Below are 72,089 nucleotides of genomic sequence, written 5' to 3'. Positions count from 1 at the left end.
ACCCAGATGTGTGGGCTCCCACCAGCCATTGGAACCCACTAACTGAGTAGCAGTAGTAGATGGAACACTTCTAAAAGTGGTATAGAGTAGTGTAGAGTGATGGGGGAAAAAAAAACAAGGAACCCATCAATGGCAAACAATTACAAGATACTATTTAACTTATTCCGAAAACATCTGCATGTGGGAGAGGATGAAACATGGGCAGGCAAACTAAACCAGTCTATTTGAAAGGTCAAAGGGGGCACATGGAGGAGAGCAGCTTGTTATAAGGAGGGTCTTCTGCTGAGGACTCACTCCCTGCTCTCTAGGGTTTCCTCCTGGGACACTGAGGGTGCTCCCAGAGCCACTGACAGACATCTGGGGGTGCTTCTAGTGTTGTCCCTCGCAAGCATGTCTTCTCTGAAGCTCAGAAAACTTCTCCAGGAGATCATCCCCTCTTGCTGGGGCACACTTCTACTGCCTATCCAAAGAGAGGTGTCAGCCACACCACTTTTTAGGCTGGCAGGCTAGCAGGATTTGAGGGCTGCCTCTGGGGTGTCCTGCCACCACACATCCTGGCTCCCGCGTCACTTATTTTAACACTAAGTTGGAGAATGAGGCAGTTAGAGGCAGAGTAGAGGAAATAAAAGTAGCTACATTTCCATGGCATTTGCAGTTTGTAAAGATTTCCTAACTGTGCTGGTCCTTATATGAACCTCCCAACAACCTCAGAGCAGGGGAGGGGGTATCCTCCCCACTTAGCAGCAGAAGAAACTGAGCTCAAGTGAAATGACTTGCTCCGTGGAAGGTCTGGATTCACAGCTCTGTTGTGCCACTCATTTTGTGGAACCATAGGCAAGTCATTTGGCTTTTTTACTGTCAGCTTCCTCCTCTATAAAATGTGGGGGTTGGATTAGCCAACCTTAAACAGTCTTTTCACCTCTGACATTCTCCAACTCACTTAATTCAGCATATAGGCTCTTCTCAGCTTGCAAATCATCTTCAGTGAACATTTATTCCATATAAGCATCCAATCTGGGCAAGGACTCCCATCTGAAGGAAGCAGATGAAGTCCCCTCTTCTTCTTGCTGCTGGGGACACTTAGGCGCCCACTTACAAACTGGAAACTGCTGAGACTCTCCCTTTCAGCCATTTATGCTAGCAGAGGGCAGCAGGAACTCAGAACTTCTGTCACTGTGGCGGCCTGTGCAGAGGACACGATCTCCAAGTCCGTGTTGGGGCTGCCCTTGGCAGAGACAGCTTTCCATATTACAGTGCAGAATGGCTTTTTCTGTTGGAGTCAGGTTTTAAAGGCTGCTTGAGGTCTGTAATGGTAAGGTACTATAGTTAGTTACATTGTGAGTTTAGTAAATTCCTATGGAATAGCCTGGAAGCCTCCCTCTCCTGTTCATAGGTTTCTCTGAAGTAAGCCTATTAAGTTCCAACACATGTGGTTCAGGAACACAACCTATCTGTAGGTTGTGAACTGACTTGTACTTTATCATCATTCTTAATGTTTCAGGATTATGTCTCCTACAGTCTGTGGTCCTGAGCCCTGCATGTAGACAGGATCAGTAAATTATCTCAGATGGCTACTGTTTCTTTTAAATAACCATTCTGCTCATTGCTAAGTGCTTGTATTCCCCCCAGTCTCCATAGTCAGATGATAGATCCAGAGGGGGAGCAAAGGGACTTAAGTCACGTGGTGGGTAACATCCTAGTGTTATGATATTGACGACATGCCTGTCCCCAAATCGCCAGCCTGGCTCCACTGTTAGACATAACACTGGGCTGGGAGAGGTGCGGGAGATTCTTGGCCTACTCGGCGTCTCTTATCTGATGCTGACCTCACCTACCATAGAACAGGGCTAGGAAGTGTGTGGGTCTTGAAAGTTCAGAGTGTCCTGGGCTCAGCATGGCTGTTCTTAGTTTAAAAAATTTCTATAGAGCTACCCACCTGCCAAAATTAATAAGCTCTGCTAGCCAGTACAAGAAATTCAACTATGTATTTTGTTAACTCAGTTTTTGTTTTCTTAGAATGTACAGCGTAATAGAAGAAACAGACATTTATAAATAACCCTGACACTAGGCAGACAGATAAGTGCTAGACCAGATACACTAGATATACAAACACAGTGCCTTGAGAGACTATTTCAGAGGATCTTAAAAGGGTTTTTGAGGAGCACGAGATTAGAACCAGGCCTTAAGGAATAGCAGATCTTCAGCAGAGGCTCTGAGAGAAGGTAAAGGATGCTGGAGAGGGGAAGAAGAGTGGGTGAAGGGAGCAGCGTGCGCCAGCCAGGGTCAGGGAAGAGCATGGGGAGTCTCAGGTGTAGGTGGGGGTAGTGAGGAGAATGCTGGAAAGGGAGGCTTGTAGCATTACCGTGGAGGACTCTCAAAGCCAGGCTTTGGAATTGAAGGAGGCAGTGACATATTGTGCCAGGTTTGTGTTTCAGGGAGACCACCACATCAGAAAGGAGAATGGACTCATACAGGGAGATGGAAGATGAGTACCAGTAGGAAGCTGAGCCAGGGCCTGGGCAGAACAACTGGGCAACTAAACTTAGGTGGGGCAGAGATGATGGAAGGGAAGGAGAGGATGCAAGAGACATTATGAAGTGATTATCAAAAGTTGTATAGTCCAGACACAGGCCTTTTTAGGGCCGATTTTATGAGAACATGGACACTATTCTTCTGGGATCTCTTTCATGAGCTATTCCTCTGCTCAGAAAATTACAGTAGTTCCCTATTGCCCACTGGATCAGATCCAGGCTTCCCATTCTGACCTTTAAAGTTGTCCAGTAACTGGAAACTGGATCCTTCATGACTTCCTCTCCACTGTCATCTGCAAATGCTAACATTGTAAACACTATAGTTCTGTTTGGGCCAAGACAGTCTGCTCATAGTCTCTGGCCCTGCCTGAATCCCTGACCCTCAAGGCCTCTCTCCTCTCAGTTGAGGCCACTGACACCCGCATCCATCTATCTATATATCTAGGTATATAGATAGATGTATATTTATCTATCTAGATCTAAGTATAGATCTAGATACACACACACACACACACACACACACACACACACACACACACACAGGTTTAAAAGCTTAGCTTGGCCCAACTTCCTTGGTATAATACTGACATGAGGTAGGATCAAGTTCCAGGTCTTGGCTCTATTCAGTGTGTCCCTTTCTGCTGGGGCTTTCTGGCCCTCACACTGTTCTTCCCTGAGTATGACAGAAGGGATGCTTATAGCTTGCCCAGGCCCACAGGAGGGAGAGACAGAGGAGGAGCAAAGTGGCTGAGGTTCAGCCACACCTTTCTCCCTGTCCCACAATTCATTCAGGACTGTTCAGTGTGAGTTCTGTATGTGAACTGATAGGGCATTGTATTTGAAGAATTTCACACTACAGAGAGCTATAAATGCATTGACCTAGACGTGGCCAACCTCGTCTTGGTATAAAAATGGAGTACAGGGTCAGAAAGACTTGCTGCGTCTATTTGCTTCCTGGTCAGTTGCCTACAGGAGCACAAGGCAGGGGCTTAAGTGTGAGGCGGTTGGAACCAGGGCCTTGGAATTTACACTCAGTCTGTTTCTGGGTACAGCAGTTGTTCAGTGCAACTTATTTTGAGAGACTCTATAATCCTTGAGTCAGAAAGTGGTGACTTTGTGAATCTATATTGGGCAAGAGGTAGTAAAGCCATGAGGGCTAGCCATGATGGGGGTGTGGTATGTGGTGGTATTAGAGGTGGGGGTGGGATGGAAGTCTTGGACAGCCTTCCTTAATGGGGCCTAGGGCACCACTGCCATCAGGTGCCCACTCTCCCCTTGCAAAGGCCTTATGAGGTACTCCTTTTCAGAAGTCAAACTCGACTTTCCCAAAACACCTGCTCCTGGCAGTGTCTGTTTCAAGGCTTATTTTTAGCCAGTTTTAACTGCACCCACCCCTGTTCCACCCTCAGCAAAGTTCTAAAGAAGCAATGGATTAACAATGGGACCAGGCATCAGGCCCCAGAGTTTGTCTTATCAGGGGGAAACACCTAGAACTGCCATAATCCCTCCTCTCCTACATCTCCACAAGGAAAGGGTGACTTTTCCTTGCTTGGCCAAAAGGAAATGTGACTGCTTGTATAGAAGGGTGGTGGCAGCTTGCAGAGCTCTCTGTCCATATTGATTGCCAATGGTAGAGCTGTCCCAACCCTACTGCACCTAGAATGCAAGCCCTGCTTTACCTCACTTCCCCACATTGTGTGTCCTCTGCTCTCTTCCTAGCTGTAGACACACACCATGTTCATTCATTCAGTGAGAGCTGGGCACAGGCCAACTAGGCAGACTTCCAAAGTGCCAATCCATAAGGGTTGCATTACGGGCTATAAAACATCACTGCGTATAATGAAATGAAAGAAAATATGTTTACCAGAACATCTTTCAAGGAGAGCACTAAATTTATTTCATTCATTTACCAAATAAGGTTTAGTTGTTCCTATTCCATTCATTCGATCAATAGATATTTATTTAGCACCTTAAATTGTGTGCCAGACACTAGTCTAAGCACTGAGATACAGTAATGAGCATAAAAAGTTTTCACCCTGGTAGAATTTATATCCCAAAAGGGAGACAGACATATACAAAGATCTTAGGTCAGGTTCCTCACAAGCAGACACTGAAATGATTTGGGTTTAGTGATCTAATGAAGTGGAAATGGGAGGTGTTAGGGATAGTAGAGATATGGGACCTTGTGAGATAGGAAAAGTCAAATTATCTGATCCCCAAACAGTGGGAGTTAAGACACAAAATATGTGTGTGCAGCAAAGGTCCATTAAGATTTCACAGTTACATAGAGGGACTCCGTCTATGAGAAAGATCAACTTCAACTTCATATTCAAACTTTTGCTTCAGACGGCCTCAGGGTAGCCTCCAATGAGTTGACAGAGGTATGAGGATGAGGAAGCAAAGAAACGAGGCAGTATCAAGACTGATGTCTAGGAAAGATTTCTGGGTATGTCTATAGGCACATGAAATTGACTGGAAGGAAATAGATTAGAAGCCTTCTGTTTTTGAGAGAACTCTGTTGTCCAAGAAATTATGATCCTGATTCTAAAAACAAAAACAAAAATAAAACGACTCCCCCCAGACACCTTGTAAGATAAAACAACTGTCAGTCTTCTAAATTTGCGCTAGCTTTCCAGCTATATAGTTCCAGCTATCTGGAGATGATATAGATTATAGATATAGATATAGATATAGATATAGATATAGATGATATAGATATAGATATAGATATAGATATAGATATAGATATAGATATAGATATAGATATAGATAGATCTCCAAGCTGTGAATGCTATAGAGTCCCAAGGATGGCCAGCTCAGCAATCCTCACTTCAGATAAGGCTGTGGAGGAAAAATGGACATGGACCAGTCTTTCAAAGCTGTAGTCAGGGGGCACCTGGGTGGCTCAGTGGGTTAAAGCCTCTGCCTTCAGCTCAGGTCATGATCCCAGGGTCCTGGGATCGAGTCCCACATTGGGTTCTCTGCTCAGCAGGGAGCCTGCTTCCCTCTCTCTCTCTCTCTCTGCCTGCCTCTCTGCCTACTTGTGATCTCTGTCTGTCAAATAAATAAATAAAATCTTTAAAAAAAAAAAAAAAGCTGTAGTCAGACCCCAGAGAGAACAATGGACAAGGAAATTCCTCCAGAGATCAGAATTTAGGTTTAGTCAAGGAATTCCACCCTCACACACTGGAGCAAACAGTCTTTACTGTGTCTACCCAGCAAGATTTTATCATTGCTGTGGACAAGTGACTGCCCCGCTACTTCTTCCCTCTTCTAAAATGGAATTTTATTTTGGATTTTCTGTTCCTGCCTCCACGTTGTATTTTGAGTAGTGGTTAGTGGAGAGATGATAGTTGTCTTTGAGATATAGGTCTCTGTACCACAAGGAGCTACATCTAGACTTGCTAGAGATTACTGTATATCACCCAGACATCCTTATCTTTGAGCTAGATATAGTGACGGGGTGGGAGATTGGGTATGTTTGTGTGTGTGCATGCTAAGTATGTAAGTATGGAAAGAAAGGTGTGAGCTAGTATTGATGACCAGTTTACCTTGTTGACAAGCTATAACATTATACCTAGATGACTAGCTGTCCATCCAATATTCATATAGTATAGGATTGATGTTGGGGTAGACTACATTTCCCAGCATCCCTTAGATCCATATTACTAGTTATCACCAATGGACTCTGAGTAGAAATAATGTATATCACTTACGGGCTGGGATTTTGAAGAAGATAATGAGGAATAGCCACATTTTCTCCTCTAGTTTACCATCTGAGTGTTGAGAACTCTGAGTTTCTAGGGAATAATGGAGCCACAAGATGGCTCCTGAACACCACATAAAGGAATGTTGAAACCCACCCATATGAAAAGTGTACACTGAACATTACATGATCAAGAAATAAATATAGGTTAGGTTAAACCACAATTTGGGGGTTACGCAAACTTGCATTACCATAATGCTAGAAACAGCTTCATGTAAAATTTCATGACACTGAATCAGGCATTCATTAAAGCCTTAATTGTTGTTCCTGACATCATGGTAGGCAGAGAGAAAAATGCAAATCCAGATAAATACCTAATTCAGTGAGAACCAAATTGTTGCCTGCTCCACCATTAAAGGATTTAATGTAGTCTTTCAGGCAAGCCCTAGATTGGTATCTCTTAGCCATGGTACCATACTGAGGGTTCAATATTAGTCACTGTTTCAGGGAAGGTGGATACTCAGAAGTGATGGTGGCCAGGTCGGTCTCCATGAAGGAAAATGCATGCTGTATCCTACCTGTAATTGTAACCCTGCCACTATGATGATGTTCATAACCTCACTGATTAAATATGAGGGTGACTAGGAGAGGCTGACTTAACATTCATAGGGCAAGACATCTTGTATATTGTTTGAGAGCCTCCTGCATTGTGAACACCTTTGGGAGAACATTCTCATGGAATAAATACATTTTCACATCCTGGACCCATTGTGATTGATCCATTCATATGCCTCTTTCCCAGAAATACTTTATCATAAATCCCTCACTTACTCCATCCAAGTTCCTAACTATTTTTCCAAACCATTAGTCACTGTCCATGAATTGGCTTAGATCTAGATCTCAGGCCATTTCTCCTTTCAGACAAAGTACCACTTAAAGCTCTGCACAATGGAAGGATTTCTGTCCTCTACAGTCCTTCAGAAACACCTCTTAAATAGAACTATACCACTACAGGAGTCCACTTAACTGTTGGCACCAGCATATTGTGCAGATCCATCTGTAAACCATGTTCTTTTAGGCTAGGACTGAAGGTGGGAGATGCTGCAACTGAAATGTGCTCCCTGAGTTCATAGGAGATGATGGGATCCTGAAGTAGGAGAGGCAATGTAGCAGCACTTAGCCATCAGAGGCAGGATGGGTATGGTTACCATAAATGGCGTCAAGGCCAGAGTCTAATCAGCAAGTTAGACCCATAAGCAATCCTTGTGTTAAGTGAATGAGCATCCCTAGGAGCAACATGGAGGAGCAGCTCAATACATTCCTTCTTGACCTGTATAACCCAAGGAATTCTAGGTCTGAAAAATATAAGCCTGACTTGAATCACCGCAGTAGAAAATCTAATCAGGATCAACTCAAAGACCCAGAGCCCTTTGAATGAAAGAAAGGCTGAAAATCCTTGAGAAAGTACCCGGAGATATTGCCACCAGTATATACTACAAATCTTTCTAGTCTTCCCCGAGTGGGCCTTCTATAGCCATTTCCCAGGAAATTGTATGTTGTGGTGGAAGGAAATACCCAGACATTTTCAGAGGTTATTGAATGCTGGCTCTGAGCTTAACCCTGAGGACCCAGAATACCTCTCTGACACATAAGCCAGGGTGGAGTCTTTGGGGAGGGCGTCATGTCATAGGGTATCAGGGTAGGTGACTTTACCTCAGGCTTCCTCCTTGGCCAACATGGTAAGAAGGAAACACATGGAATTTGCAGCTTTGTCCATATCACAGTAGTCCCAGTAGATCACAAATACATCCCACCCACCCACCCCCATATTCCTTAGTATATACTGGGAATAAAGATACTCAAAAACTAAAAAAAAATTCCTTCTTTTTCTCCTGACCTGTACTGTGAAGGCTATCATGGTAGGAAGAAAGTGGAATCCTTGAAGCTACCCTAGTGAAATAGCAAGCCAAAGCACTCTGTTTATGATGGTGGAATCACAGAGATTAGAACTAATAAAACCTTGAAAGAGGCAAGGAGGACAATCCTCACACTCCCGTTTACTTTATTTGTTTGGCTTATGTAAAAGACAAGATCTTGGAGCATGACAGTGGACCCTCATAAACCAAATCAGGTGGAGGCTACATTTAGTTCCAAACATAATCTTTTTAGCATAGTAAGTCAATACATACCCTGGCACTTAGTATGCAGCTGTTCAGCTGGAAAATGATTCTATTTCTACAACAAAAAGAAAACACCACAATCAAGTAACTTTCATGTGGAAAAAAGACAGTTTTCTCCATCTTGCTACAGAATTACATCAGTTCTCCAGAGTCATGTCACTTCTTTACTCTAAAAGGCATGCATTTCTCAATATGGTGGCAAAGAGAAATGTCTTTGAGCCCTCTTCAGGGACAAAGTTAAGAGGTGAATGAGTGGAGTTCTATGTGATATATACTCCAACATTCCTATCTCGCTAAATTTTTGGATTCCTCCCCCTGCATTTTACCAAAGAATTTCTGTTGCTGCTGATGAGGAGTCTACCATTGTTCTTTTATAGTTAATCTATCTCTTCCATAAATTCTGGGATTTTTTTTTTGTTATTTTTGTGTTTTATAGTTTATCTGTAATGTGGAGTTTGGAGATTTATCATATTTAATACTTGATGAGCTTTATAAAGCTGAATACTTATGACTTCCTTCAGATCTAGAAATAGCCACCATTCTGTCTTCAATTATTGTGTCTTTGTCATTTTCTTCAATCTCTCCTAAAACTCTTTCATTAGACCACATTGGACTGCCTCCATGCCTTTTAATTTCCTTTTTAGATTTTCTAGTTTTTTAATTAACTGTGTTGAAATTCTAAGAAATTTCATCAGTTCTATTTCCCAATTCAGTAATTCTCTTTTCAGCTCTGTCCAATCTTTAACTTAGATGATTTTTTAAAATTTTAATATTCTATTTTTCATTTTAAAGATATACACTTGAATTTTTTTTTTCATATTTGCATGTTCTTCCTTTGTAAGTCCTAGTTTCTTTGGTGGATGCTACTCCATCCTTTATCCCTTTGAGGGTTTTATTTTATTTTTTTAAAGACTTTCCTGGGGCGCCTGGGTGGCTCAGTGGGTTAAGCCGCTGCCTTCGGCTCAGGTCATGATCTCAGGGTCCTGGGATCAAGTCCCGCGTCGGGCTCTCTGCTCAGCAAGAAGCCTGCTTCCCTCTCTCTCTCTCTCTGCCTGCCTCTCCATCTACTTGTGATCTCTCTCTGTCAAATAAATAAATAAAATCTTAAAAAAAAAAAAAGACTTTCCTTATTTATTTGAGTGAGAAAGACAGACAGATCACAGGGACAGAGGGAGAAGCAGACTAGCCACAGAACAGAGAGCCCGATGAGGGGTTCAATCCCAGGATCCTGAGATCGTGACCTGAGCTGAAGGCAGACGCTTAACTGACTAAACCACACAGGTGCCCTCCTTTGAAGATTTTAAACATGCATTTTTAAAGTCTTTTTCAAATTGCTCTGTTACTTCTCTTTTCTCAGATGTGTTTCTTTTGATTTATTGGATATGATGACTATATCGTGGTCTTGTCTTTCCCCAAGTGCTTTATTAAGAATTACAAGCTTATCTCCCATAACATTTCTAACAGCTTTATTGTAATATAACTTATCTACCATACAATTCACCTATTTAAAGTGTATAATTCAATTGCATTTAGGATATTTAAGCTTGTGTGTCCATCACCACAATCAATTTTTCATTACCCATTCCATGACATTTTGTACCATATGCACTCCTATACTATGATGACCTCCCTGTGGAATGACTTTGCAATTCCAATGCAAAGCACCTAAGCGGATCTTTTGTTTGAGACTTGGCTCAAGACTCAGGCTCTGAGAAAATAGAGTCATACTAAAGCCTGAACTCATCATAGAGGTTTGTGCCTGTGTGTTGTGCTGGTGACTCTTCTTCCTTAGCCACTGGTAGTACCTCATTTTTAAATGCAGTTCCAGGAGAAAAGGTAGAGTTATTCTAATTTCCCTTTTTTAGATATCAGCTTACTCAGAATTCTGATTCAGACCCATTGCCAGTATTGGAGCTACCAATAAGAACAATGACCTTATCCTTGCTTGGGCATCAAAACTGTGGTTGGTTTATTTGTTTGTTTTCAAAACTGTGGTTTTGATGGTGTTTATGAATTTCCTCCTTCCATGGATCATGAGGTCCCAGTCCTTGCCTGTGACTGTAGGTTCTTTCCATATATTTTCTTCTCCTCTTTTCTTCTTCTTCTTTTTTTCTCCTCTCCTCTTTTAGGGTGACAACTTTATTTCTGGTCCATGAAGACTTCTCTTTCTAGTACTTTATGTATGGGTGGATTTTTAAATGTTCTATTTATCATATGTGGTAGGGGATGAAAGTGTGAGGTTCAGCCTGTGCTGAAGTCACCCCGTTGCCATAGAATTGGTAAATGCTTTTCCAAACAACCTTCTGGCAACCTTCTCAGATGTTCTGGGTGTTTATCCTGTCCTCAACTCCCCAGGATGCTCCCAGTGGTTTATCCTATGCTTTGTACCACCATCTCTATGGAAGAGGCTCTCTGGAAGCAGAAGGTTTTTGCAGTTTTGATGCAAGATCCTCTATGGAACTGAAGGACTAATCTTGCCTTTCCACTATACTTGTAGGCCAGAACTATTCCTGTCCTTTTACCCATTCATTAGTGTAAGAAAGTGTGCAGGGGAGATGGGTGGGTTCTCTTGGTGGGCTGCTACCTAGCTGCATCTACAAATACCTCCCTCTCTGATCTGTGAAGATGGAACAGAGAGAAACTCATTAAAGTCTACCTGTAGTGGAACAGCACTAGACTAGAGAGGAGACACGTGATTTTAACCGAGTCTTTCATTAACCAGCCCTGAGGCTGGTGGAAACCACTTTGCTTCTATGGGAATAATTATAATAGCAGTTTAATATGGCAAATTGCTTTCTTTTTTGATTCATGGAGCATGTATTTCAGAGACAGCCTAGCGCATTCTAGTCCCAACTCTGCCACTAATTCTAACTCACTTGATGACTTAGGGCAGCTCACACAAGATGGAAACTCCATGAGTACAGATTTCAACTAAAAGAAATCTTAGAAGTTGCTAACAGGGCTACCTGAAGATAGGCTGGGTTGTCTTGGGAAATGGCGCAATAATAGTTAATATTTAATTAGTAATCATTTGATGCTAGGTATTATTTGCTTAATTTACTTTTCATAGCAGGCCTATGAGTTAAATGCTATCACGCCATTTCATAGATGAGAAACTAGAACTCAAAAAGTTACGTAAGTAGAAAACTGGGCTCTGACTCCAGATCTGCGAAACCAGGCTGATTGATCCTAACCACTCTGCTATTTTGCCCGTGGAAGTGCTCAGAAGAAACTGGATGACTGCTGTCGGGCAAGGGAGAGATCACAGCAGCAATTAGGAGGTTGGGCTGGGCAACTGCTCAACATTGAGAATTCTTCATTCTCCAGGGCTGTTTCCTGGAAAGTAACACTTGAATTTAATTGCTAGGAATTCCTTTAACAGATTCCTTTCTGTTTTAAAAATCCTGTGATGCATGTGCTAGAGACAGAGGATGACAGAAAGAAATGTCACATGTACTCTCTAATGTCCCGGGGTTTAGTTGGGAAGACGAGTCATTTGCTTATGAACCCAGCTGCCCATGACCCAGTGCTCAACTGGGTGGGCAGGGAAAGTCAGCAGGGTGGACAGAAAGTGTTGGAAGGAATGAGCAAGGGGGCTTGGAATGGCAGGGTCTAAGTGGGTGCCAGGAAAAGGAAACAGAAAGTGTGCATGTTTGAAAAGCCAGACGTGTTTCTCCTTGAAAGCTTAACTGCCACTGGAGCAGCTCTATCCATGCCCTAACAGCAGCCAGCCCCAGCAGTCAGAGGGTGCCTTTCACACTCTCTAACTAGCCAAAGTGCCCTGGATGTCCCAGACTCAACACCTCCTCCCCTGGTCTTCCACCTGAGCCTGGCAGAGGAGGCTGAGACAAAGGCCACCATCGCTTTGGCTACCTCCCACTCCCAGAAAGCCCTTTGGGTTAAGGGCTGTTGTAAATATTAAGATAGGGGCCCTGTCGTGTGTGTGTGTGTGTGTGTGTGTGTGTGTGTGTGAGAGAGAGAGAGAGAGAGAGAGAGAACCAGAGAGCAACTTTTTACTTTCCTGAAATCTTGAGACTATTTTAGGGATGGAGAGGAAGAAAGACAAGTTAGTGGCAGTGATGTCCTTGATTAACTGGGGAGGGGAAAATAATTTCTTTCTACACTTTAACTTCCTTTCCTACTAAGAAGCTGAACAAAACTAGGAGATTGTTAGGGTTTGTTGGTAGGGGTGGATGGGAGAGGGGACTTGTCCTGGGAAGAGGGACACAGAGGCATGACAGCAGCAACCAGCTTGGATATTTCCTAGGCAGAACCTCTAAAGCCACTGCTTGGGAAGGGGGAGCTCTTTGGATAAAACATTGTATAATCACACGGTATCTGTTGGAGCGTGGTCACACTTTCACACTAGATGGAAGTTTCCAACAGTGCTATTTTACCGTGCACGAGCAGTACAAGGAGAGGAAGGAAATGCCCTTTTGGAAACTAGTTGGTAGATAAAGCAAGGCAGTGAAAGACAATGTGGAATCCAGGGAAATTAAAGAGAACAACTTTGGTTCAACTTGGCAAATGCTTTCTGGCATCTTCTGCCTGCCCAGCACTGTCTAAATGCTGTGAGACACAGGGTCTTGGAGTTAAGATCTATCAAAGCAGATAAGACTAACATACAAGAAACTATGGGATTCTCTATAAATGCTGAACAGAAGTGTCAGGATTTTTGACCTACAGTCCTATATTGTACTTGTTCTAGAAGTGAAGTATTGCTATTAACCTTGATGTTCCAGGCTTGGTCTGAATGCTGTATAATTTTGCCTAGAGTGAGAACAGCTAGAGTTCTAGTAAGAATCATTGGTTCAATCTGGATTCCCCAGAGAGTAGAGTCTGAGGCAGAGACTGATGTGCTGACACCTTATTAAGGTGTACAGTTCTGGGAGCAAGAGTAGGCAATAAGGGGAGAGAGACAGGGAGGGCAGTAGATCCAATAGGAAGATGTATTATCAAGCTAGGCACTGCTAAGTGGGACCGGTTGTTCAATCTAACTATACCCTGAAGAAGCGCTAAGAACTAGGTCTCGGAACCATCAGGGTGGTGGGGGTAGGGGTGGAAGAAGAGCTTCTGTCCCCTCGTGGTCAGAGCTTTGCCTTTTATTGCACAGATTACTCAACAGTTCTGGGTTGTTCGTTTATTGGGATAGGTGCTGAGCAGAGTTCTACCCCTGTCAGTAAGGGAAGCCTGGAGGGGTGTCAGGTGCATCTGTGTAAAGTGGGTCCACACCCATAGGCAGCTGGAACAAGAGGCAGGTGAGGCTAAGAGGGTCTGAAGTGATAGAGAAAAAGGGTCTAAAATTAGCCCTCTCCTGCATAACCATCACTGTCTTCCCACAGATTTCCTCTCTGGGTCCCCATGTCCTGGCACTGAGTGCGGCACAGAGCAGGCCCATGTTGTATTCATATTAACTAAATGAATGGAATGAATTTTGTTGAAATAAATGAATAAATGGTCACACAGATCTGAAACCTCTTCATTATCTCTGGCTTCCTTCTCCTACCACAATCCCCACCCTATACCTAGTCCCCATGGCTCTGTGTTATCTCATTTCATCCCTGCTTCAAAAGGGAGCCTCAAGGATGACCACAGCCTCCCAGCCTCTAGGGTCTTCCCTCTGTAGCCTATTGACAAGCTTCTGTCTCTAGTCAGCCTCGAGTACCGAGTACCGCGCTGGTCATCCCACTCCCCAAAGAAACTCGGTAGCTCCTTAATGCCCACTGAGTCCGTTACACTCTCCAGCAATCTCCACATGTGCACTTGCTGCCTCCTGGCTTCATCTTCCCCTCCCGGTTCCTTGTGGTTCCTGGAACATACAATCTTACTCATATTTCACAGGCAATTTCAGATGGCATTTAACTCTACAAAGCCTTTCCTGCGGTTTTGCTCTCCCTGGTCCTTGCCCTGCCCGGAGGCCCCACAGTGCCACTTTCCTCTCACTTACCACACTCAGCTTCTCCCCTGGAATATGGCATGGTTCTCTCCTGCCGGGTCTGAGCACCTGGGGGCTCTCCCACTGGTATGTTCCCAAGCCGCCCAAACAGTGCCTGCCCGTAGCCCTGACCTGACATAGAGCAAGAGCTTCTCTCACTGCCCTTGGGGGGAGGGGTGCAAGAGCTGGGGGGTGGGGGCTGGCGGGGCGCAGCCGGGTAGCGCCCCTGCACTCACTGCAATGCTCAGCCACATCCAGAGGTGCAGTGCAGCTGACCGACCTTTGACTGTCTCAGAGTCGACAGCCCTGACCCTGGGGTGGGTGCCTCAAGCTAACCTTATTCCATTTAAGGGTGGCATTCAGAGCCCAAATAAAGACAGATTTTCCCAGGCATGAGTACTGCGGAAATGAAGAGAGGCAGCTCCCAGCAGTCACCCCAAGGGAACACCAAATTTAGCCCGAAGGTTGAAGATAAATATATTTTAAGTTTTTTAATTATAAAAATAACATGATAAAGTTAAAATAGTTTAGATATAAGGAGTATTAAAGCGTTCCCACAGATCCACTGTACTGGCACAACCACTTTCATTTTTGTTTCTTTCAAATCTTTGTTCTTTTAATAAATTTTTTTAAAGATTTTATTCATTTATTGACAGAGAGAGAACAGGAGAGCACAAGCAGGCAGAGCGGCAGAAGGAGAGGGAGAAGGAGGTTCCCCACTGAGCCCTGTGCAAGGCTCCATGCGGGGCTCGACCCCAGGACCCTGGGATCATGACCCAAGCCAAAGGCAGTCACTTAACCAACTGAGCCACCCAGGCGCCCCTCAAATCTTTATTCTTTTAATTGCCTACTTTACACATTGGAATTGTGGTGTGAGTACAGCTTTGTATCTTGCCCTTTTCCGTAAAAATAAATGAGAAGCACTTAAAAGAAGCAGGTTGTAGACAAAGAGAAGTGTTTGAATATCACTTCTACCACCTACTAATTGTGCAGGTTACTGAATCTGTTTCTTTATCTGTAAGGGGGGGGTGTATCAAATGATATCATAAGATTATTATAAGGATGAAGTGATAATTCATAAAATCTCTTAGCACAGAGCCTAGAAAATAGCACTTAACAATTCCAAAATAGGTGGTGGTTTTTGGTTTTTGTTTTCTTTAAATTGACTTTTCTCCAGCTAATGACACCCTATGTAGATTTTGACACTGGTTTCCAAATGTACAATTTTGGCTTAAACGTTTGTAAGCTTAAGCCCCTCTACATGATATTTTTCAATCCTTAAAAAAAAAAAAAATAAATAAAGTCCCAGGAAGGCATAGAACAACTTCCCACCCTGCTTTGAATGTCTGCTGCCCAGGAGGCTTCAGCTTGGCCAGGCTCCAGAGCCCAGGGTAAGAGCCCTCTGGAATGGGTTCATGCCTGGCTCTCAGTTTCTCTCAGAGGAAACCCTTTTTCACAAGTGAATGCACCCCATTCCATAGGGCCTTGTGTCAGAGTGATGGAAATTCAGCTAGGTTAAAGGGACAGAGGGGACTTAAGCCATTTCCTGGCCATGACCTCCCAAAGCTGCGTTAGCCTTCCGTGGAATTGAAGGAGATGCCAGCTTGGGGTGATTTCAGAGCAGTATCATGTCCCCTGCCAAAAATCATCTCCCACCCACCATCATGCTTGATGAGGTGTGTGGAAGTCTCACTACGGGCCATTCCTTAGATTTATGACTTTGAAGGCATCTAGTATATGTTACCATCAACAAATGTATCTAGCAGCACCTCACATCATCTCTGATAATGAGTACCCACCTTGTACTCTGTTCAAGGCTCTGTCCCAATGCATTGCCTAGTTACCCAGCCCCTAGGCCGAAGCTGTGCTTTGCCCATGTCAACACCCTCCTCTGAGTCTAGAGGCCCAGTTCCCAAAAAACCCAGATCAGGGCCCATTACCCTGCTGCCGGCTGAGAGACGTCCCCAGTGATGCCTGCGTGCCTGGCGTCTTGCACAACTTCTGTGGTCTGGCTTCCCCGCCTCTGTGCTTCTCCCTCCTTCCTCACTGCCCCCCCTCTGTGCACTTGAGTCTAACTGTTTTGACTCCTCTGATGCCAAGCCTCCTCTGGACCACACCCTGCTGGCTCTTTCCCAGCACCCTCAGATGCAGTCTTCTCTGCCCACCAGCCTGGACTCTAGGGAACGGGCCCGATTTAGAAGTCCCCAAGCATGTTACAAGAATCAATCCCAGTGGAAATCATAGTTGCAACATCAAACAGAGCTTTTTAGAATGTTGACATATGATATTTAGTTGTTTTAATTAAGACCGCCCTTCTTTTCTTTGAGTAAAGAGTTTCTGTCCCTTGAGGCTTTTACTGAAAAGGTATGTGGTGCCAAGTGGTGTTGTTTTAGGTGCTAGTTAGTTGAATTCTGTGTCTTTCAAGAATGTTGGATCAGACTGAAGTTAGGGTCACTTGCATTTTGGGGTTTCCTGGAAGGAATTTGGGTTCTCCTACTTCAGTTCTTCTAGTCATCAGTGGCTGGCTTCTCCTCAGCTCTCAGATCTCAGACTTTGTGTTACCTCCTTTCTGCCAGTTTCTGAGGAACATCCCTCCTCCACCTTTGTTAGCATCTTCTCTGTTTCCTTTTTGGCACTTAGGACAATTTGTAATGATTTTGTTTATTTACTTGCATTAGGGTGTCTTCCCTACTAGATGGTAAGCTCCAAACGATGGAATCATATGTTTTATAAAATTGCATTCCTAAAATCTGACATAGTGCCGAGTCCAAAGTGGGTGCAGAATAGATGTTTGTTGAGTGAAATTTTTCTCTTTCCCAATGGAAAGAATAATAAAAAAACTGTAGATCATACTCATTTCTGATGACAAACAAGTAACCAATGAGAGGAAAAGCTATCAATCCTCTTCTGTTTACATATATATCATTTGTAAATTCTGTTTAATATTCAATCCGTGGACCCACTGCAGGGGCTCCTAGGAACTATGGAGGATTGGGAAGCACAGAGCTCATTTTTGGCACCCCCTCCAACCTCGCTGTTTTCTTCATCTGCACATCATGAAAACAATCCTTCAAGACACCTGTGAGGTGCGCAGAGCCCTTGTTCTGTTTTTCTCTCTGCTGGGGAAATTTGCTATTAGGAAGAAATCTGAAATTCATTCATGCTATGATTCTTCATAAGAGTATTATTAGTATTTAAGCACTGAGATGCTTTAACCACAGTCATGAAACACTAATGGTAGAAATGCTGATCTTATCTGGCACTGGAGGGAGGAAATTAAGAAAGGGGCCTGCAGGGACCTACAACCCAAAATGTGTTCACCATATTACCACCCAGCTAACCCTCCTTAGGGATGAACCTTTAAAAGGGCGAGGAAGAGAAAATGAGAGCAGATACATGCAGTTGAAATCTTACTCATTATAACGTGAGTCCCTTAGCTTTTGCTGTCTGGGTGTAATATAAACTATTAAATGTTAATAGCTATGTTTATAGAACCATGAGATGCACTGCTTCTTTTCTAGGAGAAAAAGTAGATCTCAGATGCTTTTTCCACTTGGACTACTCAGGCACCTCTGGGCTGAGCACCTTGCCCTTTAACAGATGCCAGGTACATCCCCAAGTCTCAACTCTGCTGTCCTAAGTTGTGTTCTACGATCTGCTTGCAAGACTCTTTAAAAGAGCTCTCTTGCCCTGATGAACAACACTAATTGGTAGTGAAGATAATACTTCTGTATATGTTCCCCAGGCTTTGTTTATTTCTCTAGGAAATAGCACCCTTGTGTTACTCAAGGGCTCTGTGGTCCCTTGAACCTTTGTTTGCAGCAAGAATCATTTCTCCTCTTCCAAAAAGATGTGATCCCAATCAGAGAGGCCAATGAGAAGCTTTCACTGTCACAGAAATTTCCTGGGCCTCAGTTTCTATGTCTGTAAAATAAGAACACCAAGATCCATTTCACAGAGTCATCCTTGGGGTGTTCACCTGACAAAAACCTCGGCCTCTTAAGGCCTGCCCCCCGGCAGGTGTCCTCTTCCAGGGGTTTTGTTTCACTTCCAGGAGCTTGTGGTTCTTAGAATTCCCATTCAATTCTCTTCCAATTGTTTCTTCTGCCTTAATTTGAGTTAATTTGACCTGACTTAAACTGACCCACCTTAGGTAGATGTGAGCTCCATAAGGGGAAGTTCTGGAATCATCTCTCAACATCCCAGGTTTTCAAATTTTCTGTGTTCAACACAATAATGAAAATAATAAAGATAATAATGGCAACAATATCAATGATTACCATTTAGTGAGGTACTGTTATTTTCCAGGCACTCAGATGAACTTTTCACTCCCTCATTTAACAACCTAATGATGAGGTAGATGTTCTGAGACTCTACTTACAGATAAGAAAACCAGGGTTCAAAGATTAAGTAGCTTGTTGGAGTCCAGAGGTAAATCGGCAGCTGAGATTTTTAACCCTTGCTTGTCTGACTCCAAGCTGTTTGCATTACAACTGATGGCTGGAGTCTGAGTGCTGCCCTCCCTGACCAAGTCTGTCATCCTACTTTCATAGTCATGGCATGAAAGGACACCAAGAAAGAGATATGCAGGGCCAAATTTTATTAAGACAAACTACACATATTATTTCTTATTTTATTCCTGAAAGTCCCATCATCAAGGACTAATGTCATAGGATTTCTAATCCAAGTACACCTATTTCACAAAACAAACCCATTTCAGAGATGGAAGGAGAGTCTTCTTTGTTTGTTTGTTTGTTTGTTTTGTTTTGTTTTGTTTTGCAGAGAGTCTTAATGCTGGTGCCAGACAAAAGATAAAAAGGTGTTCTCTCTAGGGACCTCTGATGACCATTCTTACCTAAATGGCCTCCCAGTCAGTCCCCTCCAACTCTCTACCCTCATCCTTCTCTCCACACACCAATAGCAGCCAAACATCAGCAGAAGGGCCTGGAGATGGATGATGGGGGGTAGAGGCTAAGACACCTTCTGAGCCTTCACCCTCCTCTGCCCAACTTCTCATCCACATAGGCCGATGCCACTGGAAACAGTGAGTCTCAGCCCCTCCACCAGCATCTGGAGGTGAGGGCAGGAAGACACAAGTTCCTCTAAAGTTTCCTTTCCTTATTTCAGACTCCCCTCCCCTTCACCCACCCTGTCAGTGTAGACACACACACACACACACACACGCATGCATTTTAAAAAGTAATCATCTCCCTATAAATCTCAGTATCCAATTCTGAGCATCCTTTACTTCATCCATAATGGCAACCACCCATTATGGATGGACTGAACAGAGAAACCAGGCCAGTCCCTGGGAAGGCAGGACTTTTCCACAGTCCGCAGTCACCACTGCTTTCTAGCTGTCTCATTAGGAGCACCAGGGAGACATAGGAATCACTGTGCTCTTAAAAGAGGCCCCTGCCAAGAGAGCTGGAGATTCCCTTACCGCTTCCATGCCCCTGCTAAGCCCTCCAGGGAGAGAGAGATCTGGGGGCTCCATAGCTGTCATCATGCCTCCTCTTGGCACTCTAAGTTGGCAGTCAGAAAGGGAAATAAATAGGAGGGGGAAACAGTTTTCCAGTATTTTCTCTCTTTTTTTATTTTTATCTTCACAGCAGAATTATTTTTTCCCAAAGGGAATTTGAGAAGCACAATGCCCTCTTTGTTTTAATAAGACCTAGGGAAATTCCATTGGCCCTTGTGGCTGGTGATCTGGTCAGGATCTGAGAGAGGACGACGGCTTCTTGGGCACTCTGGTTGATAAGATCTTTAGGGGAGCACTGGGTGAACAGCCAAGGAAGGAAGGGATGGGATGGTTTCTATCATCGGGTTGAGCTGTAAAGAGCTGCAGGATGACAGGTGGTGGCAGGGATTCCAGTGGAGCCTGTGTATATAGTCACTCCCTGGGGGAGCTTGCACCCCCATGGGCCAGTTTTCACCCTGGCAGAAGTAAAGGCTGCAGCTTCACTAAGGAGGACATTTGCCAGAGGTACATACCAAAACACTTGTAAAGTTGAGGCTGCTGGTCAAGTTCCAAGGACCTCTTTTTAAGGAAGACTGGGTACAGGGAAGGCAGCCCAGGGCAGCCCAAGGCCACCTTAACATCACTACAAATTTTGACCCATGGAGACAACAGATTCAAGAGCACATCTAATGGAAGGTCTTTGATTGATGCTCTTTACTGGCTGGGATCTTTGGGTTTTTCATTGCAAGAAGAAGGGCAATCAGGTCGAGGAATCCATAGAGACTTGGAGAACCCATCTGGTATGTGGCTGGTATGTAGAGAGCCATTCTGTCCTTCTGGCTATCCCTCCCGTGCCTTGATTTACTGCTGTTCCCTTTTCTTCCTCTGGCCTGTTGACCAAAGAATCTGAAAACCTTCTATGTACACTGGTAGAGGATGGGAAGGGACAGCAGCTGGGGTGGGTAACCATGTCACTGCCTGCACTCGAAGAGGCCTGGTCCTACCTTCTGGAATAAATGAGCAATGCCACAGAGACCTGAAGCCCAAAAGGAGCAGAGCAGGTATGAGAATGAGAGATGGGGTCGATAGGGACACATCTTCCCTCTGTGAGCTTCCTCTGTTCCCACCTAGTCCTGGATTCCCCCCTCCCCAACACTAGAGGGTCACACTGATAGGTCATCTGACCTGGCCTTGCTGCTGGCCTTACTGAGACGGCGCTTGTCACTTGGATAGCCAATGGGAAGGCGGTGACCCGGGGAGGCCCCATTGGGTACCTCAGGCTTCTGGCCGTAATGGATGTGAATAAAGCCCTCCCCAGGAATCGCCTCCTGGCCTTGCACTTGCTCAGTGGCCAGGTTCTCGGTGTTCTGCTGGGAAGCCATCTTGTTACTGAAGGGATTGAAGAATTTGCCCCCAGGGCCATTCTCTAGACACTGATTAAAGTCAGGGGGTGGTGTGCAGTTCTGGACCATGCCGGCAGAGGGGCCAGGAAGCTGACACTCGGCTGTACTCTGCTGAGATCTGACAAAGCGCTGTCTGATCTTCTTCCAGCCCAGGTGGTAGAGCTCAGCCAGGCTGAGGAAGAGGGACAGCGCTGCCACAGCCAGCATAAAGACGATGAAGACATTCTTCTCCGTGGGCCGGGATACATAACAGTTGACTGGGTGGGGACAGGGACTCCTGCGGCAGACATGCAGGGTGTCCAGGAAGATCCCGTAGAGGAGGTACTGACCCACGATGAAGGCCACCTCCATGGTTGTGCGAATCAGGATGCTGCAGACATAGGTGTTGAGCAGAGTGCCCTGGAGGACAATCCTCCCGTTCACTTCCTCCCAGCAGGACAGCTCTGCCTTCTCAGCCACTGGGTACTCATAAGAGCCAGTGCCCCGGACCTCTTTGGCCCTCTCAGCCTCCCTCAGCTTCCGCTTCTCCTGCATGCGCACTGTGTGCATGGCATGACCCATGTACACCAGCGATGGTGTGGACACGAAGATGATCTGTAGCACCCAGTAGCGGATGTGCGAGATGGGGAAGGCTTGGTCATAGCAGACGTTCCCGCAGCCGGGCTGCATGGTATCACATTGGAAGTCGGCCTGCTCATCCCCCCAGGATGACTCGGCAGCCGTGCCCAGCACCAGCATGCGGAATATGAAGAGGACGGTGAGCCAGACCTTGCCGATCACTGTAGAGTGCTTGTGTACTTCCTCCAGGAACTCTCCCAGGAAGCTCCAGTCACCCATCCTGACTCAGCAGGAGACAGCCACCAGAACTTCTGCAAATGGGGCAGAGAGAAAGAGAGAAAAGGAGAGGGATGCTTCTGCAAAGTCTGGACGGTCTAGGGCTCCTCCGATCCATTCTTTAAGAAAGTGCAATTCATGAGCCAAATTCACCTGAAAAGCTCTCTTTTTTCCAGGCCAGCAAAAGGAAAAGGAGATCGAAGATTAAAATGGTCGTGTTAGCAAGATGAGAGTGATTCCCACACTTGAATGGATCTAGAAATCAACTGAGGAGCCTGTTATGAGTGGGTTCTGTGCTGTTACCTCTGGAGAGTCTGCTTTGGGAGGTCTGGGGCCACCCTTGGAACCGGGATCTGCCCCGAGCAGCCCAGGTTACTCTGAGGCAGACAGTGCAAAGCCCACGCCTGTAGAAACACTGGTGAAGCAGGAAGCACAAAGGACTGCTCTCTGCTTTCGCCATTCTGGCCCTGTGCCTCACTGAGTCTGCATCCTTGTCTGTAAAATGGGGATGGAAAACAGCTGCCTCAGAGTTTCAAGGGTGAGGTACGTGATATGTTGGCGATCATAACTCAAATGTTCCATATGTTTGAAAGGGCATCAAGTGAAAGAATTATTTTGGTTCCAGAAGGAACTGAGTGAAGAGGAAGGAGTGGGGATGGCGGTGGCAAGTCTGGCCTCTCAGAATGCATCCCCTAACCTTCAGAACCATCCCCAGCTGTACTGGGAGATGGTGAATAAAAACCAGCTCTGGGTGCTGCTGATGAGTGCTCGGGTTCTTGCAGCTGGGAGGCAGCTGGCGATGCCAATCTCCCACACCTCGGGGCAGTGCAGCCCTTCAGGGGTATGGCTCCTCATCCTCCTGCAGAAGGTCCCCATGCACAGACCTGCTCATCCAGAATAAATCCCCCAAACCATTATGTCCCACACAGAACCTTCTCTCAGCAGGCCCTTTCTTGCTTCTCCGGCCTGATTCCTTGTGTGTCCCCATTAGTTCCTTTTGTACTGCCTGCCACATCCTGGAAGATTCCCAGATGCCCTCTTCCCAGCAACCTTCTACATAACCGCCGCCCCCACCCCCAGCTAGATCCTTATTAACCCTCAGAACTTAACCCAGTCATGGTTCCCTGCAGCCTTCCCTGCTCCTCCAAGCTGAGCCTCTTCAGCTCCTGTGGTGGCTTTAGGGACACTTGGTTCCCTCCTAGCACTTCCCTTCTTGTTTTGTGGCCCTCTGCCTGTCTGTGTTCTTCTAGTGGGTGCTCCTTGATCACAGAGACTGACTGTTCCTCTATATCATCATCACCTGGCCCAGAGCCTGGGCTGGAGTGGATAATCTTAGGGAATCTTAGTTGAGTGAATGAAGGGTGGCAGGCTCTGATGTGGCAAATCAGTTCCCTATTCCTTGCCTGCATCCTGTCAGCAGGGTGAAAAGACCAGATTTCACTTTCTCAGTCTCTTCTGCAGTTAGATCTGGTCAGTCAGGTATGGTAAGAGTCTATGTAGAGGGAGTGCTCTAGAAACTGTTTTCCATCCCCCAGTAAATGGAGAGAGTCTCACAGGAGGTCCCCTGCCCACCACCCCGACTACTTCCTGCCCATGGACAGGACTATTTGAACCAAGATGTCTGAGGCTGTCCAGAGATTCTCAGAAATGCCAACCAATGTCCTGAGGCCTCGGAATCAGCTCTTGAATCTCCTACCTCCAGAATTCTTAATTGATGAGCAATAAATATCCTTACGGCTTAAGCCTCTAACCAATCCTAATCAACAGAATGACCAAAAAAAAAAAAAAAAAAAAAAAAAGAGGAGGGAACTGAACTACAAATATTCCATTCTTGTGATCATAAAACCTTAGAATCTAATGGGATCTTAGAGATTGTCAGGTTCACACCTTGACCTTCACATCTTTGCTGTCAGTATGTTCCTGGTTCCTATTCAAACACTCTTTATGCAAATAAAGAAGGACAGTGTGGGTTGCCATATTTCATGGTGCAGGCTTCCTTGACTCCTGAGTTGATACCTTGACAGAGACCAGGCTCCTGGCCCTGTTTTCTCCCAGGCCCCCACTCCCCAACCCTGAGAGTCCACACATGAGTGGAAAGGGCCTTATCTCTGTCCCCCTCCGTGTCAAAGACTCATCCAGGTCTTGAAGCCTTTCCTCTAGTTTGTGTTCAGACATCTGCCCTTTCCCCTAGGTGGTGAAGGGTCCCCCTCCCTTAGCCTCCAAATGTGGAAAACTGTGGAGCGTCTGCTCAGAAGGAAAATGGCTGATTAGATAAGAGTGCAAATGGTCTGTCATCTCTTCTGGGCACGTGCATAGTGTTCAGCACCTTCAGGGTCATCCACACAACATGCAGGGACCAGGATGTGCTGAGTGTCTGAGAGAGGGGAGGGCAAGAAGGAGAGGGAGAGAACGGGGAAAAAAAAGAACAAAAAGAGGGGAAAGACAAGCAGGAGTTTGGAATGGAAAAAAAGAGACCATGTAGTGGTTAAGAGAATATAGTTTGGAGGTAGCTAAGTGGAGTTCAAATCCCTATCAATATCGCTGAGCTTGGAGAAGCTACTGGATCTGTAGCTCAATTTCCCTAACTGCAAAATGAAGATACTATTATTTAGCTCATCTGGTGTTATGAGGTAATGTATAAAAAGCACATAACACAGTGCTCAGTGTATAAGAACTAAAGAATAATTCCTTGCCTTTACTAGCAAGAAAGTGGTGAGGGAGGACAGGAATGGAGAAGGAGGGAGAGAGAGAGAGAAAATAGAGAGAAGTGCATTACAAAGAAGAGAGAAACAGATGGAAAAGCAAAAGGGGAAAAAGTGAAAGGGAAACAGAAATGGAAAGTAAAAAGAAACAAGAAAAAGGGAAACAAGTGTCATATTCTTCCAAAATTTGGGGCAAGTTTTCCAAACTGTCCTCAATCCCTGAAGACATTTCCCTTGATCTTCTGACTCTGCCCCTCATTCCTTGCAAGTCCCCCAGGAGGTCTAAAAATAGGGCCAAAGAATGTGACGCTTTGGTCTGGTCTGCCAAGAGGCTTGCGGCTGACCCCCTCACTTGTGGTGCAAGGAATCCCACCTGGAAGAAGGAAAGCAAGCATACAAGAAAGAAACATCATGGAAGAGGAGAAAGACAGTGACATCTATAGGCTGCCTCATGGGGAGGGAAAAACACTAGCTGATGAGGTGGGGGTGGGGCAGACCCCATGCACACTGGTGACAGAAAATAGGGTACAGGACAAGTCTCATTTGTGACTTCCTGATGACCCAGGCGAGGTCAGAGAAACTTAAAATTGCTACCAAGTATCAGCTGCTCAGTTTATAATATGAAAGTCAGTTTCCCAGCTACACTGTGTCCCTTCGGGTCCCCCACAACCTCAGCCAAAGAAATATGTAAATTAGAAACCCACTGAGTTTACTGCGTGTAGAGCATATAAAATGCTTTGTAGATTATTATCTGTTTCTTGGCAGGAAGTGTGTTAGGAGGGGCAAAGGAAGCTGCCCATGCCATGAATAAATCCTATCAAATACAATGGTAATAATATACCTCACTGCTTTAGCTAAGATCTTCACTGCCTTCCTACTGCTTATAAAGTTCACACTCTTTAACTTGCACTTGAGATCCTCCACAGCACAGCTCAGTCCTGTCTTCTTCCCTGTTCCTCTCACATACTCCATTTTTAAGCTACATTACTCCCATACACGTGTACATGGCCCACACCTTCTTACCTCTTTGTCTTAGCTCCTCATACCCCCTCTACCTACCAGGTCCTTCTTCCTTTTCATTCATTCATTTAATATGAGTGGTTACCAGGTATCATGCAAGGCCCTTAAAGCACAGCAGTTAAAAAGAAAAACTAAGAGTCCCTGACTTTACTGAACTTAACTGCCTTTATATCCCTGACTGAAGGAGAGAGATTGAACACATTGCAATAAAGCATAATGTGTGTTAACATTAAGGGAGTGCTGTGGGACACATGGCAGGAGGTTACTCTGGCTTAGGGCATTGGGGAGGGCCTTCTAAGGAGCCCTGGGTAATTAAATTCTACAGCCCTTTGCAACTGATACAAGTTCTGAAGTCTCCAAGGTAAAAGAGACGGTCCTTAGAACCCAGTCCCTAGAACATCCCCACTCTGTAGTTTCTTCACTCAAAAACCTTCAGCATCTTCTTTCAACATGTCATATCCTGGGACAAAACAAACATTTGGAGGAGTCACCAAGGAACTTGTTTGGTAATAGTGACATGGCACTTGGATAAGAGGGTAAGGGCCAAAGGAAGGCTATTGTGTATAGTGAACATAGATCATTTTATTCCCTTACTTTGTGTATTAAATGACTACAAATAAAATTCCGGTACCTACATTCCCAACCCAGTGTTAGCATTTTTGCCTCCCTACACAGCCAGTGTTTTCAAAGAAAACTAACTTAGAGCAACCTAGGTTAACATAAACTCATAGCTAGGGCTTCCTCCTCTGGCCCCACATATGTAGGTAGAAATGGAGAATTCTTTTCTCAAATTGATCTCAGCCCATTTTGAAATCTCCTGAACAATAAAGACTCCACATTACTGTTCAGCATGTAGGATACAGTCACACTTATATGTTGCCTTACACTGATTTTCCAAAATTTTCTTTCTATCAGCCAACCCACAAGTACTTTTTTGAGTCCTTGCTATGTGCCTATCACTATTCTGGGTACTGAAAATAATATCTAGGGGGTACCAGTCCTGGCACATACTATGCATTCAATGATATCTTGAATTAATAAAATCAGGCACAATTCCTGCCCTCAAGGATTTAACAGCTTTTCCCTTCAAATGAGTAATAGACTTCTCAAGTCAAAAGCCCTGTCTTCTACTTTGTATTCTTAATGCATTAAGGTCTCACAATACATAATAAATGCTTTCTTAACGATTGAAAAAAAAATGTTTGATCTAGCAGTAAGATTACAGAGGGATCCTACAGAGGGTCAAATCTTCCTTCTTATGTCCAACAAATAAAAAAGAAAACCTTACAGGGGCCCATGGGTAGCTCAGTCAGTTAAGTGTTCAACTCTTGATTTCAGCTCAGGTCATGGTCTCAGCGTTGTGAGACGGAGCCCCGTGTCAGACTCTGTGCTGGGCGTGGAGCCTGCTTAAGATTCTCTCCCTCTCGCTTTGCTCCTCCCCACCTCTCTTTTTCTCTCGTCCCTACTCTAAAATAAAATAAGTAAGTAAAACCTTATACAGTTCAAGATGTGCTTCTCCTCCCTTCTCTTAATGACCCCAAGAAGGTGGGACCATATTTGTTTTGTTCATGACTGGCTACCTTAGGACATATAGACACTCAGTTTCTATTGTTGAATGGAAAAATCCTCATTGTTATGAGGATTTTTATGCCTTTTTGGGGTGCTGGTTATTGCCTCTGTTTTGCAAGAAGGAGACATCTACAGAAGGTAAGAGGTTTGCTCAAAGAAATGAAGATGAATAGAGGTAGAACCTAGACCACTTCAGAGTTCCTGATCAAGTCTGGGGCACACCAGAAAATTTCCCTCCATCCTCCTTCTAGGGGTGAAGTGCATCGATTCTTATGTCTCCCCACCTCAGAGCTTGAAGTTCCAGCAGTGAGATATTTGAGACATGACTGCCATTTAGTGCTAAAGCCTGGGGGTCGGTTTTTAAGCAATCAAGCAAATGTTTATGATGGTCCCTTGATGTGACCAGCACTTGATGGGAAGTGCTGAGGGGCTTATGGAAAAGTTCAATTCAGTTCACCTTCACAAACATTTACTGAGTGTCTACTTATGTGATAGAAGTTAGGAACCCAAAGATCAGTAAGACTCTGAGTTGAAGGAACTCACTGTCCAGTGAGTGATACAAACACAACCAACTGTGCAAATATTCTGGGCTTCTCCAAAGAGGCAACCCTTGAATTGGAGTTAGGTGGAGGTGAAGTTTGTAGAGGTGAGAGGTAGGGGGGGAGGGGAGGTGCGGGAGAGACGGGGGCATTCCAGACAGAGGCAAGCACGTGAATAAACCCACCAAGTGAAAACCAGCATGGTATTAGCGGACAATGAGCAGAACAAGGGGGTGGTCTGCAGGATAGGTAGAGGCAGATTATGGAGGCTTTGAGGCCATGCCAGGAGTTTGGAGTAGTTCTCAACCCTTACATAACCATGTTCAGTACATGACTTGTCCCAGTGGGCAGACCCTAATGGGACACAGCCCTGAAATGGGGTGGGGACATAAAGCATAGCACAGTCAATAATCACCCTGCTGGTGGCAGTCCTTTGGCAGTGGCTGCAGCATAAACTAGGCAGGCTGCAGGTGACAAGTTCGTCAGCACACCGCTAAAACAGCGCCCTGTCTCTCCTGCTCAGGAAAGCATATTGCAAGGGAGCATAGGGATGCCTTGAAAATTCTCTTCTGTTGATTCTAATTCTGTCCTCTGGAGCCACACTTAACAGCCTTTCTAATTTCTGTGTCCCCCACCCCCACACCAAGTCAGCAGCTGGGCCTTGGACTGAACTGTAAAACCATTGGGTTTTCAAATACATAATGAAAATGATTAGCTCTACTGGCTATGTATTCTCTCTCCAACTCTACCCTGAGCTCCTTGAAGACAAGGTCCATATCTGTTCATCACTGTATCCTCCTCCTAAGTCCCCCTACCCCCTCTTCCCTCTTGGTGCTTAAGACTGTACCTTACACCCAGTTGGTTGACACCTTTAAAAATCAACAACAGTAAATAAATTACAGCATTCAGCTCACTCAAAACACCTAATGCGGGCGCCTGGGTGGCTCAGTGGGTTAAAGCCTCTGCCTTAGGCTCAGGTCATGATTCCAGGGTTCTGGGATTAAGTCCTGCATCAGGCTCTCTGCTCAGCGGGGAGCCTGCTTCCCTTCCTCTCTCTCTGCCTGCAGCTCTGCCTACTTGCGATCTCTGTCTGTCGAATAAATAAATAAAATCTTTAAAACAAAACAAAACAAAAACACCTAATGCCAGTAGAGGGGCTCCCTGGGAAGTGACCTTAGGGCACTTGCACAGTGAATGTGGTGACCAGAACAGCAGGGAGACTAAAGCTGCTGAGCCTTCCTTCTGCCTTTGACCGAGCCCTCGGCTCAGCCAGGCAGGACTGGATGGATCTAAAGCAGAGAAACATCCGTTCACCAAGGACTATTTCTTCTCCACCTCCTCCCCACATATCACTGAGGCACTCACTCAAGTTTGTCAAAATTAGATTATAAGACCACTCCACAGAATCTGAGTCTAATTCTGGACAACGACACTTGTTCTGTACATTATCTAACAGATCTCTGGTTCTCAGTAAAGGTTGTTATTCACAGTAATAATAACAGCACTCTGGGCCCATGCTATAATTCTGCTCATCACACAGTGGAATGTGGCACAGAGCAGGGTTGACTTGCTTCCCAATTAAGAGAATTCTGTTGTAAAAGGACCCAAAGGGCCTCACTTAAATGATCCTTGGACACAGTATCATGTCAGTGCAGCTCAGTTCAGAAAGTGTTTATTGAGCTCTCCTGCTATGCCAGAAACCAGAGGTGGCTTTATAAAGTAAAGCACTAAGTACAACATCATCTCAGAACTCTTTGGCACCTTTCTTTTTTATTAATACCTGTTTTTCTGACCTACCGTCCCCCTCAATAGCTTCTCACTAAAATGGAGAGACACAGGGAGGATTGCATAAGAAAGTGGTCTTGATCTTCCACTACTCCAGAATCTTCGTTATCCTTGGAGATTCTCAGCTCCATTTTCTAGTTTACCTAAACTTACACAACAAGAAACTCTGAATCTAGGTAATAATGATAATAATAAAATTAAGTTATTGAGACCTCTCTATGTGCCAGATGTTCTTCAAGTTTCTTGATATATTTTTTTTCTCATTTGATTGTCCCAACAATTGAGCAAGCAAGGCTCATCCCCAGCCCCTTTGTACCGGCTCAGGGAGGTTGACCGAGCAACGTCACTTGAGGGGGACTTGCTGGTAAGTGGTGGAGTTGACATCAAACCGAGCTCTGGTCTTGTCTGACAGCAGTACGGCTGCCTTCACAACTGTGCTGGATCCCATCTAAATGACCTAAAGTTCCTTTCCTTAAAAATCCTCACCAGTCAGAGGCTGGCCACTTTGACACAAGGTAAGTGCTGCAGGGAGGTTTTCAAGGTGACTGTTAGAATCGGGGGTCGATTTCTAAGTTCTTGGGGGTAATTCTTACATTTAGGACTTCCACTCCTCTCCTGACTGCGATTTGGGGATTGCCTCTTCAACCTCAGGGGAAACAACCAAACGGGTCCTACAGCCATGTGGGCAACTTCCTCAGAAGTCCAGTGGGGGCTTCCACCCCTGAACCTTGATCACTGAAGAGAGGAGGGAGACAGAGATGAGAAAGAAGCAGGAGGCAGATGGAGGAGATGAAGTGTCACTTTGGTTTTCCTTTGACTCCAGCCAATGGCAGATAATTAACCTTTCTTTCTATGTCATTATTTTATTCTAGCAAGGACAGAGTGGTCTGCTCAGAAACACTCTGCTGATAGACAGTTGTTTCAAAGCCAAGGAGGTGGAACAGAGCAAAGTGGAGAAGGAGAATTATGCTGAGATACGTAATTTTCTTGTTAAATTGTTGGAAGAAGAAATATTTACAAGAAGTGGGTGGGAAGTGGTGGCCAAATGGAGATATTCAATTACAATGAAATATTAGGAGGTCCTTATTAAGTACCCCGAAAAGGTTGATTAAAACCTATGCAGTTATTAATAAAAATTGTATTTATGAGACACTCAGATTTCTTTAGTATTTCCACCATTTTTCATGGATTCATAGGAAAGGAATCTAGATATCAAGCAAAATCAATCCCTTATTTTTATACAAGCTGAAGACCAGGGTCCAGGGAAATTAAGTACTAGTGATAACAGATACCACGAATTTGAGTGTTTTCCACGTATGAAACATTTTACAACTATACTTTTAACCTTTATATTAATTCTGCTAGGAAAGTAGTTATTATCCCATTTTACAGCTGAGAACACTGAGGCTCAGAAGTAGCAAATGCTGCATAAGGGACTTGCAGTCAATCTGCCTGACTGCAAAGCCTACCTTCCCACTGTGTCTTTAAAAGGGAAAGAAAAATCAAAGAGGCCCCAGTTCTGACAGATAGTGACAAACCTGTGACTGGAACTCTGTCCAGTCTCTGAACTCCACGAGCAGGGCTTTTCCCACTCTCCCGTAAGAGGCCCTGGGTTTTTCCTTTCAGCCCCTGGCTTCTTGGCTGGCCATCCCTTGCCTATGCTGTTCCTAGAATTAATGATTCCATCGACGCCCGCGGCCCACAGTGGTCAGGATTCCCAGACTCTTCAGCATCTGCCACCATTTGGCCAGAATTCACATATAGAAAGTTATTTCCTTTTTTAGCCACTAAGTGCTCTTGGCTGCAGCCGTGTCTGTTGCCAGGTTTTCAGCTGGCCAGACAACAGGCTCTGGTGTTCCATTGATGTCAAATCATAACAAGAACCTCTGAAACAAAAATAGGAGGTGGGCCTCGTGTTTCCTGAAGAGTAGTGGGATTTGAACCCTGCCTCCACTCACCAATTGTGTGCCCTTAGGCAAGTCACTCAGCCTGTCTGTTTCCTCCTCATTTGAAAAGAGGGAATGTTTACTCATGGGGATTCAACAGTATGAGGATGTATGGAAGGTCCTCGAACAGTACCGGGCACATAATAGACAGGTTAGTTCCTTGTTTTCTTTTCTGACATTTCCAGTAAAGACTCCTCTCAAGCATGATCCAACTAGCCAACCTGATCATTTGAATTTGGCAGTGCAGCAGCCTGGTGAGAGACACCCAAAAAGGACACTCACGGGGCACCAGGTGGGAAAGGTGAGGAACACATGGGTGATGGGAAGGATATTAATTTCACTGTACATCTGTTATCTTACTAGGTGTGCAGACCTTCAGGGGCAAGCATGGAGAAGAAGGGAGGTACGGGGTCTCACTGAGATCAGGCCCCTCTCATTCTTGTAATTGGTTCAGCCTGGTTCTGGACCTTGGGCCTGGAGATGGACTTCATTTGAGTCCACATTATAAAATGTGTGCTTCATGTAATCCCTGACTTCTGAAAAGCTGCAGCACTTTTGAATCTCTTCATCAACCAGTCCAAAGGCACATCCACTAGGGTAGGTTTGAAGCTGGCTCGGTTCTACTTGGAAGAGAAATCGGTGACCTGCGGAGGAGGGCCATCCCGACCCCTAACTACATCTGCCCTCTCCTGAAGTTCTGAATCATGAAAATCCCAGGATGAATTAAGATCCTGGAATTATCTGTGAACAAGAGCCTTGAAAGAAAGGCTCTTCCGAGTCTCAGCTGTTTCTCTGTGGCTCTGGATGAGACATTCCGCTCCCTGAGCCTCAGTTTGCTTGTGTATAAGAGAAAGCAATTGAGCTGGATGGCTGCTAAGTTAGAACATCTGGGGAGTTTGTGACTTGACCAATTGCGACAGCATGGCAAGTCAGTGGCAAAGCCAAAGGCAAAGCTAGATTTTCTAACCACCCCCCCCCCCCACCCAGCTTAGAGGTCAGCAAAAGTCCCAGGGAAAAAAAAAATCTGCGCGTCATAAAAAGCAAGCAGTATCTTCTCAGAATTCCATGTCGTGGGGGAGGCTTTTCCATCAAATGAGATGTAGTTCCAAGATATGAGCTGAGGACCAGCTAACCTGGATTCTACCCTATTGTTCCATTGTTTACTGAGCACTTAATATAAAATAGTCATTTTATTTATTTATTTATTTATTAAAGATTTTATTTATTTATTTATTTGACAGAGATCACAAGTAGGCAGAGAGGAGGAGGCATGCTCCCTGCAGTGCAGAGAGCCTGATGCGGAGCTTGATCCCAGGACCCTGGGATCATGACCTGAGCCAAAAGCAGAGGCTTTAACCCACTGAGCCACCCAGGCACCCCTAAAATAGTCATTTTAAATACAGGTTTCCCCCACCATGTCGGGCTCCCTGCTTGAAGGGAGCCTACTTCTTCCTCTGCCTCTGCCCCTCCCCCTGCTTGTGTGCGCTCTCTCTCTCTCAAATAAATAAGTAAAATCTTAAAAAAAAAATGAAGTGGTGTAGAGCACATATTGGATAGTGGGGAAAACTGTGTGTTATTTTATTTAATCTTCACAAAACCTTACAAGGAAGACATTTATTAACTTCTTTGGCAGATGAAGAAACTAAGGCTCAGAGATGTTAAATAATTTGCCCCAGGCCACACAGCTGAAATTCTAACCCAAATGTGATTCCAGATGCCCAGGCTCTTCCTTCTGCCCCATCCCCGAATTAGATAAACTCTAAGATCCCTCTGTGCTATTTCAATACCCCTGATTCTGAGACCTCCTGATTCCTTTTCCTTATGAAAGTGAATGGATTGTTGAAAGTTGAATTTTTTTTTTTTTTTTTGCCCATGATATGCTAATATCCAGAAACAACTGAATGACCAAGTGGCACCAAGCTGTCATTCTCCAGGAATCCGTAGCTTCTGACTCTAGAAAGGGAATTGGTTTCTTTTCTAGAAGACTTGAAGTTTTCCTAGGCATCTCTCCCCTTGGTCAGCTTAATCTTCGAGCCCAAGGTGGGGCCAGCTGGCACAGAGACCTGCGAGAATCCCAGGTGGGTGAGATCTTCCCTGAGACAGGGAGCAGAGCCTGGGCCTTGGGTCTCGCTGGCCCTGAGGACTCCAGGTCTCCTGACTAATCCAGGCAGATAGGCTCCCTGTTCTGCTTTCAGTGGCTGCAGTGGAATCAGCCAGTCCCCAAGAGGCCAGGCTGCAGTGTGGTAGCCCGGCAGGCTGCCAGAGCCCCGAACCTTCCATGCACGTACCCCTCAACAGCCAGCAGTGATAATGAGGAGCAGGTGGGCAAGTGAGAATTCCTGCCAGAAAACAAGATCGTAGAGATACTTAAATGGAAGAAGCAGGGAGGCCTGGGGACAAATGGAAGTTCAGAGAACACAGCTGAGGACAGAAGTCCGAAGGGCCCTAGGAATGAGTGAGCAGAGCAGGACATTCTCCCAACCAAATTGCTGTGACTCATTGCGTCATCCCTCATGGGTCACTTTCTCTTCCTCCGCTTTGTTTTCCCTATTAGTGGAAGAATTGGACAGGCAATCTCACAGACCTTTTCCAGTCCCAATGGCCTAGGACTTTTGGCCAGGATAAGGAGAGGGGACAGGAGTGAGGCAGCTGGGGGACAAGAAGAACAACCAGTTTCAGGAGTCCAGCAAGAACATCCTTGGTGTTCTAAGGCTGTGGCAAAGCCAGGCACCGTGACTGTTACTGACGTGGCTTGATGAACTTCATGTATCTGGCTGAAGGGATAGCCAGAGGGTACCAGTCTGGAAGCCAGGAAACACACTTCTGGGTTTCCTCCACCATGGGCACTGTGGTCAGGGGACTGCTCCTCGGCGGCTGCTGAGTAAGGAGAAGATGGGGAGAGATGGCCAGGGGAGCAGGCTCCAAACAGTTCCACTGCCCTGGGGAACCTGCTGGAAGGTGGAAAGTTCAGAGCTGTCCTTAGAGAGCAGTGAATCAGGTTCTTGGGCTGAACTGGGGCTCTGGAGGCTTTGGGTGGAAAAGGCGAAGGCCTGCTGATATGAAAGTCAGGCTGCGGTGCCTATAAATACCAGCCTGTGTACCCAGTGGTGAGCCATGCCACCTGGCTAAGGGGGGTGCTACATTGCCACATATAGGCTTTTGTCTCCTCTCATTTGGCTAGATTTCTCCTAGGTCTCCTAACTCCCCGGCCAGTGCTCCTTGCTCTGCTCTTCCTTTCCTCTGGCCAGTCAGACCCAGTGGGCCAGACCCTTATGAGACGCTGAGGAGGAAAAACCAGGAATCCCTCCATTATGATGGCATACCGGGAGGGAGAATCCAGTTAAAAGTGAACAAAGGCATAGTACAGATGTAAAATCCTTGTGATAAGCTTCCCCTTGCCATGATTCCAAGGAATACTTGAACCTAAGGAATCATAACCTTGTACAGCATTACTGCTGAATGGAACTGGAAGGATCCTTCTATTTCAAGCCCCTCATTTTCTTTCTTTTTGAAAGTAGACTCCACGCTGGAGTAGACACACGACCCTGAGATCAAGACCTGAGCCGAGATCAAGAATGGAACACTTTACCAGCTGAGCCACCCAGGTGCCCCACAAACCCCTCATTTTCTAGATGAGGAAACTGAGGCCCAGAATGGGGCAAGGACACACAGCCACTCGGGGCACAAGAACCCAGGTTCTTTCACCACATGCTCAGGAGAGAGGTCAGGGAGCCCACAGAAACCTTTGTGCGCCGCGGCCGTCTACCTCACCCTGTACCCAGGAGGAAAGGGGACCTTCAGTGACGCCTCTCCCCACTTCCCCTCTGGATCTTCACCAGCCTCTTGCCTCCGACAGCGACAGTGAGTGGCAGGCCAGCCGGCTCACAGCACACAGCGGGGACATGACATTCTGCAGGAAACTAAGCACGGAATATTTTTAAACTATCCAACACGCCTTGGGTGGGGGGGATCAAAACACTCCCCTAGATGCTGTGGAAGGCAGTTCGAGAAAGATTCCAAGCCTACAGGAAGCACCGCAATACAGTGATGGTTTTTGTTTTTAAAGGGCCAATTTCATCTTAACCAAAGTTCTTGGAAATGAACTGCTAAGCTACTTAGAAGATACCCCTGGAGGACAACCACTCTGCCAGAGGTAGACCAGCTCCAAGGGCCCTCCACTCACACTTCGGCAGATCCTTAGAAATCAAGTGAGTAACTTATCTGCTGCTTTACCATCCTCCTCCTCCATATATCCCAACCTCACCATCGCAGGGACTAGTGAGGGGTAGGGAATAAGCCCCCAGTACAGAGAAGGAACTCTGGTTGTTGTCCAGCCTGGAACTCCAGGCTCTCTCTTCTGGCTCCTTCCCATCAACTGAGAGTTTCCTCTCTTAAAAGCACGTCTATCCTTACCTTCTCCCCAGTCCTTCTCTCTGGAATTTCCACGGGCTTCTCTGGTCCTGGGTTCCTGGCTGCCTCCTCCGCTGCCCACTCTTCCCAGCTCTCACTCAGCCTGTCAGTTGCTCTCCCACCCCCTTTTGACTGTCTGTCGCCCTCCCTCCTCCCACTTCTTCCTACTCTTTCACTCTCCACCCCCTTCCCCCCAGGTCCCTCCCTCCCCGCTCTCCCTCGTGCTCTTAGAATCTTTGCTCACTTCAAAAGTTTTCTTCCCTCTACCTCCCTGCAGTCTCTCTTCACCACTCTCCCCTCCAGGAGAGAGGAGAGGGAGTCTTCCTCCTCCCCCGCTGCCCTCCACTGTCATTGCCCTCCACTGTCATTGTCGCTACAGTCCTGGCACCCTCACTCTCCTTCATACGGGTGACACACTGCCTCCCTAGTCTCTGCAGAGCCTCCACAGGCTCCTCTGGCCAGGGCTGTCCTGGGGCATCAGCGGAAAACTAGCATTACCTAAGAGATCTTGCTTCTCCATCCTTTTCCTACTGTCAGAGAAAAAGAGTGTTCCCTCAAGAAACAGGTCTTTTTGGAACCTCCATTATGTCCTCATCAGTGAGCTGTGCAGCAGCTAGCATAGGAAACAGTCTCACAACTCACAAGCACCAGCACCCAGAATAGACACCAGGGGTAACTGGAAAGTTCCAAAGGACAGGGAGAGGGCACCATCACTGACCAGGATCATACTCCCTTCACCCCCTTCTCTAAAGAAAAGAGAGCACCTTCTATGTGCCTAACATTGGGCTAGACTATATATATATTCTATTTTTATTTCACTCAGTCATTCCAGTTTCCAATTTTACACAGTAGACATTTCTACATTTGAAGAAACTCAATCATGGTGACCCAGTTGGTAAACAGTAGAGTCTGGATCAGGAGTTTTAGTCAAAGCCAAAATTTACCTCTGTGCTCCTCCCACAAAGGCATACAGGTCTCCCAGCTGGAATCCAATAAATGGAAGTAAGCTTATCTCTTGTTAGAAGGTACATCACAGGCAAGCAAATTCAGAAACTGGGAGGCATCTCTTCCCCTCAAACTCCCCTCATTCCCAACTCTTCAACTTATGCACTTAGCCATGGACCTTGTCAGAGTGTGACAAATATCAACAACAGAGGTTGCTCTGAGTGGACTGAACCCAGACAAACCAATGACCAAGAGCCCACATGTTGTGACAGTGAGAAGAAAATGCCAGAAATCATCTGGAACAGCCATGGAAACTGAGGCTCAGGGAGTCAAGGCCGCCTGTCAGTGTCACACATGGTAGCTTAAGTGGCAGAGGCAGGATGAGAACCCAGATCTGTTCTTTTGCCCCACATCATCACCATCACACACAGCACTGCTCACACACACTTCAACATTTTGTGAGAAATGTTTGTTTCTTTAGTGGTGATAGTTTTTGTGGGTGAATAAATTTAGGGTCAGCAACAGGGGAGAGAATGTGGGGCCAAACTTCCTATGTCCAGGGAGGCAGCAGCCCTATGGAAAATAAATTCTGGACTCTGGATTCCTTAGTCAGAGTTTCACGCTTTTTTACTTGTTGTTGTTTGTTTGTTTTGTTTTGTTTTGTTCTTTGCTATGTAGCAGCAGATTCCTGAGCCAGCCTGTCTGGGTTTGAATCGGGGCTCTACCACTCACTAGCCAGGTAACACTGAGCAAGTTAACTTAACTTCTGTGCATCTCAATTTTACAAATTGGGGCTAATAATAACTACCTCCCAGGGTTGTCATGAGGACTGGTGAGTATGTGGAAAGCACTTAGGACAATGTCTGGTGCATGCTAACTGCCGTGGATGTGACTGCACAAGCAATACAATATATTTGCAGACTCCTCCTGCCTGTACCATAATGGCTGGGCCAAGTTCCGAGGGTACAATTTGCCATTGAAACCGTAGAGAGCTCTGGGGACACCAGTTTCTTCTCCACAACAGAGATTACCCCTGCACTATGGCTTTGTCCCTATGGCTTAGCCTCTCTATCAAACCTGGGGGCTCTCAGAAATGCCTGGTTATCATCTCCATCCAGGAGATGGGCCAGTTAAGGAACACATAAGTCTCAGCTGAGAGATAATCTGATAGTGAGGAAGGGTTAGCGAGGTATTAATTCCTAGATTACTGGCTGCCAAAGGAAAGTCTAGCTGGGATTACAGCTGGGGATGAAGGGAGAATGCCATTTTCTTCTGAGTCCCCTGAAGGGGAGAACTGGAAATGTGTAGGCATGCCCATGATCTGGGATAGAGCACAGGGCACAGAAGGTAGATGCTCTCACCCTGCTTGGCAGGTAGAGAAATAAGGCGGTGAAGAAACTGGATAGTCTGCTAGAGGTGACCCAAAAGTCCGAGTCAGGGTTGGGAGAAGAGGTCTGGAAACTAGATCAACCCAACACAGTGAAGTGGAGCTGCTCTCCAGCCAGGCATTGCACTCACGATAGCACCTAGGACAGAGTGCATTTTGATGGCCCAGAGCGACGCTGCTTTGGTAAGGCCTTCAGAAGTCTGGTTTATTTCTCACCTGGGTCTCTTCTAGGCTCAGGTAAGGAAGGACTCTGACAAGATTAAGGAAAATATCATTTGGGTTATGGATCCCAGATGATCATTTAAAGGGGCTGAATCTAGCTGTTACCTCATATCTAAGAAGGTTGTCATGAGCAGATGAACAACATCCCAGAAAAGGAGGGGTCAGGCCAGGGGTGGGAGCTGAGGGTCTACTGTGTTCTCCCTTTCATCCTCACATTAGCTTAAGACAGGGTCTTATAAAGAGGAGTCACACATTAAAAGATACAAAGAAACTCAGAGAGGATTTAGAGAGGAAGCCAAAGAATTGGTCAACAATACCTGTAAGGGAATATCTATAGAAGTGGGATGGAAGAATGGACTTCATTCAACACTTACTACGTGCCAGGCTTTGTGTGAAGCACTCTTCACCTTCTAGTGTGAGATGAAAAGACAAAGATGACCTTCTAAAGATCATATGAACCATCCATCAGGGTCTCTTGGACAAAGATTCACTGGCCACTTCTGTGGGCCCAGCCTATACTAAGTAGGAGAGAAGAGCCATCTTCTGTTCACAAGAAGCTGGCATTCTAGTCAGCTATGTAGACAAAACAATTAGTATAAATGGCAGTACTCAATATGTATTGTCCTCAATGCATGATGATGTAAAAAAGTTAGTGAGGAAAAAAAAATCTTTTGGATACAGGTTCATAGAGTGTGATCTCTGTTGTGCTTAAGAGAAAGGGCAAGGCACATTTATTAAAGGCTTTTGAGGTACCAAGATTTTCACCTCACAACACTATAAGGAAGATACAGCATTATTATTTCTGTTTTACAGAAAAGAAAATTTAGTCTCAGAGAAGTTTAGTAAATTGTGCAAGATTACCCAGTTAATAAGTGGGGAAAAGGTCAGGCAACTTTCTCACCAGGGCTGTGGAGGAATTCCCCTGGAACACACTGGCCTGGTCAGAGAGGAGGGCACAGGACCTTCCAGGTGGGAGCAAACAGGCCTGTAAATGGCACAAGAAGAATGGGCCTCAACTCCAGCAAGAGAGGCTGTGTTTGACCATCATGGTGAAAGTGGCACAGCCCCCATCTGAGATGTCCAGGCAGAGGCAAAATCATCTTTTGTACAAGTCTTTTAAAGATGGCATTTTGAGGGCGCCTGGGTGGCTCAGTGGTTAAAGCCTCTGCCTTCAGCTCGGGTCATGATCTCAGGGTCCTGGGATCGAGTCCTGCATCGGGCTCTCTGCTCAGCAGGGAGCCTGCCTCCTCCTCCTATCTCTCTCTGCCTGCCTCTCTGCCTACTTGTGATCTGTCAAATTTTAAAAAAAAAAATCTTAAAAAAAAAAGATGGCATTTTGAAAATTAGTTCTGTTTTGCTTCCTCTTAGAGGCAAGAGGGCAAATGAGGAGAACTTTCAATGTCCTTTCTACCTAATGAATCTCTGAGTCCCCCAGTTTCCTTCCAAGACACTATGGTCCAGATGTTTCAGGAGCCTCTTCCCTTAGAACCCACATCCATAACACATGAAAATAAGTTCTGTCAGCATCTACTTATGAGAGCAGTGGGTCCCCCATGCCTCATTGGAGGTCATAAAGAGGTAATTGGAGCTATGGTTAGTGGGTTGAGGTCACACTTTACTGCTGGTGGAGATGCAGACACCACAGGCGGAAGTCGTCCCCTTTAAGACTTTTGCTTTCCAGATAGTGGCTAAAACAGGCAAGAACACCCTGTTCCAAGAAGCAGAAAGCAAAAGAAACACATATTTCCTTGTCCCTGATGCTTTGGTCTATGAATCTATTCTCAATACATATCAAGTTTTAATCCCCAAGAAAAACTCAAAGTCACATCCACACCTCTTCTTGGACTTAAGGCAGATGGGATTTTTGGAATCCCAAACTTAAGAACCCTTTTGTAGTGGACTTGGCCAGTGGCCTCCATGGACATGAGAAGAAGAGGAGGAGGGGAAGAGGAGGAAGTATCCTGTATCAGCCAAGCCTGATTCTCTCCTACTAAATTCAGGGCATGAAGGCAAGAGCTGGATACAGCCTCAGTGGAATTCTGGAGTCCCTAGTCCAGGGATTTCATTTTATGACGAAAAGGAGACCTTTCTCTGAGAGATCTTGGGATGGCCTTTTCCCTCTAGATCTGAAAGGAAGTACTTGAAAGCAAGAAGACTGTGAATTTTTTGTTATTTTTTGTTATTATGTCATTATATGCAACCTCTAGAGTTTGCGATGAGTACCTGGAGCACACCTCTTTTTCCTCCAACAAATTATTCATCCTTGATCTACCCCTACCTTTCTACCTCACAAGGACCAAAAAGGGCTTACTTCTTTATTTTGAAAGGTGTTTTCAGTCAAGTCCAAAATATGATACTAGGTGGTCTATCGGCAAAAATCATAAAATATCATGAAATACAAGGTCAGGAAACTTTCTGCCAAATATGGTATTAACTCAGGCGCCCTCTGACAAATCACATCAAAATAGAGGCATTTTCTTGCATGTAAAATAGAGATGCAATGTCCCATGTCTGTCTAGATAATTTAGACAATAATGTTGAAAACCTAATTCAACAACAAAGTTTGCATCTCCTCCTTAATTAGTGTCCAGCTTCAACTTTCACTGCTACGGTCAAATTATTACAGAAGATAAGTCATTTAGGAGATTAAGATTATTCCCTTTCTTCAAAGTTTCCTCTCACATTCAGTCAGCTAAATACTCAAGGTAGAATGGACAAGATTTGGGGCAAATAACCTTGTGGTTAAAAGTATTTGGGTTCAGATCTTGGCTCCACCACTCAGCAAGTATAGGGCCCTCTTCTGCCATGTGGGGACCCATTTGAAACCCTGGAGTTGGTAGGGAGATTATTGTAAGATGAAGACATTTGAGATTCATCAGACACAGGAAGATGCCTTGTTGGAGCTTCCCTTATCTGACTTAAAGCAGCAACTTCTGGGAAATGAGACTCCTGTAACTCTCCTCTCTGGGGTGGGGGTTGTGGGGGTAGGGGTGGGGGTTGGAGGGGAGGTACATGGCCATGAAGAAGACAGAAAGACCACTGCACCTGCATAAACAAACATTATCACAAACTTCCTTATCCCCCATTTGTTCTAAAAACTCATCTGTCTTTCCTAAAGAAACCAATCTGGTGTTCCCCCAGAAGCCTTTATGCTCTCCCTTTTCATTACTAAGTTTAACCTTTAACCTTTTAGTGAGCTAGCTCCTTTTGTTAGTTTCCCTATGCATACAAATAACCCTCTTTTTCCCTGTTATTTATCTTCTGTTAGTTTAATTTGCAAGGCTCCAATAACTGAACATAAAGGGTATAGGAGATTTTTTTTTTCTCCCTGGCAGCCTCATCTAGCTCACTTTTAAAATGAGAGTAACATAGTAACTAAGAAACTTATAGATTGGTTATGAAGGTTGAATGAAATAGATATCATGTTTGGCATGTAGTGAGTGCTAAATATTCTCTATGTATAGACTATATATACATATTTATATGTATATGTATATATATACACATATATATGTATATGTATATATATACACACACACATATCCATATAGAGTATAGATATGATACACACATGCATACACATGGCATGCAATGAATCATGAATCTGTTCTGAAGGTTAAAATTAAATTATAGAAGGGAGACTACTTTGAAAGAAATAAAAGATGAAAGATTAACAATGGAAATGTGGTGTTATCATTTTTATAGCTATAACTATTATGGCCATCTTCATTGCTTCCTTTGAGCAAGGCCACCAGATCAGGCCACATAGATTGCACACTACAGACATTCAAAGGTTCCAATCAAATATAACCTTCCCTTTGTACCTGAGAGTACACAACAACTGCTTTTCCAGCCAACACTGTACTTCCCCTACAGCATTCCCCTCCAGAGTCTGAAGAATAGCACCTACCCCGTAGAGTCATTCATTCATTAATCACTGATTCAGTGAAGGTATACTGAAGACATACTATGTGCAAGGACAGGGCATACAAAGGTAAAGGAGACACAGGTCCCCTTCTTCCCCTGACACTTCCCATGACTGGGGAGACAGACCTGGGCACCAATAAGTAGAATGCGATGTAATGAGTACAAAAGTGGGCATATGCACAAAATGGAACGAGTGGGTTACAGTAGCTCCCCTTATTTGCAGTTTAGCTTTCTGTGGTTTTTCAGTTACCCGTGGTCCACTGTGGGTCCAGAAGCTGATGATCCTCCTCTGACCTATCATCAGAAAGTTGAGAGTAGCCCAACACTATGTCACAGTGCCTACGTCATTATCCTCACTTCATCTCAGGAAGGGTGAGTTCAGTACAGTAAGATATTCTGAGGGGGGGAGAGAGACCATGCTCACATCTTTTTTGTATATTGTCATAATTGTTCTATTTTATTATTAGTTTTGTTGTTAATCTCTCACTTGCCTAATTTATAAATTAAGCTTTAGCATAGTTATGTATGTATAGGAAAAAACAGTATGTATAGGGTTTGGTACAATCTGCGGTTTCAGGCATCCACTGCTGGGAGTTTTGGTACATATCCCTTGTGGGTAAGGGGGCACTGTTATACCAGCTTTCCCTCATACTGGTGGTAGTAGTAGGGTAGAGGGCAGAGTGGTTAACAATAGCAAAGAGTAAGAAAGTCTACTTCCCTTCAAAATTAAAAATTCCCACAAGCACCATAATAAGATAGAATTAACATGTGTCCATAATGGTCTCCGGACTGCTAGAGAAAGCCAGTAGGGAATCTCCTTTATGGGCAAAAAAGGGACTGGCCACTCTGTTGAGTGTTCATCAAACCTCGCTGGTAGGAGGAAGTTTCAAAAATAGTTCTCCTAACACGGGACCCAACCCAGCCCAGCCCCAGCTTCGGAGTATGTGGAGGGGAAAGAGGAGAAAGGACAGGGATCTATCACTTAAACCCCATATCCAGTGAATTGCAAATGTAGATTCTTACCTAACATGAAGACTCCGTTCTCAGATGATGGATCAAAATTTGTTAACTTTGGGGACGCCTGGGTGGCTCAGTTGGTTAAGCAGCTGCCTTCGGCTCAGGTCATGATCCCAGCGTCCTGGGATCGAGTCCCACATCGGGCTCCTTGCTTGGCGGGGAGCCTGCTTCTCTCTCTGCCTCTGCCTGCCATTCTGTCTGCCTGTGCTCGCTCGCTCTCCTCTCTCTCTGACAAATAAATAAAATCTTAAAAAAAAAAAAAAATTTGTTAACTTTGGACAGATGGCTTCTCTTTGCATCTTCATGTCCTCTTTCTAAGAGGCTGTATCTCAGAGTCAGAAGACTAGAGATGGACTCTCAACCCTGTCCCTTACTTGTTGTGTGATCTTGGGCAAACCACTGAGCCTCAACACCCTGTTCTGTAAAATGATTAAAACATTGTCTTCACAAGTTTGTTCTTTGGACACTATACACCTTCATTATTCCATACTATGGAATGGAGGTAAGATCTCAAGAGAGGAGAGGCCCAGAGGCCCCTTCCCTTTCCAGGTGGGGCTTGCATGCCCAGAGCTCCCTGTCCACCAGCCTCTAAAGAGCCTCTGTAACTTGTTACAGAAAGGAGATTTTGCCTTGGAGCATTGTGCTACCAAGCTGGTGAGCTCAGCCCTTCCCTGGCTCTAGCACCTTAATTTGTAAAGAAGGAATTCTGAAGCTATCAGAAAGGAAGTCAAATTGTTTTCGGAAAACAATAGCCAAGTAACTACAAGTCATTAGCTTCCTCCCTGAGGCCTGAAAACCGGTGTGTCTGGGTAGCTGAAAGGACTGGTAGCACTGTTTACTTAAAGACCTCTGGACAGGAGCCATAAATTAATTCCTGTGCATGACTTTCTGGAATGAGAGGAGGTGAGTCATGGAAATGGGAGAATGTCTGAGAGTGGAGAAGAGATTTCTGTTTCTTCAGAGCACAGCTAAATCCCTCATGTTAGCCAGCCTCTTCTGACCGCCTGGGTGAGAGTTTCATTTGGATACACATATGTGCCCAGTGGACATTTCCTTTAAAGATGACTCTTAATAAATTTCTTCCCAGAGCAGAAAACAAACAAACAAAAAACGAGTCTGTTCTTTACCTTTCCCCTGAAGGCCTCTGGGAAGCTAGGGGCTTCTCAAGCAGGGTGTGCTCTAGAAATTTCTGTGGACAGGAATACCTTCAGTGACAGGAGCAGACCAAAGTTAGGATCCAGAATCATGACTTCTTAGAGGGTTGTCTCTGCCACACAGATATCAAGGACTCACAGGAGACAGAACACAGGAGCTTGACAAGAACTTAAAGAGCAACTATGCCAGATGAGGACGCTGAGGCCCACAGCAAAGATGCAGCTTGTCCAAGGTCAGGAACAAAACAAAAGATTTGTGCATAAAATTCTCTCAAAGAATTGAGGAAACCTGGGGACTTCCCTTAGGGCAGAACAGGCCAATTAACTGACCTCTGCTGGGGCTCTTAGCTGAAAGTCCCTGGAGCTTAACCTGTTAAGAACTAGAGAAAAACATGAGTGCTTGACCTCTTTAGGTCCTGAAACAACTTGTCTCCAAGAGTTAGAGATGACTCTAGATCTTGAGGGTTTTTGAGAGGAGATGCAAAACGTTTGCTCTTGAGCTGTTTTTAAACATCTTTGGCCAAATCATGAACTTGCTGATGTGGACTTGAGCTAAAGGATCTTCTGTTTACATGCATGGACTGCCTAGAAGATATGGTAAGATTCACGGGGCCTAGGAGCCCTGCATTCATACACAAAGCTTTAGGGAACAGGGACCATAGTCTTGATCTCTACCCAGAAAAGGTTAAAGATCACTGCTCTAGATTAAGAAGGTCAAGAAAGTCATTTTTTACCAATCTCCAAAGTCATTGCTATGGCTGACAAATCTAACAGAGGCCAACATGACCTATCCTTTCCCTGACCTAGAAGCTTCTAATCAAACAGGTTGAAATCTGTCCCACAGACATGAGGTGAGCTTCTCAGTTCAGTCTTCACCTGTCAGATATGAAAAGGCCCTCTGAGGGGCGCCTGGGTGGCTCAGTGGGTTAAGCCGCTGCCTTCGGCTCAGGTCATGATCCCAGGTCCTGGGTTCGAGCCCCACATCGGGCTTTCTGCTCAGCAGGGAGCCTGCTTCCTCCTCTCTCTCTGCCTGCCTCTCTGCCTACTTGTGATTTCTCTCTGTCAAATAAATAAATAAAATCTTAAAAAAAAAAAAAGAAAAGGCCCTCTGAGATCAGCTTATCCATTCCTTCCTTTTATAACTTCTATAAACTCATCCATAGCTGCCTCATAACATTTCCAAGTATTCATTAATACTTGGGGAGGGGGAGGAAGAGAGAGAGATCACGCAATAGATTATTATTACACAATTATGGAAATTATGGAAACTGAGATATGCCACAATATGTCATCCAAAAGGTGGAGACCTAGGAAAACCAGTGGCATAATTCAGTCTGAGTCTGGAGGTCTGAGAACCAGGGAAGCTGGTGGTGTAAGTTCCAGAATCAAAAAGCCCAAGAACTGGGAGCTCCAATGTCCAGAGGCAGGAGTAGATGGATGTCGCAGCTCAAAAAAAAATTTGCCGTTCCTCTACCTTTTTGTCCTTTTGGGCTCTCAACAGATTAGATGATGCCTGCCCAGACTGGTAGGAGTGGATCTCCTCATTTAGTCTATTGAATCAAATGCTAATCTCTTCTTAAAACACCCTCACAAACACACAGTAAGAGAAGGAGTGCTGGGGAAGACATAAATCTCCAGTGTAACTAGTGATCCCTCGGCAACTTCCAGCCAATTTGATCAATGAGAAGTAAAAAATTAGTTAGTGGTGCCAATTTCCAAGAACCCTTCAGTCTTGAAAACCCTTTGACTGGGTGCCAGGCTAACAAATGCAGCATAAACCAAAAGATTTGTGCATAAGTTTGAGATCTTTCACAGACTAATAGGCATTCTTGAAATACTTGGTGAATAAAGAGGGAAGGGTCAAATAGGTCTCCAAGCCAAAAATGGCTGTGTCTTTTAAAGCTCCAAAGTAAATTGGTGATGTGGAATTTGGAATATATTTTCCCATAGAAATAATGTTGTAAAGGGTAGGTAGCTTCCCAGGCTAGTCCCTAAAAGTTTATTTAAGGCATAATGTTGCTTAACTACAGCACTGAGAATACTGGACCCTCTAACAACCTAGTTAAGATGGATTTGGGTTGGGAAATCATGGTGCCAAGTTCTGACTGGGGACTCCAGGAATACATCCCCCTCTCTGGAGTTTCTGATGGAAGAGTCTCTACCCCACACCTGACTGAGGCTAGCCTCTCCCTATTTCCCTCAGGGAAATAACATATATTGATCTCCTAACTTTCTTAATGCAAGGACTCACCCCTTCAGCAATATCCCCTTCATAAATGAATCTCTGGGCCCAGGCACAAATAGAAAGCTTTATTTTTTTCTAACCCTTGTAGTGTTTTCCAAGTACCAAAAACTAAAGTATATTATTGTAAAATTTTTGGTAGCACAGAAAAAGTGTAAACTGGATTTAAAAATTCCCTATAATCACTGTTAATATATTGATACCTATTTTCTATTCTCCACATTTTTAACATTATAATTTTTTTACAAAACTGAAGTTGTATTATGAACAATATTTCATAATCTGCTTTTCTTTCACTTAACAATATGTCAGCGACATTTTCTATGTCAACAGATAGACATCTTCTTCACCTTTTTAATGATTATCCGGAGTATAGTGACAGGAAGCGGCACCCAATGGCAACATAATCCATTAATCTGTTCATGCCTTTCTCTCTAGAAGAATATTACCAATGCACTAGAATTTGCAAAGAGTAGCATCTGCATGGCCCCTAGACTGGTATGTCTCCTACCCCCACCCCATCCCACTAAGTCCTTGAGTTACATTGTTTCCTACACTTTGAATTTATTTTTTTTATTTTTTTTTAAGATTTTATTTATTTATTTGACAGACAGAGATCACAAGTAGGCAGAGAGGCAAGCAGAGAGAGAGGAAGGGAAGCAGGCTCCCTGCTGAGCACAGAGCCCGATGTGGGACTCGATCCCAGGACCCTGAGATCATGACCTGAGCCGAAGGCAGCGGCTTAACCCACTGAGCCACCCAGGCGCCCTACACTTTGAATTTATTAAAGTTCATTTCATTCTCTCTTATCAGGGATTTCAACTTTTTGTTGCTATAAGTATCACGTGTTGAGGGTAAGAAGTTCTCTTTTTAATTTCTAAAACGAAGTAATTTGGTGCTGCTGACACATTGCCTCTCTGCCCCAAGTGGGTAATTCCGTGTGATTCTGAGTCCTTATTTCAAAGTCTTGCAAACAGCTCGTGCGAAAAAACAGAATTTCTGAACAAAACAATTCAAGACAAAAAAAAAAAAAATACTAGGCTCCCCCATCCAACCAACCCCTTCCCAACCACATGTAACACACAAAAGGAAGTGTGCTGGTGAGTGGTGAATAAGTGGAGATAAGAGTGACCTTGACAGACCCTGAGAAAAGCCTGCAAAAATCTTGAGAGAAGATTGCTATGGGTAAACACGGGTAGAAGTTTAAATCCTGGACAACTAAACCAAACTTTGTAAAAATGCTGGCCTCCCCCATGAAGCCTGCTGCCCCCAGAACAACTATATCCTGTGCCTCTTGCCTCCAGCCCTTTCCAGGTTTCAGTGACCTCCAATGTGTCCCTGGGATTGAGTAGCAACTGTGCCCGTGGAGGCAAGGACATGTTCAAGACACAAAGGCTGATGGAACACTGAGCCCAGGGAGAAAAGTGCTGATCAGGGACTCAGGAGGCCTGACTGATGCTTATTGACCCTTAGAGTTGAGTGACCTTGAGAAGTCACTTGTGATCTTTGGCCCTCAGTTTCCATGTTGGCAAAGAAGAGATTGGGTTCCATTACAGTGACTATTCCTTCCAGTTCAATGTCTCTGTGATTCAAGCAATTGGTTCTCCCCATACAAAGCCAAAGCTGAAGTGTCTCTTGGGCTTGCAACTATATGTCTTCTTGTACCTGCTCTCTGCAGAGCACAAAGATGTCCTTAGATGCTTTCTATCCCACATGGTGACACTGTATGGAAACTCAAGGGTGCTCTAGACGAGGGGAACAGAAATGAGCAAACACTTGGAGGTGTGTTTCAATCAGGACAGTCTCAGCTGTCAATAACAGAAATCCCAAGTACAGCCAATCACACTGACACTACATTCCAGGAAAGTATAGGATGTGTTAATGCCAATGGATGACCTATTCCTAATTTATCCAGGCATTTATTCATTTAAAAAACACACAGAGTTTGGTACTGTGTTGGGAACCAGAGGTATAAGTGACTCAAACATCTACATTAAAAGACACCAAAGGGTGGCTCAGTCGTTAAGTGTCTGCTCTCAGCTCAGGTTATGATCCCAGGGTCCTGGGATCAAGCCCCTCATCGGGCTCCCTGGTTGGTGGGAAGCCTGCTTTTCCCTCTCTCATTCCCCCTGCTTGTGTTTCCTCTCTCGCTCTGTCTCTCTGTGTCAAATTAATTAATTAATTAATTAATTTTTTAAAAAGACACCAAAACCGAAGGTGTCAGTGTCAGCGGTGGGGGCGGCAGACCCCTCTGAGAGCCAAATGAGTGGTGTTACCAGCCAAGCATTCCATAGACATGGAGAACTAGTTGGAAGAAAACTGCTGTCTTGGTTTAGATTGCCATGTCTAGAAGGAGAATCCTGATATCTGGATTGAGGGGGCTGAGAAATACATGCTGGAAATTGATGATAAAGACTGTGGAAAGGATCAAGGTGGGCTATGATCTCAGAGGAACATTGAATGGAAATTAGGAACCTTGCCTGTTGGCATCTATTCACCCTACACCCAATGGTGCAGAGAGAGAAAGTCGCATTCCAGTTCTGGCTTGTTGGCCATGGATGTGCAAGTGATCTCATTGTTATGGTTGAAGTCAGGTAGACCTGAATAGGAGGTAACCTTGACAGGTGACTTCAAATAGATAATGATAATAACAACAGCAACAACACCAACATTTACCATGCCTGACAGTGATCTAAGTCCTTAATGCATGGTGGCTCATTGAATCTTCATGATAACTCTGTAGGGTGAGTACTAGTGCCTCCATTCTACTTAGGAGGGGAGCAAGAGCAGAGACTTTGTCCAAGGTCCCACACTAGTTAGTAGTAGAGCTGGGATTTGAATCCAGGAAGTCTGGTTTCAATGTCTGTACATTCAACCACAGAATCAATTACATGACACTATAAGAAGTGCCACAGTAGAACCAAGATCAGAATGCTTTAGGAACAAAGAATGGGGCAAGTCATAACTGTGCTCCACAGAGGAGATAACATTGTGGTACATCTTGAAGAGTGAGTAGAAGTTCTCTAGACAAAGAAATGAGGAGAAGGACATCCTAGGCAGCATGAGACAGTAGGAACAAAGGCATGAAGTGAGAAAGAGAGATGGCATTTTTAAAGACCAGTAAATAATTCTACATAGCTGGACCAAAAGGTATGTGGGAGCTTGGCTTGCAAAGAAGCCAGAGTTTGAGGCCAGATTTTTAGGAGCTTTGCAAACCACATTAATTTGCTCTGCCAGGAGCCAAAGAAAGGAATGAGTCAGGACTGTCCTCTAATTTTCAGGGATACACAGGATGATTCTCAGTTGCCCTATCCTGGATCACACCCAATATAAAATCACTTCTGCTTTGGCCACCTGTTCCTTGCTTTTAGCCTCCCAACCCCCAGCAATTACAGATTGAGCTCAGGGTTGGGAACTTAAGTCTTACTGCCAGTCCAGGGCTGTATGGATGCATAGTTGCTCAAAGGCAGAGCTAGGCAGGACAACACAGTAGCTTTCCACCAATGGAATCCTGGGCTCCTCTCTCACCCTAGGATCCCCAAATCCAAGAAAATCCAAATGGATGCCAGCAAATAACTTATTTTCCTTAGAATCTCTAGAAAGAGCCTAAGAATAAACACCTAAGTCAGAAGGCTCCCTTGGACTTTGTAAGTGAGAAGATGACTAGACATTAGAACTTGACTACCCCCAACAACACAACTTCCAATTCACCAGCTGATTGTCATTCCCTCCAGGACACCCCTGCAGCCTTACCAAACATCATGTGTCTTTCAAGTCACTGTTGCCTCTACACCCAAAATTTCCCCAACTTATAAGTAGACTAGGCTAGACCTACTTATAGGTCTCAGGCCACCTGCTTCTCAGTGTCTGCTGACAATTAAGAAAGAAGCTGCTGGAGGTCCTGTGGCCTCCGGGGCAGACTGACACACTCACAGCAACAATCCAACAGCAGCTCCAAAGCCTTCAGAACAAGGTGTGTCACAAAGAATTCTAAGCTCAACTCAAATGCAAGTTCTGTCCCTTGAGGCAATGTGAATGGGCCAGAGTCCCTGAACCACTTCAAAACTTTAAGTCCTCAAGTAAAACAGGTATTCCTTTTATAAAAAGATGGTTCTGCCTATGACAAATCCATCACGATATTGTAATGAACTAATGTGTTCCAAACTGCAAAGTGCCAGGCAACCAAGATTATTATCAATCAGATTCTTACTCTCCATATCATGGGGAAAGCTCTTCCTGTGAGTGGAAACTATTCCGGCTTGTCAGTAGCATGTCAACAACCAGGAACAGCTTAGCATGGAACAGTGCCAGTGATTCCAGCACAGAGCAGGCAAAGTGCAGGAAATATGTCTAGTTAGCTTCTGCACAAGCCTGGGTGGGGACCAGCAGGGGAGGTGGGAAGTTTTTCCCACTGCTATTGTGCCTTTATGCCTTCATGCACCATTCTCCTCCTGACCCTATCTCCACCCTTAGGCCCAGGTAGAGGAGTGGTGCTCAAAGACTCTGGAGTCTAGACGTTGTTGGCACAGACCCTCCCCAGGGGTGGGGGGAACACTTATAAGATGTTTACTTGTGTTTTACTTTTGATAAAGTAATGAGGTAGACAAGGTGAAGACAGGTTTGGATCTTTCCAATCAACCAGTTTGACCACAAAGAGGGTCTTGGCCTGACTACAAAGAAGTCCACAGGTAGGACCAAAGGAAGCCAGGCATACTGAGCCTGGAAGAAAGAGGGATAAGAACAGAGCATGTTCGTATTTGAAAGATTGGCACTAAGAAGAAGATCTAGCTTATTCTAAGCAGCTCAAAAGGGTGGAGCTAGGATCTGTGGTGAAATGAGGAGGAGGAAGATGGCTAACATGAACTTAATCTTATTAAAATCTAAGTGCTTCAAAAGCAACACCACATTGAATCTTCACAACAATACCATGAAATGGTTACTATTATTACTTCTATATTACAGGTGAGGAAACCAAGGCAAAGAGGTCAAACAATTTGCCCAAGCCACATAGCAAGTAAATGACGGAGCTAGGCTCCAAAACCAAACATTCTGGCTTCAGAGTCTTATAAAAGCTTTCTGCCTGATATGAGAAAGTACTTTCAGAATTCTCCGATTAAAAAAAGAACTGTTTTATGGATGTATTTGAGGCAAGGCTAAGGGGCCATGTTCACGAGATGCAGGCTCAATAAAGGTTTTTTAGCAAAAAGTGTCAGAAATTGAAGCTTACTATTTTAGGCTTGGGGAGGAGGGAGAGGAGGGCTGGGAGTGGGGAGTGGGGAGGAAAATGAAAGGAGCAGGAGAAGAAAGATGGAGAGGAAGAGGAAAATGAGGAAGAGGAGGAAACATTTGTTGGAAGAATGTTGGGAGTGAAATGCAGAATAAGAGACTTCTGAAGATCCAGATTTGAGGACCAGAAGAAGGATTGCCTAGGATCCAGGAAACAGGAACTGATTAACCATTTCTTTGGGGCACAATTACCCAAATAAATTAGCTCTAATGGATTTCTGTCTTTTTGCCATTCTGCTCAGGATTCAAATTCCAGGAAAGAACATTCCTTCAGCCTAGCCTTGGGAAAGATCAATGGTTAAAAAAAAAAAAAAAACAAAACAAAAAAAACAAACAAACACTGATATTTATGGAGTGTTTATTTTCTACCAAGCACTGTTGGAAGCACTATATTTACACATATTTTCTTCTCACAATAACCCTATGAGGCAGATACTATCATAATTAAGAAACTGAGCCACAGAGTTTGAGTTACCAGTCCAAACGAGCAAAGATGGTCTAGTGGCAGAATTGAGATCTAAGCCGAGGCAATGTGCTGCCACCACATTATGCTTCCTCTAACATCAAAAGGGAAAGGGCAGGTCCCTCAAAGCAGAATTTTTTATGTTGATGATGGTGGGGAATGAATGTGAAGAGATAAAACCCACAGATGCATCCTTATGTCTTAGTCCTGTTAGAGGAAAAAGAGAGGACTCCTGAGGTGACTTCCTGCCAAGACATCCACATTCAAGTCTCCATGCTTACCCTCTGACCATTGCATGGGGAAGATGAAAGCAAGCAAGGAGTGAAAATATAATTAAATAACAGATGTAGAATAAGTTACTAGATATCTATAACTAAAAGATTGGATGAAATGCAGATATCAGAGAATTAATAATTTCTGAACAGGAAATAGCCAAATGACAAAATTTGGAGAGAATAAGAGCCATGCCTATAAAGGCTAATTTGGAAGACAACAAAGAAAAGATTCCAAATATGGAAGAACTTTGAGAAATGGAGATCAACTGGAGAAAAACAGAGGCCAATTTCTCACAAATTACCATGTGAACTAAGGATTCCGGGAGGCTGGATGCCATTATGGTTCAGGTTGAGAATGTACAGTCAGGCTGCTGGGGTTAAAACCAGCCTCCAGCACTTGTATGATCTCTTTGAGTCCCAGCGTTCTTATGTGTAAAATTTTAATAATGCCTATGTTAGAGGATGGTTGTGAGGAGAAAACAAGGTGTGAGAATGTGTTAAGCACAGTACCTGGCAGAGAGCAATATTAGCTAGTTGGCCACTATTTGTTAGCTCCTACAGGCCCAACACAGTCTTGGAACCTAGAACAAGCCCCTTTGGGAGATCACAAGCAGCAAGCCTAGAACAGCAGAGATCTGGACTGGGCATGGAGGCCAGGGAAGGCAGTGCTGTGAACAGATGAAGACAAGCATGGAGGGGCCCTCAACAGAGAGAAGCTCAGGATGAGGAGAGAAAAAACATCCTGGACCGAGAGTCTGGATGATGGAGGGCCAGAAATGAGGCTCTGGAACAACATTCCACCTGAAATATAATTGTAAGAACTCTCCGTATAGTTCTCAGAAAACCCCTTTGAGGTCTCCCAGGAGTCAGGGAACAGAGCCCTGGGCTGGCAATCAAAAGCCAATCTGTTGATGCCAGCTAGGTTCTATGGCCATGGGCAAGTCTTTTCTCAAGTTCCTTGTCTGAAAAAGCAAGGGTAATCATATCCACCCCAAATCACTACAGGGCAGATTAAATGAGGTGATGCCTGTTTATCTCCTGGCATATGGTAGGTGCCAAATAAATAATAACTTTCTTCCCTCCCACCCACTGTTATAAAATGGGGAGTTCAGTGGAGTCAGAAGAATAAGGTAAGTGGCTGCTTTTTGAACCTAATTTCCAGCACATCCCTGTGTTCTAGTGAATCCATCTCTTTGCCAGTCTCACAGTCCAGAGTAACCTCTCCATCCCATCCCATCCAACCTTGTCTACCAAAAATCTTTTCTCCTTTAAGGCCAAGTTCAAAGATCACTACCTCAAGGAATTGTTTCTGGAAATTCCCTCAACATGTGACTTGTTCTCCAATTTTGCACTTATTTCCCTCTGCCTGGTGCTGTAATCAACTCTTGAAGACAGAGAATACCTTAAACACTTTGGTGTTATTCACAGTCTAGGCTACATCACACAGTTTTGTTTTTTGTTTATTTGTTTTTTTTTTCAGCACTTTACTTTCATGGGGTCTGGGAAGGATCCTGCCCCCTGAGTTCATGTCTTTGTCTGGAATAACCCCTAGTCCCTCCAATTTGGCCTTACCAATACTCCCTAAGAATGGAGGCGGGGCTTATCTAGTTGGGATATTTGTGAACAAGGGCTGGGCATGCAAACCCACTTGATCATTCAGTACAATAGCTAGGGTCCAAATACATGTAGGGACCCACAAAAAATGTTTTAATTTCTTTTAAAATCAGAAGAAAAAAAACTTTCAGTCTAGGTCTAAGAGCATGCTGTAGGGTTTTTTATTATTTATTTATTATTTTATTGAGAAATAGAGAGCACACAGTAGGAGGGACAGAGGGAGAGAATCCCAAGCAGAACCCCTGCTGAGCATGGAGCCTGATAGAGGGCTCAATGCCACCACCCTGAGATCATGACCTGAGCCAAAATCAAGAGCCAGACACCCAACCGGCTGAGCTAGCCAGGGGGCTCCAAGAAAATGTGTTAAAATGTAATGCTAATAAAGAAATGTAATGTCAATATATTCATCATTCAGCCAATGCATATATATATAATATTTTTAGTATTTTTTATGGAGGAAGTGACCCCTAAAGGCAAAAGTGTCTATGACCCATAAAAGTCGCAATGCAACCCCATTGGCATGGGTGACCCTTCCCCTCTCTTCCTCATGGGGAGCTGCCTGCCCTCAGTAAGCTAGCATTTAGCCTTTTCTCCCATGCTCACCATTTGACAGGAGTATAGCATTGCTGGTTGGTTGGGGGAAAAAGCCCACTCTTGTTATATACCCCAAGCTAAGCTTGACACTTAGGCTCATTAGTAATAAAGGCAATATACTGACGTCCTTCCACCTAGCTGCTGTGCCATTCTCACCCATTTTTCCTGACTTGGACAGAAGAGGGGGGATGTCATTTATTTGGACACCTGCAATCATTGTATTCATCCTTTAAATGACCTTGTCAGGTAAGTATAACCTTTATTCAACAGATGAAGACTTTTCAGAACTGAGTCAAGGTCAGTTAACAAATGGGTTTGGAACCCAGGCTTTGGGCTCCAAGTTAAAACTCCTGTCTGCCCCTACATTAAGTAATTGAGTATTGAATCAAAATGGCCAAATGATATTTACCAGGCACCACAGAGCTTGGTTGAGATTTTCCCAAAATTGTTAACTTGGCAATTAGCAGCTCCAGCTGGAACCTTTGCCATTTGCCATTCCCTTCATAAATACTTTTATAAAGTTCCAAATCCATTTTCCTGCCATGAAGACACTTCATCAGTTGGAATATATTTTGACACACTCTTCTGCTATCTTTGTAGGAACAGATTGGGGGTGGAGGGAGTCCTGTATTTACTAGAGTATTTGGAATAAAAATATAATGTTTGATTTTCATGGAGACAGGCAGAAATATGAGTAATAATGTACTTTTTTAAATTAAATTTCCATTCAAGGAGGCCAACACTCAAGATTAGCCCTTTCTACTGTTGCTGGTCCATAAACTTCCCCACTAAGACCTGGAAGGCAAAGAGGCTTTGGGGATGAACCTGACTAATGGCTGTTCTTGTGCTGTTGTTCCAGAAAGATTCTGTTTCCTCTCAGACTAAAACCCAGTAGATCACTGGTCACATTTAGAATCCTTAAGTATTTGCCAAAAGAAATGTTTTGGGAGAAAAGAATCTCTCACTTTCTTTGCCAGATGGAATTCCAAGGTTGTTAGGCAAGATGAAGTAAAGGATTTACCAGAAGAGAGTCCCTAATTTCCACCTTGGATTTACATGCATTTCTGCCTCGCCTTGTTCTTATCCACCAACCCCAACTAATTGTTAAGCTTGACTCACCCAAGTGCCTGCAGCTCCTTAACAGCAAAGATTCAGACAAGGTTTTAGGTAAGTCAGATTCTGTTTTCTCAGCTAGGCTTATGTTCACAAAATATTCTAGAATATGGTTTTGCAAATACAGGTGAACCATCTGCCTAGCCTAGTTTAGCTCTCTTTGCTGTGAGTGCTTTGCATTCTCCTCTCCCACTCATGTTTCATACACATAATTAACTCTTCTTTGTCCTTTCTTCCTGTTAGACTGTGAGTTTCATGAAGGCAGGGACCATGCCTATTTTTTTTTCACAGCTTTGGGCACAGTGTGTGGCTATAGAGAACACAGGTTAAGAACATGGGTTCAAGGGGAAGATAGACCTGGATTTGAATGTGACTGAGCTATTTAATTCATTGTATGACTTACAGAAAGTGACTCCCTATTTCTCAGTTTTTTCATCTATAAAATGGGGGGGAGATAACAATTCCTACCTCATAGAGCTATTGTGGAGAATAAATTAGCTCACACATGTAAAGCATTCAATTAATTTGGCCTCTGGCACTTTATAAGTGCTTATCTAGGAAATATTCACTACTAAATGAGTATTTTCAGTAGAATTTTTAAAAACCGAGACTGAGCTTGGGCAAGAAGAATGCAGAGGGCTGGTCTCATTAAGGGGGATTCTTCTCCAGCCCCCTTGGGATATTGCCTGATTGGCTTCTGGGGATTCCTCACCAAGGAGGCCAATGGGCAGATCATAAACAGTCCTGGAGGGAAGAGCTCTTGCCATGCTCACCTTCTGTCTCCCCCTGCCCCCACTCCCAGAGCAGTGGGAACTAAGACCCTTTGTTATGTGAGACTCTTTGTTCCCAAGAAGACCTGGTTCAGAGTAAGGGAGACAAGCTCCACTGTGGAGGAAGTGTGCCCAGGTCTCTCACCTGCCCCGGATGGACGTCGTCTGCGTCTGCGTTTGTAAGGCTATCAGCTCAGAGCCTGCCCCAGCTTCCTGGCTATTGTCCAGTCCTCATGGCATTCCTGATAGTCCAACTGTGGGAACCGCTGCCCTCAGGGGCCTGGGGCAGGAGTGCAACTGGGAGCAAGCTCTCTTTCAAATAAGGACTGAGGTGTGTGTGTGTGTGTGTGTGTGTGTGTTGTGGGGGCAGACTGAGATGAGGGATCAGTATAAGGGTGCCCCATATTAACATATTGAAACCCCCAATACAAATGTAATAATTTGAAATTTTGTAGAACTGAAGAAAATGTATAGTCTATGCAAAGAAATGTTTTAAAGCATTCGATTGTCCTCTGAAGGCTAAACTGTCCCAACTCCAAACATAAGACGGCAATCAGTCCTATGAAATGTTCAAGATGCCCTAGAATTTAATTATAAACAAAAATATCTGAAGCACTACATTGAAAAACATGCATTAAAGATTTCTTACCTTAGGAGTTTTGGGGTATTCTTTCTTTGTTCAGTTACTACATCAGATATTTTGTTAGTTTTTCCCTTTAATGATTATATCTTTATACCAATACCTGAGTTAATGTCTTTTAGATACTCTTCTTTTCACCATGAAAAGGGCTTTTGTCTTCTGATCATGTAAATAATACATACTCAATGTAAAAAGAAATTCACAATACATAAACCATAAGGAAAGAAGTAAAAAAATCACCTGAAATGCCACTACCATGAAATGGTAACAATTAACATTCAATGATTAAATCTATGTAATTTGTATATCAATATTTATATTTATATAAATATATAGACACATATGTGACTTTTCATAAAAGCTGTAGATTTTTTTAAATTATGAAGACCTGTTTTTTCTTAAAGCAATGTTTTTATTGCAATGTTCTGTATATTCCTGACACAAAGATTCAGGAAATAGGGTGGTGTCTGATATGTCCTCAGATTTATCTACCCATATATAAACTAGATACATGTATCATAAAATATCCATAAGTAGGTAGAGATTTGTATGGCTAGCTATATACAGCTGCCTAAATAGAGATCAGCTTATATGACATGTGTATTTTTATTTGGCATTCTAATATGAATTCCTACATTGTCAACCAATCATCCTGTATGTATAATAAAGAATATGGCACATTTGTTCTTTTAAAAGTTTTCATACATAATTTGTGATTTGTTACTTTAAAGAGTAACCTGGCCTATGTTACAAGGCACGTAGGAACATGACTTATATCCAAACCTGAGATCAGGAGATCTTATGATCAGGCTCGAAACATAGGAGAGTGTTTGAAATTCAAAATCCTAAGAGTGATCACAGTTCCAAGTAAAGCAGAACACAGCCAAGAAGTGTCAACTCTGATAGGAAACTCTGGGGTCACCGGCTGCAAATCACTCATTTTAGGATTGATGAAACCGGGACCCTCTGAAGTGGACAGCGTTTCTAGGGCAGCTGAACGTATACTGCTTTCCTGAATCAATCCCACATTTTCCCATCAGATTTTGTTTCCCTACATGTGGCAAAGCTGTTTTCCTCTTTCCCAGAGCACGCTTGCCCACGAAGTACTTGCCATCTGTTTAATTCAGACATTTTCAGAGATTGAGTCAGAGGTGGAAATAGGGGAAGCAGAGTCCCTGCGAATTCAGATCCCATTATATCTAGAAAGGGCAGACAAGGGCAGAGGAAATCATAATACTATAACAACATAAAACAATTATATAACAATTATAACAATAGCAAGTACATGGAGCACTTACTATGTTTCCAACACTGTCCTCCTACTTTTGAATATTAATTTATGCAAATGATGTGTATAGATCTGCAGATCCCTACTACGATCCAGCTATCCTTACAGAGGAGGAAACTGAGGCACACAAAAGTTAGGGAACTTTCCAGGATTATATAACTAGTGAGTGGCAGAGCCAGGATTATGAACTCAGCAGTCCAGCTCTGGAGTCCAGCTTCTTGTGTACCCTCCAGACGTGCTGCTGCCATGTTGTTGAAATGGTGGAAGCAGAATCAATCATTTTTTCCCCACATGCCTGGCAAGAGTGCAGGTGATTCTGAGGGAAGTCCTGGCCCCTCTCTCGGTTTACTTTGCCTGGGTCTGAGCCTCCCACCCAGAGTTTCCATAGCTTGTTTGTTGACCCTTTCTTCATTCTTTGCCCCTTGTTTGTTTTTTATAGAGTTTCATGAGATCTTAAACGTATGCAAACATAGTCAGAATGATGAAATAAATCTCCATGTACCCAGCTCCTACCAATAAATGTTTTTAAAAATTTACATTATTTATCTCATTTTTCACTCTTTTAAACTATGTTTTCATGTGTTGTATAACATGCTTATATAGTAACACCATCATTCATTTTATAATTTATGGGTAATTAAAGGTACCTACATTGGAGGGCATGGTCATATGGCACTTTAAAAAGTGTGGTTATGGGGCGCCTGGGTGGCTCAGTGGGTTAAGTGTTTGCCTTTGGCTCAGGCCATGATCCCAGGGCCCTGGGATCGAACCCCACATGGGGCTCTCTGCTCAGCAGGGAGCTTCCCCCCTCTCTCTCTCTGCCTGCCTCTCTGCCTGCTTGTGATCCCTCTCTGTCAAATAAAAAAAATAAAATCTTTTTTTAAAAAAAGTATGGCTATCAGCACGCTATTCTCTCTCTCTCTTTTTTTTTTTTCTAAGCAGGCTTCCTGCTGAGCAGAGAGCCCGATGTGGGGTTCGATCCCAGGACTCTGGGATCATGACCTGAGCCGAAGGCAGAGGCTTTAACCCACTGAGCCACCCAGGCACCCCACACTATTCTCTCTTGATGGCCACACTGCCACCCAGATGAGACCCAGCCCTGCCCACTGCTGCCCAAGCTGTCCCCAGCCTTCTCAGGGGGGACCAGAGCCCCATTAATGTCCACCCCTGGAAACACCAGTCCCAGCCGGGCCCACCACTTATTTGAGGTAACTGACCTCTGTTCTGAGGGGCTCCCAGCCTCTCCCAGAGGAGACGGAGTGAAACAAATGCAGTCCTCTGAATAATCACAAGTCAGAGGAACAAATAAACACAGACAGACCAGCTGCCACAGCACAGGGAAGCCAAGAGTAATTGAACTTGTACACATTTTATAAGCCCCTTGGAGAATATTTTTAAATTGGGATATTTCTGCCACAGAGTCTCCCTGGGGACTTTGCTCATGGAGATGCCTGACGCCTGAGAATGGCAACTTTCCACGAAGACTTATGTGTTGGGGTTACAAAGGCTACATACTCTGTACGTTTCCCCAGTGATCAAGGCTGACAGAAACCAAAACGGCTGCAACAAGACCCAGGGGGCGGCCCAGTTATATGGGCTCAAGGCTCTGGGCAGCCCATTCTTGCCATACTGGGGTATGAGATTTCTCTCTGACCCCAGAGAGGGATAAAGATTGCAGCCTGGGCTAGTCCATCCATGACCCCATAGTCACAGGTGTTGTTCCTATCCGCACCTGTACTCATTTGATGCATACTTATATCTCAGCTTCTGGGAAATTACCAGGCTCAACACAAACATGACAGATGGAAAACAGCCTTTTAGGACTTAAAAGGATTTAGAAGCTGCTGTGGCGTGTGCCACAATTTTAAGCTGTATAATTTTATACATTATATATATAATATACATAATTTTAATAAAAGGACCATTTTCTTTATTATCACCAGAAAATGCTTAATAATTCTACCTGAGAAGCAGGGTCCAATAGCACGTTTCTTGAGCAACTACAGTGTCGGGGAGGCTTTACCAAGGTTGATAAGACACAGTGCAGCCGTCAGGGAATCCAAAGTCTAATGGGATAAACAGGCAGATGAACCTGTCATTTTAATAGAGAGAGAAAAAATATTTAGAAGGAACTAGTATAATGTCTGTGAGCCTCGGACCACAGTGTGCATGGAGCAGGATTTGGGCATTAAGGAAGACTTCACAGATGAAGTAAGGGCTGACAAGAGGGGACTAGAAAAGGGAGCGGAGATGAAGCTGGAAGGAACCAATGCAGTGATGGGGTCAAGGGGTGGTATAGGTGCTGCTCCCCAAAACTAAAACAGGACTACATGCTTGCCCTGCAAATGCAGCTTCATCTTGTATTTCCTAGGCTCACTTATTCCAATCAGACTGTGAGCTGAAGATTCCCCAACCCAGAAAGTCTGTAATTTCCACTACATACATGCCTCATGGTGAGTTTTCTTCAGTACATGATGAGAGCCACAGAATTTTCAGCAGAGGACAGACTTGTCTTAACCAGTAAATCTTTCCCCAATGAAACAATGGTGGCACCTCTTGGAAATCTGTATCATCAAGGCTGTCACATGGCTCCCAGGTGATTTAATGTGGATTGGAAAAAGTTCCCTTTCTTCAAGATACTTTAGCCTAATGGTCAGAGAAGCATTGTAATATATTGCTTTCGTTGGAACAGACACTTTACTGCCATCTGCCAGAAAATTATCATAATATACAAATCCAGAATGTGTAAAATGTAAGCGGAACCCCCCTTAGATGTGTCATCCTGTGCAGTGTTCAACCTGCACAACTATACATGGCAATCCTACTTCAGAGAAGGGCTGACCCATCTACTTTGTTAATAATGAAGCTGCTGGAGACAAGCAGAGATCTAGTGTGGCAATGGTGGGTAAGGGAGGAACTGCCAGCTGGTCCATAAAAAACATGATGAGTGCAGACACTGCCCTTTGCCTTCTCTGAAATCACCAGGCACTCAGGATACGCCTGATGTTGGGGCCTAGGAACAATCCTCCCCTCCAGGCTTTTACCCCTTGTCCACCTACCTCCACCCCCACCCAGGCTGTCATACCTTTCAGGGACATCCTTATCTCCCTCGGTTTTTGCTCAAATGTCACCCTCTCAAGGAGGCAGACTTGACCACCTTGTTTAAAGTTGTAAACCCAAGCAACACCCCACACACAAATTCTCTAGACTTATACACCTTTTGACATATCATATATTTGATTTGTCTGTTATGCTTATTACCCATACTTACAAATAGAATGGAAACTAATAGGGTAAGAGTTTGATCTGTCTCAAATCACCTCTGCATCTCCAGTCCTACAAACAGTGACTGGCACATACTAGGCATGCAGGTATCATCTAAATGAATTCATTTGTCTTCCTTTTTGGTCACCACTCCCTAAACTTTGTGGATTCTGGAAACTCTTGTTCTTTGGACTCACAGTGTGATTTTCCCAATACCGTGAGCACCACCCTGTGCCCCCAATAGTTTCCTTCCCTGGAGCAAGATACTGGGCCCTATTAAAATGTCTCAGGATGGGGGCACCTGGGTGGCTCAGTGGGTTAAAGCCTCTGCCTTCAGCTCAGGTCATGATCCCAGGGTCCTGGGCTCTCTGCCAGCGGGGTGCCTGCTTCCTCCTCTCTCTCTGCCTGCCTCTCTGCCTACTTGTGATCTCTGTCAAATAAATAAATAAAATCTTTTTAAAAAATAAAATAAAATGTCTCAGGATGGAGATAGTATGCTAAATTAAGGTTCCATACCAATACCTTTGGTTGGATATATCGGTGAGAATCCTTCCCATCATAATATGACTTAGCAATATCTATTTTTCAAGTAGGCATTATGGTCCCCATTTTATATATGGAAAAGTAAAGCTCAGAAACATTAAGGAGCATGCCACAGGTAGAAAGTATTAGAGCCAGGATTCAAATCTGGAACAACCAGGGCCCAAAATCTGGAGTCAGCTGGACGTGCACCCCTTCTCAACCGTGGTGCCACCAACTGAATAGTTGATATGGTCTGTTCACACCAGAAATTCATAGTCAACATTAACCAAGTGGGCCCCATTGTTTTCTCTCCATTATACACAATTCCAGTGATAAATCATTTTCATCAAGGCAGATGGTTTTCTATCTGGGGAATTGAAAGCAGGGAAACCAAAACAGAATCTGTCACTATTTAACTTGAACTTGAGGAAAAGATAAGATGGAATAAATTTCAGCCACTCAGATATTCCTTTGAGTAGGTTTGCTTTTCTCTCTTCAGTGAAGTGACAAAGCAGAGAGCTGCCTTGTGAGCTGTATGCTAATTCCTTAGTGCTTAACCATTTGTTCAGCGTTTAAAAAAAGAAAAAAAAAAAATCAGAGACAGGTGGGTCCAGAGGAGAAGGCACCAGCCTTAGAGAAATGGTCCTAAATGGCCATTGTGGAGAAGCTGTACCAGGGAAAGCACCAGGCACCCAAGCCAAATTCATTCATTGACTGAACAATGACAGAGTACCTCCTACATCCCAGGTTAACCAGAGCACACACATACAAGAAAAGGCTTTGTTAAAAACCGAGTCCGACCCAAACTGAACTCTAGAATCAGGACCAAGATAGTTGTCAGGTCCATGGGGTTCAGATCCAACATCTGCAGAGTTATGAAAACATGAAAAGGATTAATTTCCTCTGTGCTGGGGAAAGAGAACTGTGTGTGGTTTACGCTATGGTAAATGGAGAATGTAATTATGTTCAGGTGCAAACGCCTCACAGTGACAGTCTAATGGTGATGTGCAACCCTTCCTCAGTAAGGAACCAGTGACAACACTTAGCCCACAGTCCTTTGGTATTGTGTTTCAGTGGATCCAGAAATGCAGATTTCTTGTCTCCTTTCCTTACCCAGGTTCTGCTGACCCTTTTCTGTGTCCCACATTATGCTTTCCCCAGCACAACCTGAGGACAGTTCACTTCCTCGTGTTGTGACCTCATCCCTGCTTTCAGGAGAATCTCAACATCTTTACCTGGTCTGGTCTGAACACATACTGAGGACAAAGAATGTATCCTCACTATTAATAAGGTTTGGATCTCTTCCAATGCATGGGACAAACCATTTGCCAGCCTCCCTTCATCATCTTCGTGTCTCTTACACAGTTGCCTGTCTTCTACCCACAGTTCTGCATGGCCCAACCTGTAATATGGCAGTGGGGAGAACGCCTCTTAAAAAAGAGTACTTGACAGCTTGGTCGGAGCTGAAAATGGGTCCTATAACTGAAAAATAACTCCATGTGATTACCATTCCCCTTTGAATGAGGCAATGTAGGGTTATATTTCTGTTATCATTTCATGTGCCAAATCTTAGGACCCAACAGTGAAGCTCTGTGGCTACCAAGATGAGTAAGATCCACCTCACCCTTGGGGAATCTCACAGTTTAGCTGGGAAGACACGGTGACCAGATGATGACAATCCAAGGTGAGGAGGGCTCTAGGAGACCCAGGAATGATGGCTTATTGCCTGGGGCAGTAGAAGGAACCATTTGACCTGAGGATAAGGAAAAAGAAACTTGCAGTGGCCCTAACAACACAGTCCTGCCTAAGACCTGATCATTAGGTGCTGTGCTGGCCAGCTGCCCTCTCTCTGAGCTCCCCATGTTGTCTGCATTCAGAAATAAAACACGCTGTAGGAGGATCCCATTCCCTGATATTCCTGACATCCTCCTTCAGCGATTCTTGGCTGTTTAGCTGGTGAAGTCAAGAATGCAGACATGTAAATAAAGGAGTTTCCCAGAGAGGGTTGTCTGTGGGAGATGGAGAGCTGGCTGGACAAGCATCAGGACAACTTCATCCCCAGCACACACTTGGAAAGCTGACAAAAATGACTTTGAGCCCCTAAGTGATTCTCAGACCAGGACTGGGAGCAGCAGTGACTGTGCATGGCCAGTCTCCACCCAAATCTGGTGTCACAAAATGACGCAGGTTTAAATGGCAGCATTCTTCTTAAGACAAAGGAGTAAAATTAATGGGAGTAACTCTTCATTTCCTCTACATTTCTGTAGATTACTGGGAAATTGGAATCCGTCTGGGAAACAGTAGCTCTGCCTCTGAGTTGTATTTTTTCTTTGAGAGAGATAATCAACCTATGTGAGATTAGTTTTCATATTAGCATCTTGGAGATTAATGCTCTTTTCTACCTCCTTCATGGTATTTAATGAGAATGCCTGGACATGAGCATTAGGTGAAGTTTGCATGAAGTGTTTATAATGAGAACCTATGAAAATTGATGCTGATCAGTAGTTTAAGCTCATCCTCTATCTATGACATTACGTGATGGGAACAGAAGCAGCACTTAGGTTCAGATCCCAGCCCCACTATTACCTACCTACCTGTGTTAACAAGTTACCTCTTATCTTTGACCCTCAGCTCATCTGTATGGTAGCAATAAAATTATTCACTTGGTAATTGTTTTCATTGTTCATTTGTGTATTCATGCCACACACACTTACTGAACATCTAAAATGTGCTATGCAACAAAAGGCACCATACCTTTGGGGCTAAAGGCATAAACTCTGAAGCCAGATTATCTGGGTCTAGGATTCACCACTTACTAGTTGTGTGACTTTAGGCAATTCATTTGACTTCTCCATACCTCAGTGTGTTCATCCATAAAATGGACCCAACAATAGTACCTATCTCATAAGCCTTCTATAAACAAGAGTTTTCTTAACATACATAAAATGCTTCTAATAGGGCCTGGAACACAGCACTTTGTAATACTAGCTTTTTTTCTAGGTACTGTATTCCTGATTGGAACTCATATTCCAATAGGAGATAAGGGCAAAATTCATAAATGTGTAAACTATTGAATATGTAAAAAGATGATAAGTGCTGGGGGAAAGAGACAGGAAAAGCAAGGGTGGATTGCAATGTTTGGTGTGGTGGTTAGGGTAAGTCTCATTGAGAAGGGGAAGTGTGAGCAAAGAATTGAGGAAGCTTAGGGAGTGAGTCGACCCTATATGTTGGGAAAAAGTATTATAGTCAAGAGATCAGCTAGTACAAGAGCTCTAAGGTGTCGTGTACCTGGCGTGTTTGAGAAATAGTAAGTCCAGAGGAAGAAAAGCTCTCCAGTATCCTCTTATGTTCAGTTTCTGGGGCACTACAAATTTAAACTGACAAAAGACAGATTAACAAGAGAAGAGGCAATCAAATTTTATTTGATGTTAATATTTTAATTTTGTTTTAATGTATACCCAAGGGTCTCACAGAAAAGAAAGTAAAAACCCAAAGAAGTGGTGAGACCTGCGAGCTTAAATAACATTTTAACAATGATACATTTATATATGGTTTCTGAGAAGATACAAAAATAAACATTATACTTGGCATTAGAAATTGTGGGATAATTTTAGTGCCATCATTTGCAAGATGTGAGAACTTGAGCCAGTCAATAGAGAATTGGTATCCTCAAATTGGGATAATATCCTCCTGGTAGGGTATTCATTAAATAAAAAATAATAAATTAAATTTTTAAAAAGATACCATTTTAACAAAGAGCAATAAATTTGTGGAGAAAAAAGATTTGGGCTTCCTGGGGCAGTAAATGGTGGACTGGTAGATATATAAAGGGAAACTAATGGAATATAAGGGTTATTTCAGTAAGGTTTGCTCTGTAGATTCAAGTTGGTCCCACCTCCACTATGAGAGTTGTCTTCTCTTCCCAATATGGGGTGGGGGAGATAACTTCACAAGGGGAATTTATGCCCTGATTTTAGATATTTCTATCTAGAAAGAGGACAGAGAGCTCATCTTGCAACTGCTGTTTCTCAGTTGCCTTCTGCTCAGAATAATCCACATGCCAAAAAGTCTGTCATATTTTGGGGCAAGCTTGTTCTGATTTCCTTCATAAGGAAGACAAGTGTGACTAGAACCAAGCAGGGGAGGAGACAATGGGTAGAAGATGAAGTCAGAAAGGCAACAAAACCAGATGGTGTCAGGACATGTCACAGGCCATTATGGGGACTTTGGTTTTTGCACTAAGGAAAAAGGAGAGCCACTGTAGGATTTTGAGCAGAGTGACTGGTCTGACTTATACTGTCTAAAAAGATCTATCTGGGGGTGCCTGGGTAGCTCAGTCAGCTAAACATCCAACTCTTGATTTCTGCTCAGATCATGATCTCAGGTGCATGAGATTGAGTCCTGCGTGTCTCTTTCTCTCTCACTCTCTCCCTCTCCCTCTCCCTCTGCCCTTCCTCCCCGCAGTTGCACATGCTCTCTCTCTTTATCACTTTCTCTAAAAATAAAGAAATAAAATGTAAAAATCAAATAAAGTAAAAAGATCTTTTTGGCTACCATGTGATATAACAAACTATAGAGGGCAAGAATGGAAGAAGAAAGACCAGTTAGGAAGCTGTTGCAATAATCCAGGCAAGAGATTATAAAAGTGATAGTAAAGGAGTGATGAGAAGTGGTCAGATTCCAGACTAATTTCAAAGGTAGAACCAACCGAATTTGCAGAAGGACAGAGTATAAAGGAAGGTGGGGGGATGACTCTACAGAAAGATACAATTGCCATCAACTGAAGTGAGGGAGACTGACAGTAGGGTAGGTTTGATAGGAAGGACATGATTTGAGATGTTTATTAGCTACCGATATGTCAAGTAGGTAGTTTGATATACAAGTTCAGGAGGGAGTGAAGCCAACAAGGAAGTGAGGATAAATAGAAAAGAAGACCAGGGACCAAGCCATGGTCACACCAATATTAAGAGGTCAGGAAGAAGAGGAAGAATTCTCAAGCGATAGTGAAAAGGAGGAAAATCCAGAGTGTGTGAAAATCCAGTATGTGTGATGTCCTGGAAGACAGGTGGACCAAGTCAAAGTAGCTTACACATCATTCTAAGTAAGATGATGAGGATGGAGAACTAACTATGGGATTTAGCCTTGGTCAGAGTAGTGCTTGGTAAATATTAGCTCTTATTATTACCCCCATCAATAGGCTTTATCAAGCACCCAACTATATCAGTATCTCTGCTCCCATTTAAAGGGCCAGAGGCAGTCTGTCACTCAGGGTAAGAAGCTGAGTTTGCATAAGTAGAACTAGATCCAGCAAGCACTAGAACCAAAGGATGAGGTATTGGAATCCCTTAGGGAAAGTAGGGAATACAGAGCCCAAATAACCAGAAGGAGGAATCCGAGTAAATCAAGCTAAGGGATGGAGATGAGGGGGTCAAATCAAGGATAAATTGGGTATGAGCAATTTATGTATTTATGTATTATGTATTTATGTATTTGAGTATGATGGCCCTGGGTAATTGCAATAAATTCCTGGTTTGGCCTCTGTGGTCTTTATGAGCTGGTGAGTTCCTACAGGGTCAGGTAGTTTTGTTTGTGGGCTTGTTTATTAAAGTATAATCAACATACAATGTTATGCTAACTCATCTCAGGTGTACAATATGTTGATTCCATAGTTCTATACATTCCTCAATGCTTACCAAAGTATCATCACCATCCGTCACCATACAATGTTATTAAAATATATTGACTATATTCCCTGTGCTGTACTTGTCACCTCCACGGCATCTTTATTTTATCACTGGAAGTTTGTACCTCTTCATCCTTTTTATCTATTTTGCCCATCCCCCCCTACCTCTCCTTTGGCAACCACCAGTTTGTTCTCTATATTTAAATGTCTCATTACTTGTTTGCTTGTTCATTTATTTTGTTTTTTAGATTCCCTATATAAGTAAAATCATGTGCTATTTGTCTTCCTCTCTTTGGCTTATTTCAATTAGCATCATTACAGGGTCAGGCGTTTTAAAGGGCCAGAGGCAGGCAGATTTTTTAGGCCTTCCCCTCATAAGACCAAAAAAAAAAAAAAAAAAGAAGAAGAAGAAGAAGAAAAGAAAGAAAGAAAGAAAGAAAGAAAGAAAGAAAGAAAGAAAGAAAGAAAGGTAGAGAGTCCTATTATATGGCTCATAGCACATAACTTATACATCATTGGCCAAGTCATGTGCCTGAAAATCACAATTATAAACCCAAAACACACCAGACCATGAAGATCTTCTTGGTCTTGTTCCTCATACTGAGTACTTGAGTCTTAAAGGATTGATAGCCTCAGGAATATATGTCAATACTCAGTCTGTGTCATAGGATATTGGGGTTAGAAGTTGTCCCTCACCCTGTGAGTCCTGCTCACTACCCCCAAGATTCTTTCATCTCTTAGCTATTATTTGCTTAGGATCTTCCAGAAGGTTTGGTGTTCTCATTGTTAAAGCGGGGATGACTAAGGAAGTAATGGTTAGGAGGCAGATGTGCTGGAAAGAGGAATGCTTTAACCTTGCCTGCTAGGGTGAAGGCAGGCTTTTGAGAAGCTACACTGTCAGTGTGTGAACACACAGGAAGCGATAGGCAAAAAGGTGTCAGGAGACTGGGAACTTCAAAAACACAATCAATAAGTCTGCGCCAGCATCGCTGTTCTGGTCAAAGCAGTACCAAATCTACAAACACCAGGATGGGCTCTGGCTTCTGTTGGCATTTTCACCTATTGAGTTATATACCGACCATCAGGTAGCCCATCTGTTTTACCTCTCTAGACCATCTCCAGCTACTTCTTTCACCTCCCAGAGCCCACAGCAAACCTCACTTACAATTTAGACTTCAGCAAAACCCAACTACTTAAAAAAAAAAAAAAAAAGAATCCCAACCCCTACTTGTGGTTATTGCCTCAATATCTTTGCTGTGCTACTCCCTTCCCTGCCTCTGCATCTGGCTGGGTCCCACTCATCCTTCAAAACTCAGCTTATGTCTCATCTTCCCCCAAAACCTTAATCATTCTTTCCAAACTGAACACTGATCACTCCTCTGTAGGACCACAATGCTGTGCTTACTGATTTTATAGCACTTTTAATAACATAATCTGTTTACATGCTGTCTTCCATTAGATTTTAAACTCTTCCAGCAAAATATCTTACCTGTCACTCTCTAGCCCCCACATAGACTCTGCTACATAGTAGGTGCTCACTAAATGTGGCTGTACATACATTTACAACACAAAGACAAAAAAAAAATCATGCACCGAGGAGCAAAGACTGGAAAAGAAATAGCCAAGAGATGTTCATGTATGTTTGGAAATAATAAAAACAAGAAAGACCAAAATTTCTCTGGTTATTTGGAATGATTTCACCCAAAAAAAGGTAATTGTTAATAGACATTTGGAAGAAAATAAAAGACAAAGAGCGTTTCAGCAGTAGGGGTAGAGTGGAGTAGTGGTTGTGGGTGAAGAAAGGAAGAAGAAAGGAAAAGAGTCAACAGGGATTAAGAGAGAGAAAGAAGTCCAGCCTTACTCCTGTGGGATTATCATGGCAATTTCTGTGTCTATTAATCTCCCACTGGATCACTTGTGAAACAAAGTAACACATGACACAATGGTTGGGAAGTCAGCAAGACCTACATTTGAGTACTGCCTCTTGTGGGTTGTATAATCCTGGACAAGTTGCTTGATTTTGCTGGGCCTCAGTTTCCTCATCCACAAAATTGGGATGAGAATACCAACTGTACAGGGAAGTACTGGTGTGAAAATGAAATGAAATAATATTTAAAAGTGCTTAGTTAGCACAGAATCTAATCTTATTGTTCAGATTTTGCTGCAACAACAAAGAAGCCCCAAATCTCAGTGATTTACAAGCACAAACATTTCTTTCCTGAGGACTGACTCCACTGGCTTCCCACTTGGCTTCTCATTCAGTGGCTCATGATGGAGGAGCAGCCACTCTCTAAGGCAAGCTGTTTTCATGATGGAGAACAGGCTCCAAGGGGGATAGAGCTGAGCTATGTCAGCACATTTAAGTCTTTGGCTTTGACATGTCTGCTCATGCTCCACTTGCCAAAGAAAGTCCCAGGGCCCAGCCCAAAGCCAGTGGGTGGGATGTCACCTGCAGAGAAGCATGGCAAACACAAGGGAACACCCATAATTGTCAATAAGTGAAGCAGTCTACCACACATGGCCTTCTAATGGTCACTGGCCCTGGGTCAGTAAGTGAACTCACAGGTAACTGGGAGATGCAAGTGGTCTTAGAGAAGGATGGGAATGCAATGTCCAAGGAGACAAAAGGAAAGGGATGGCTTTCTAACCTATTTCCGCTCCTACCCCAGTGCTACCCCTTTTCCCAGTTACCTGCTCCATTATTGCAAATTCCCAGCTCAGGTAAAGAATGAAAAAATAACTGACTATTTAAAGTGGTACATGATAATATGTTACCTGTTAATATCATTTATTTCTTACTTCTCTTCCCCTCATTTACTTCTAACCAAGCAAGCTGGATCATTAATAGTCTTTGAATCCACTAAGCATGTTACCACCTCAGGGCCCTTGCACTTGTTATTCCATCTTCCTAGAATATTCTTCTTAAGTGTTTGTATGACCTGCTCTGTTATTTCTTCAGGTCTCTGCTCAAATTCCTTCTTGTCAGAGAGGCCTTCTGTATTAGTCTACTTGGGCTCGCTCAACAAGATACCAGACACATGGGATGGCTTAAGCAACAGTTTTCTCACAGTTCTGGAGGCTGGAGGCCAAGATCACAGTGCCAGCATCCTCGGGTTCTAGGAAAAGTTCTTTTCCTAGTTAGCAGATTTCTGCCTTCTCCCTGTGACCTCATCTGAGAAAGAGAGAAAGGGTACAAGCCTCTGGGGTATCTTTTATAAAGGCCCTAATTCCATCAGACCAGGTCCCTCATGACAAATCTAACTACCAAAGGCACCACTTCCAAACACCAGCACATTGGGTATGGGCCCAACATATGAATTTGTAGGGACACAAACATTTAGCTCACAACAACTTCTCTGATCAACCTCAGTAAAATAACAAACCTCTGCCTAATGATCCTCCCCACCATGGCCCTTATTCTGATTTACTTTTTTCTCCATAAGATTTATTACTGACTTATTATACATTTACTTATTTTTTATGTTATTTATTACCTCTATCCCTCTTTTAGAATACAAGCTTTATGAGAGCAGGGAGAGTTTACTGCTATATCTTCAGCACTTAGAATAGTGAGTGTGATTTGTAAGAGGTAGTCATTAAATATTTGTTGAATTAATTCATTGGGCAAATATATGCTATAGACTTTATAAATCAGTCTAATT

The 72,089-nt window shown here is 44.0% G+C and overlaps 1 protein-coding gene across 2 annotated transcripts; it reads right to left on the bottom strand.

Moving 5' to 3' along the window:
- Positions 1-19,108: 19,108 nt before the first annotated feature.
- On the bottom strand, positions 19,109-36,160 carry GJA5 (gap junction protein alpha 5). Of its 2 annotated transcripts, XM_047727594.1 has the most exons (3): positions 36,025-36,158; positions 30,259-30,400; positions 19,109-22,085 (listed from the first exon to the last, which is right to left on the bottom strand). In XM_047727594.1, exon 3 carries the CDS (start codon positions 22,051-22,053, stop codon positions 20,977-20,979), a length of 1,077 nt encoding a protein of 358 aa, XP_047583550.1. In that variant the 5' UTR covers positions 22,054-22,085; positions 30,259-30,400; positions 36,025-36,158; the 3' UTR covers positions 19,109-20,976. The 2 variants fall into 2 exon arrangements, with proteins under 2 accessions (XP_047583550.1, XP_047583549.1); XM_047727593.1 differs by lacking the exon at positions 30,259-30,400 and having other exon boundaries at positions 36,025-36,160.
- Positions 36,161-72,089: the final 35,929 nt, after the last annotated feature.

This window comes from Lutra lutra, chromosome 4, assembly GCF_902655055.1.
Source record: "Lutra lutra chromosome 4, mLutLut1.2, whole genome shotgun sequence".
Taxonomy (NCBI): Eukaryota; Metazoa; Chordata; class Mammalia; order Carnivora; family Mustelidae; genus Lutra; species Lutra lutra.
This window is presented reverse-complemented; position numbering and strand designations above follow the sequence as displayed.

Coding starts and splice junctions, on each gene's coding strand:
- GJA5 (XM_047727593.1), bottom strand. CDS start 22,053: ATGGGTGACTGGAGCTTCCTGGGAGAGTTCCTGGAGGAAGTACACAAG.